Here is a 72,089-nt window from a genome sequence, read left to right as displayed (position 1 = left end):
TGAATTTCATCCTGCTTTTTCCAACCCCCCCTGAGCAAGGAAATTCAGCCCATTTTGAAGAGATGGCACCTCCCAAAGGAACTAAAAAAAGAAAGGCAAACTTCGTGGCTGCGGAGATGGACATCTTAATTGCTGCACTCCAGCAACATAAAGAACTTCTATATGGTGCCCAGCGGGCAAACACCACCGTTGCCCAAAGGAGGACTATCTTTGAAGCCATAGCCCTGGACATCAATGCCCTGGGTAATGAAGATCGTTCCTGGGATGACATTAAAAAAAACTGAATGATATGAGGCGCAGGGTCCAGGATAAACTGGCTCTTATCCGAAAACATACCGGTGGCACGGGAGGCTGACCGCGATGTAAGATCCGCCTAAATCATGAGGAGGAGCTTATTGCCCAAACTTTTGTGCAGGAGCAGGTGGAGGGACTTGCAGGGTACGACTCCACTCTTGGGAACTTGGGGACTGGTAAGTTATTTTTGTTTCATATCTGCTGTGCATCATGGGAGGGGGTAGAAGTGAACATATTTGTGGGTAGAAGTGAAGATGGAACTATTATTTTTGTTTCATATCTGCTGTGCATCATGGGAGGGGGTAGAAGTGAACATGTGAGCAGTGTGTTGCACCAGCAAAATATTTCGTTTTGGTGTCATCCACAGGTGGTGATGATGATGATGAAGCTGGGCCGTCTACGGCTGCGGGTCGACCCACGCCATCCATACCTGAGCCAGGGGTCCAGTCAGGCCCCATGGACATTATGGCAATGCTGGTCCAGGAGGAGATCCTACCGGGGCCAAGTATGGTGGAGGAAGTTGTTTTGGAGGAGGATTCCTTTTTCCTCATCCAGGAGGACTCTGGCTCCCTCCAGGAGGATACCACCATCCCTGAGCAACCCACCACCACCCCGCCCAGCACGTCATCCCCCTCCAGGGCAAGCCCCTCCAGGGCAAGCCCCTCCATTGTGGACCCCTCCCCTTCTCCCTCTGTCCGTGCCCGAGTCTCTCCTCCCAGGAAGGCTCTGTCCAAAACGAGGCATATATCCTCCAGCCTCCGTGACGGTCTGCTGGAGGAGCAGGCCCTGCAGACCCGCCATATAGGGGCCATGGTGGGAGATGTTCGATGTCTGGCGGACAGCATGGCATCCACCTCCACCTCACCCTGCATGCAGACCGGGACAAACATGTCTCACAGAGCCTGGCGGAAATAAGTGGCAACTCCAAGGCCATAGTCACCTGCTTGGTGACTCAGGAGAACGCCCCCGCTTTATTAAGCAGGATGGCAGCTGCGGTGGAGGCCAACACCGCTGCTGTGCAGGCCATCACCGCTGCAATGCGGGAGGAGGGGAGAGTTACCCGCCGTCATCAGCGGGATACCACCACCCGCCAAATGCGGATGTTGGCCCAGTCCAACACCATCCTCGCCCGCCTGGCCAACGCCATGGAGCCACCACCTGCGAGGAGTCTGGAAGTAGGGGTTGATGCTCCTCCCCCCCTCAATCCCCACCCCATGCCTCCTCCGCACCACGGAGATTGAGGAGCCAGAGCCGGGGCACCCTTGGCCCAAAGAAAAAATCAAAAAAATGTTTATTTTTTTTGTGATATATGCTCAGGATATGAGTTTATTTTTTTATTGATATATGCTCAGGATATGAGTTTATTTTATTTTTGATATATGCTCAGGATATGAGCTTTTATATTTATTTGTAGTCCCTACACACGGTGAGGAGTGTATACTACAGTGTGACTGGTGTGTGAATGGGGGGGGGTGGCACTCCTGCTGGAAAAGGGGTGTCACCCTCTGCCATGTGAAAGGTGTATGAATGGACAGCAACATAATTGGAGCCTTGACGCGGCGTTGCTGCTCCCTAATACCATGGGGTATTGTTGGGTCTAATCCAATTTGGGGTGCATGTGTCGGGTGTGTGCTAGGGACTACAGTGGTGTGCATACATGCATTATACTTGTGACAAGATCAGGGTGTGTTTAATGTGCAAAGAGACGTTCCACAAGACCATTCCGGATTGCTCTTCCCTCAGAAGATCCGGTAGTGTTTCTTGGGGGGGGGGGGTTGCGTGGTTCGGGGGTAAGGTCATTGCGTAGCTCAATGTGCATGCCCCTTCTCTCAGCAAAATTGTGGAGAATACAACATGCCCCGACGTTTTGGCACACAAAGTTGGGTGAATACAACAGGGTCCCCCCTGATTTATCCAGACATCTGAATCGAGATTTAAGGATGCCAAATGTGCGCTCCACCACCGCACGGGTACGTGCATGGGCTTCGTTAAATCTTTCCTCTCCTGGTGTTTGAGGGTTACGATATGGGGTCATCATGTGAGGTCCCAGGGCATATGCAGAGTCACCTGGAAGGGAAAAGACAGGAGGATGTTAGTCGTGCATGTGCCCCTTGTGATGTCTGCATCATGGGGGGGGGGCAGTCATACCTGACACCCATGTCACTCACCAATCAGCCAGCTGTCTCCATACATGTTCTGGTCAAACTCGGTTGGGATGGGGCTGTGTCGGTAAATAAAACTGTCATGGCTTGACCCTGGGTGTTTGGCACGGACATGCCATATGAGGCCATGTGCATCCACAATCACCTGCACATTTATCGAATGCCAATGCTTACTGTTGCAGTAGATATGCTCGAGGAGCCGGGGGGGCGTAGTGCCACATGGGTACAATCTATTGCACCCACAGTGCGTGGAAATCTGGCTATTTCATAAAAATCACTGATTGCCTTCTGCCGCAGGTCAGCCGTGGTTGGTTTGATAAATTGTGTGCCCATGCGTCTGAGTATTGCAGGGATCACTTGGTGCACACACCTGCTCATGCTGGATTGGGACATCCCCGCCACCATTCCACCTGTGCGCTGAAATGAGCCACTTGCCAAAAAATGAAGGGTTGCCACTACCTTCACCAGTGGCTGCACTGCCTGTCCCCGATGGGTCGGGCTGCTGATGTCATCCTGCAGGATTGTTACCAACTCAAGGATGACTTCAGGGCTGAAGCGAAACATACGATACACCTCATTATCACTCATCTCAAAAAGGTTGTAGCGCCCTCTGTAAATCCTCTCCCGTGCCCTCCTACGAGTCGGCTCAGTCAATAGAATATCAAGAACCATAGCTGCCCCTGGCATGTTGGTGCACAGATGTGAGGTCCCGAAAATGTGGGTGCTCTGCTTGTTCAGCTCGTCTGTCTAGGTGCTGCTGAAGTTGCGCGCTCCTTCAGATGACATTTGGCCATCTTTTGCTAACTTGCCCCTGCTTTTAGCAGGAGCAAGTTTGCCCGGGGAAAAAAGCTTGCGCGCTTCCAGCGCAAGATGCGCATCACACGCGCATGTTTCTGAATCATCGGCAGTACCTAATTTGCATATTCGCTGAGGGAATTCCATGAAGGCGCAACTTACACCCCGCGCAAAATTGCGCGATAATTGCGCCGGAGCAGCTAGGCTGCGTGCGTGGGAAAATGGCCGCATTTCAGGCTTAACTGGTTTACAGAATCAGCCGCAAATTTGCATGGGAGCAAATCAGTACTTGCGCGGCGCAAATCACACTTGCTCCCGCGCAAGTGCTTCTTGAATCTGGGCCAGTGTCTGCTGGGAAACTGAGTCTGAGAATGAAAGAACGTCTGTGATAGGCGGAAAACTGAACGCAGTGTCAAACGCCTATCATGGAACGGGGCGGGACCAGGAGGAAGCCACAAGTTTTAAAAAATGGACGCCCACAGCTCTGCCTGTCAAGAATTTTAGGTATGCTGCAATGGACAAAGTGAGGTTGTAATGGGCACAGTGAGATTGTAATAGGCACAGTAAAGATGGGCACAGTGAGGTTGGGCACAGTGAGGTAATGGGCACAGTGAGATTGTAATAGGCACAGTGAGGTTGCAATGGGCACAGTGAGGAAAGGGAGATCCCAGCCTGAAGGGCTGCTATCCTCCCAGGCAGGCCTGTTATGCTGTTCATTGAGGTCCCAGTTAGGATAGCTGGGGGGCCGATCCTAAAAAAAGTTGCTTCAGTTCACTGAGGGAATTTCATCTAGGGGTTTAGTCTGGTCTCAGTGGAAAAGATGTCTGGAAAATATTGAAAGGAGGCATTCAACTATTCAAGGACATTAGTGAGTATAGACTGGAGTGAAAGATTCCTGAGACTGTGTGCTGCTGCTATCCCTCAGGTGGTAAAGTCAGCATTGCTTAAGGAGGAGATTGTGCCTAGTGTCCTGTTATAGCTCAGTCCACTAACTGCTTGTACAAGGACTTTGCTCAAAATCTTAAGAGGAAGATTAGTGTCTCTTGATCTGCAGTTGCGATCTCGGGCACAAGAGGCATAACAGGGACGTGTATTTGTAAACACACAAATCCCTGTTCTGTTCTGTGAGGAGAGACAGATTGTGAGTTCCTAATAGCTAGGAACCATGATCTGTTATTTCCACTAGGTCAATCCCCTCCCTCCACACTTAGAAACACACCTAGGGAACACAATTAACCCCTTGATCACCCCCTAGTGTTAAGTCATTTTCTGCCAGTGATATTTTTACAGTAATCAGTGCATTTTTATAGCACTGATTGCTGTATAAATGCCAATGGTCCCAGAAATGTGTCAAAAGTGTCTGATGTGTCCACCATAATGTCGCAATCCCGATAAAAATTGCAGATCACCGCCATTACTAGTAAAAAAATAATAATAATAAAAATGCTATAAATCTATCCCCTATTTTGTAGATGTTATAACTTGTATAGAATAATACATTTTTAAAAAGAAATGGGGATATTTATTATAGCAAAAAGTACAAAATATTGTGGGGTTTTTTTCAAAATGTACACGTTTTTTTGTTTATAGTGCAAAAAATAATAATCGCAGAGATGATCAAATTCCACCAAAAGAAAGCTCTATTTGTGGGAAAAAGGACGTCAATTTTGTTAGGGTACAGCGTCGCATGACCACGCAATTGTCAGTTAAAGTGCCGAATCGCAAAAAGATGGCCCGGACATTGAGCAGCCAATTCTTCTGGGGCTGAAGTGGTTAAAAACGTTAGTCTTCAAAAGGAACACTATTGCATTTACCAGAATAGGGATCTCTGCTTTCTCTTATTGATCATGTAACTGTCAGCTTGGTTCTTATTGGTTATCCCGGGCCACCAGGTTGTTAGCTATAGGTGGACACTCCTGTATTCATCTTTTGATCAGCTAATTTCTTAATAAGCCATAAAGTAACATACATTCCTTGTCTTAATAATAAATCTATATAATAAAGATTGAATTTTTTAGGAGTTACCTGAAGTTGCTCCCTTTTTTGGTGATTATTGTTTTTGTTCTAGAAAATATTGTCTTATTACAACACTGGGACTGAAAATGGAGCTTCTCACTTACCACTCAGGAAGTAGGATGTGATTGGAAACCACAAGTCAATTTGAACAGAATAAGACATGTCAAATTAAAAAAAGTGTATCTTATATAACGTAGGTGGACAGATTCTTGTTCAATGATCACTGATCTAAGCTTTCAGGTCAAGATTAAGCTTACCATCCCTCTTGGTGTATGAACCTCAGTGGACAGCAGAGGCTGTGGAATTTGACAGCTAAATGACATTAAGTGTGGCTTAGTGGCAGAAAATAAGTAGAGACCATTTATATATAGATGTAAGCATCACTCAGTAAAAAAATCAAATATCAATATGTACGGTAATCAATTGCATCAAAATAAACAACAGCTTGGTCTGTCAGTAAACTCTTCTGGTTTCATAGAAAATGCTCTCAGGAATTTGGTGACTGGGGAAAATCTTGCAGTTTTGATATATATAAATGATTTAACAAAACCTCTCTTGATGTATTGCATACTAAAATCATTTTCATGTTTTATATTTTTGAGCAGATAATCATTATATACTTTTAATATATTTTGTGAATACCTCTTTTTTAATTACTAATACTACTGTTATTATTTCTCTTAAATATTTTGTTTCCATTTATCCTAATTACAGGGGCACAAACTATATAAAGATTTTAATGCTTATAGTACATGGATTTAAGAAAGGTGTGCACACTGTGATCTGCTGGGTCTGGGAGGGGGAGCATTTGAGGCACAAGTGAAAGAGGATTTGGCTCAGCCAGGAAAGGTAAGGCTGGCCATAAATTAGTCAGTTTTGTTTTATTCAACCAGCGGGTTGAACCCAATCCACACTTTTGAGGTGAATAGGGGAATCCTCCCCTCTGTGTCACTGTTTTCTGGCAGTGGGGGGACTTCCCTGCAATTGGAAAACACCGTTTTTTTTCAAGTGACTTTTTCCCAACAGGGTAGTTGAACAGAAGTTGATCGCCAGACAAACCAGAGTGGCCATACATGGATCAAAATTTGGAGGGGCAAGGATCACTGGATTCTAATCCTCCTGCACTTCGTGGTCTGTTACACAGCTAAAGAGGGAGACTTATTCCAGCTCTATGGGCAAAAACGATGGAAAATACAGCCCGGACCCAATATCCCAGATCTTTTACACTCCTGATCACAGAACATAGAGGAAGCCCCACAGGGATCTAAATCATCCATGAGGCATGCCAGCCTGAGCCTGGCCAGAAGAGCATAGAACTGATGCAGACACATAAGCTGACACTGCGCCGGAGAAGAGAACAAATACCCTAAGCCTTAAAGATCTGTGTGCTGTAGCTGCAGATATTAAAGAGACACTATCAGCAGCCATAGCAGACCTCTGTCTTGATGTCTTGATTTCCAGGGAGTTGTAACCAGACTAGAGGAGGTGGAAGAAATCTCTGCACACCATGAGCAGAAAATACAAGGTACAAAACAAACATTTACACTCACACTCTGCATCTGTGAGATATAAGACACCACCCAGAAGATCTAGATACCAGAGAGCGCAGACACAATCTTAGAGTGAGAGGTCTACCAAAAACCATGGATTCAGAAAATCTACACCAGTCTTTACTGGTGTAGACCTCCAGAAGCACCCATCAAAATAGAAAGATATCATAGAGCTATAAGATCCAGGTGTAGAGACAACCAACCCCCTAGAGATGTGGTCTGTAACATTGTCAAATTTCAACTCAAAGAAGACATCTTACTCAGAGCAAGAGCTAGAGATCCCATTCTATACCATGGCACAGAAATTAAACTATACGAGGATCTTTCTCAAATAACATTACAACAACACAAAGAACTGCACCCCCTGCTGGATCTCCTTAGGGAGAAAGGAATACCTTATAGGTGGAAATTCCCCTTTTGCCTATCAGCAGGTCCCCCAAGCCGACCAACTTTACTGAAAGTACTGGAAGACCTATGTTTCTTCTGTGATAAATTGAACCTACCTCTAATAGATCTACCTAACTGGTATAGTGACCTACCTGCAACACACCCACCTGAAGAACCAATGGAAATTCAACCCCCGCAGTGGATCATCAGCACTAAGAAGACGCTGTTCTCCTTCTCAAAATTCCCCTCCTCCAGCCAACCAACACTCACCAGGCGGAGGGACTATTCCAGCTTCTCCATTCCATCGTAATGTCAGGAAAGACTGACCCTCGCTCTATCAAAACCTGCAAGGACTCTCATGTATAGTTCCAGAAAGTTAAAACCTTTCACCCAACTTTAAGTGTAGTGAGTATAATTGTCACAATTTAACGCTAAAGCAAGACCTACAACCCTACTTTATTTACAACATTACATACCCCCATACTATAGACTCACTCTTGAAAATATAGATAATGGGGTTATACAGTTTATAAAAAGATTTACCTGGCCAAGATACACCCTGCTGAAGCCCTCTACAAATGATATAAATAAATGGTTTTGTGAGCATATACTGTTTACAGAATATCCCATTTTCATACAGGCACATATGATACTCATAATTACGCCAGCAAACGTTTTACCAATTAACAATAGTCAAGAGGTTTCTGTATTTGGTCAAACTTCCCGCCTGCAGTCCCCCTGAGAACACTTACAAAACACAAAAAATAAATAAAAAAGGGGTGGGGAGGGGGGCGATGACTTTGACCAAAGACATACCCTAGTCATCATCTATATAAATGCAACATTCGGTATGCAACGCTATTCTAACCCCTCGGGGCTCCAGAGAAACAAAATGTCTGAATGTGACTCAAAATGAGAGGGCAGGGGTATATAAATCTATACAATTCTTATTACATATTATAAAAAAACACTAAATGGTTGTAGGTACCATCTTATTTTATACAGTACAGTCTGATTTCAAACTGAATATATATTGACAAAGTCTACTATGTTATCTGTTATACCTGTTGGACTTTTTGAGTCTCCAACAATATCTCATCTTTTTATGTTACATATTACGATAAGGTTTGATCTAGTTAATCCAAAAATGAATACAAAATGATAAAGTTTAACTATGTTATCTGATAAACCTGTTGGACTTTTAGAGTCCCTAATACCTAATATACATGTGTTGCACATTACGAAAATGTTTGAACTATTGAACAAGAGTGATATAGATGATGCATTTTTATTCTTGACACACTCGCAATGATCTACCAAAACAAAGAATACAATTCAGGTCAGATCTTCCCAGTTCAGAATATACCCTTGTCTGCTTTATACTTTGTAAATTTCTCATACTACAAACCATAAGCGAACTCATAACATGCATTTTAGATTTATTATCACATACTAACTTAAACAATCGTGCCCAGTCACTATCTAAACAACTACTTTGAATGGGATAACATTTGATATGATTCTCTGAAAAGCAATACACGCGATACTTGTTATCCCACAAAGTATATCTTCTCCCCCTTCCTTTATCAACATAAATACACATCTTCACCACAAACTAATGGACCACAGGGATGAAGTGGATATACTAATTATTTTCATAGTCAAAATAATAATTAATTCCCCAGTTTTTCTATCCCTATGATTCCATATTTGGGGGCAACTGAATTCTGCCTGTGTCGCCTTCCTCTATCCGACCACCTCCCAACACAGCAGATCAAAACAAACCAGCGCTGACCAACTCTGACAAACCCCCATTTTAGGCTGAAGAGCGGGTCACTCACAGCAGTCAGATATATTACACCGCCCTCACTCACAGGGGTTGAGGGGGATTACACTCTTCTCCTTTTTTTTTTTATATAGCCCCTCCTGCCTGACTTCTCCTACCTAAGCTACACTTAATACCTCCTATCACCGAAATAACTACCCTTAAGATGGTTTCACTTAACACAAAAGGGCTCAATACACCAAAGACACGATCCAAACGACTACTTTATATGAAAAGATTCAAAGCAAATACTATACTATTACAAGAAATTCACTTTCGCACAAACAATCATTTGCAAACCACAGTCATTGCAACTAATAACATAGCTACTGTAAAACAAAAGGAGTTGCCTTCCTACTCTCTAAAAACCTCCCATTATAGATCACAGACTGCCTAGTCAATGGTGAAGGTAATTTTTTCTTTATCAAAGGCACATTAAAGGGAAAACCAAAAACTATAGCAAACATAGGCACAAATCACCTTGTTTAGGAAAGTAATCATGGCACTCACCTCTTTCCAAACCGGCATTCTAATACTTGGTGGATATTTCAATATAGCCCTTAACCCCTTAGAGGATACCTTTCTAGGTACATCATCACTACAGTATAGAGCTCTCCGCTAAATCAAAATCCAATTACACGATCTTCTCTCACATGACACTCTGTGAATTTTACACTGAGATGAAAAAGACTACACATTTTATTCCAACAGCTATTCCAGAACAGACTACTCCTGGATAACACAAAAAGATCTCCCACTACTCACAAAAGCATCAAACCCATGTTCTTGTCAGACCCTCATCCAATCTCTATCACTCTAAAACTCCCAGAGAATCATCATTTAACCAAAACATGGAGACTTAGCTCAACATTACTCATGGATCCAAACAATTTATCCTCTATTAAAAAAACGTTTCTGAATTCTTTACTGACAGTAACACTCCTGAGACTACTCCCTTTACACATTGGGAAGCACACAAATGTGTAATAAGACGCCTATTAATCTCTAATGTTACATCACGCAAATGAGCCAAACATGCTAAAGTAGATGCTCTACTGACAAAGATCCAAACATTAGAAAAAACCCACCAACTGACAAAACCAAAACACACTCAAAGAACTAACTAATTAAGACATTCACAACTATCAGAGGAGTTAGGAAACTCTTCTACGAACAAAGTAATAAAAGCGGCAAGAGCTTTACAATACAAAAAATCCAAAGCAACAATTTGCTCGATCCAAACTCCCAAGAGGCAGATATTACTATCTAGTAAAGATATTGCTAATCAATTTGCCCAGTGTAATGCTGAACACTATAACCTTCCCCCAGAACAAAAACCCCCAGGGAACAATTCATCACGACAAAACATAATTGACGATTTCCTGAATCGATACAGCCCCAAACCCATTGTCAGGGTCAGCAGCTAAGACCACCAGACACATATAGCTACACAAGGAACTGAGACCAAAGTATTTATCATTAAAGTGATATTTATTTACAGTGAACACACACCAATAAACATACACAGGAACCAGTGAAAACATAAACCACTCCAGCAAACAAAAACAAGAATAACTAATGAACCTAACTGCTATCTATATACAATATCTACAACATAAGGGACAAAGGCAACAGGGATGCAAGGAAGGGAACACAACTGGGCACAAGGGCATGGAACAAGGCAGGGGGGTGCAGGAAGGATCAGGACACTGGAAAGTTCAGGAAAGTTATCAGGCACAATCTGGTAGCAAGGAGGCGATCAGACAGGATAATGATGCCCTGGGGAAGGGAGGAGCAGACTTAAATATCCACCTGGCAGCTGGAGCCAGGTGTGGCTGATCAGAACCTTCTGGCTTCTGGGAGACACCTGCTGGTGGACACTGGAACTGCAGCCATCTGCAAAGTGAACCCCAGTGCCACCAGCAGGTGAACTCAACCCTGACACCCATATCCAAACAACAAGCAAACAACATTGACAGTCCACTAACACCAGAGGAATTTGCAACAGCACTCAAACAAATGAAGACTGGGAAAAGCCCAGGCCCAGATGGTTTTTCAGCATCCTATTACAAATCATTCCCTGACATACTTGTTCAACCCTTTTTACGAGCATTTAACTACCTATCAAAACCTGACTGGCATTCCAATAACCTTCCTGGAAGCACATATAACAATCATTCCAAAACCAGGTAAAGACCCAAACGTAACTGTTAACTACCGCTCTTTTTCTTTACTAAATACAGATCTAAAGTTATTTGCCAAAATATTAGCTAATCGCCTTCTCTCTTTTATCACTACACTAATACATAAAGACCAAGTAGGATCCGTTCCATGCAGATAAGCCAGGGACAATACCCTAAAAGTTATCAATATACATCATTGGCTCACTAAAAACAAGACCCCCGGCTTCTTCTTATCTTTGGATGCAGAAAAGGCGTTCAATAGGCTGGCCTGGGACTACCTCGAAGCAGTTTTTTAGACATTAGGTCTAGGACCTAGACTCATCTCCCTTATTATGGCCCTATATACTGGACCACCAGCTAAAGTAAGGGTCAACGGCCTCCTATCGAAAGCCTTCTCAATCAAAACTGGTGCTCATCAAGGATATCCTCTGTCCCCCCATCCTATTCATTCTAAACCTTGAACCTTTCCGACTATGCATTTGAAACAATATAGACATAAAGGGTATACACATTGCAGGAAAACCTCTAATATCAATGCCAAAACTCTTAAAAGATTTCAGCATATTCCAATATATTGCCAAATTCAAAATTAACTTTTCAAAATCCTAAGCGCTCAATATTACATTGCCATATTCCCAACTATCCACTTACCAAAATAATTTTCCCTTTACATGACAAAACAACAACATAACATATTTAGGCATACAACTACATATATATCAAAAACTGAGTTCCGATACTCCAAAACATTAAAGACAACTCTAAAAAGTGGGGAAAATCCTGTTTCTCGTGGTTTGGCAGAGTGGCAATTATAAAAATCAATGTACTCCTGCGTATCCTATACTAACTCTAGACAATACCCATCGCTATACCGTCCACATTCTTTCAAACAATTAAAAAAAGCATGTACTCAGTTCCTTTAGAACAAAAAAAATGAGAATTAACTTCACACAGCTATCTCTACCTAAACTTAAGGGCGGTATAGGACTTCCAGACATAAAGTCATACTATTAGGCTTGTCACTTGCAACTGTAGTGGACTGGCATGTCTACTATCAAATCAAACACTAAATCTCATTAGAAAAGGCCACTTTGAACATACCCAAATGTCAAGTACCATGGATCCGCAATTGCCAAACACCTGATGTTATGAACGAACATCCCCTAATAGGCCTTAACTTAACTTGCTTCAAAGAGGCCTCTCGCATACGAGGAATCTCCACAACACTAAACCTGATGACCACAGATTTTCCTCTGGGAATGTCAGACCAATTCCTCACAGGAATGCATCCCACCACAAACCTTCAAATCCACCACCAGCTAGACAAAGAAACAATTCTACAACTGGACAACATCAAACATAAATGGCCTGACTCTTCCATTAACTCATGAAAGTATTTTCCCCATTCAAAAAATGATGTTCTAATAAGACCCCCTTAATGCATACTATTTCTACCATCTATGCAATCTTATGAGAAAACACCACCATTAATTCAGGCAAATTCTTTATGGCGTGGAATAAAGATCTACAGTTAGACATTACAGAAGAACAAGGGATGCAGATTTATCACCATATATACAAAGGTTCCAAAAATGTTTCCATCCAAGAAAACAACTTAAAATGATTGTGAAAAATATACTACAGCGCTAATTAAATAATCAATTCCACGTGCACCTAAATAAAAAAACAAATAATATAGCTGCTATCTTGAGTGATACCAAATCCAAACAGTGAAACATATAAAATATAGATGCGCTAATATTAACTTAAAAGGTGATAAAACGTACAAAGAAAACTAATCAGGGAGAACACTCCATAAACTGTGAATTACTAATATGTCCTTAATTAGTGCACAGTGATTAGCAGGATTCCATGCAGGGAAAAAATCACTCTCTTCAATCTGAATGCTAATCCAGCCCTCCACCGCTGTGATCAGATGATACAGGCACTCACAGACAGGGATTGCATGAAAGAAAAGAGAAAAAAACTCTCATTGCGCAATATTTGATGACAGATCAAAAAATTTAATCAGAGCATTGACATATGCACTCACGAATCCCCACTTTCAGTAAAGCATGAAAACGCCACTCAGTATGCTGTTTCCTCAGCTGTTTCCTCAGGCACGCGACTTACTCATGGGATCCTAGGTAGGAACCCATGAGTAAGTCGCGTGCCTGTGACGTAACGCGTAGGGAGGAGCCTGCGATCGAATCCGAGTGCATCGGATCGAGCTGAGGAAACAGCATACTGAGTGGCGTTTTCATGCTTTACTGAAAGTGGGGATTCGTGAGTGCATATGTCAATGCTCTGATTACATTTTTTGATCTGTCATCAAATATTGCGCAATGAGAGTTTTTTTCTCTTTTCTTTCATGCAATCCCTGTCTGTGAGTGCCTGTATCATCTGATCACAGCGGTGGAGGGCTGGATTAGCATTCAGATTGAAGAGAGTGATTTTTTCCCTGCATGGAATCCTGCTAATCACTGTGCACTAATTAAGGACATATTAGTAGGCCTTAACTTAACTTGCTTCAAAGAGGCCTCTCGCATACGAGGAATCTCCACAACACTAAACCTGATGACCACAGATTTTCCTCTGGGAATGTCAGACCAATTCCTCACAGGAATGCATCCCACCACAAACCTTCAAATCCACCACCAGCTAGACAAAGAAACAATTCTACAACTGGACAACATCAAACATAAATGGCCTGACTCTTCCATTAACTCATGAAAGTATTTTCCCCATTCAAAAAATGATGTTCTAATAAGACCCCCTTAATGCATACTATTTCTACCATCTATGCAATCTTATGAGAAAACACCACTATTAATTCAGGCAAATTCTTTATGGCGTGGAATAAAGATCTACAGTTAGACATTACAGAAGAACAAGGGATGCAGATTTATCACCATATATACAAAGGTTCCAAAAATGTTTCCATCCAAGAAAACAACTTAAAATGATTGTGAAAAATATACTACAGCGCTAATTAAATAATCAATTCCACGTGCACCTAAATAAAAAACCAAATAATATAGCTGCTATCTTGAGTGATACCAAATCCAAACAGTGAAACATATAAAATATAGTATGCTGTTTCCTCAGCTGTTTCCTCAGGCACGCGACTTACTCATGGGTTCCTAGGTAAGTCGCGTGCCTGTGACGTAACGCGTAGGGAGGAGCCTGCGATCGAATCCGAGTGCATCGGATCGAGCTGAGGAAACAGCATACTGAGTGGCGTTTTCATGCTTTACTGAAAGTGGGGATTCGTGAGTGCATATGTCAATGCTCTGATTAAATTTTTTGATCTGTCATCAAATATTGCGCAATGAGAGGTTTTTTCTCTTTTCTTTCGTGCAATCCCTGTCTGTGAGTGCCTGTATCATCTGATCACAGCGGTGGAGGGCTGGATTAGCATTCAGATTGAAGAGAGTGATTTTTTCCCTGCATGGAATCCTGCTAATCACTGTGCACTAATTAAGGACATATTAGTAATTCACAGTTTATGGAGTGTTCTCCCTGATTAGTTTTCTTTGTACGTTTTATCACCTTTTAAGTTAATATTAGCGCATCTATATTTTATATGTTTAACTTAAAATGATTAGCTTGGTAGTATCGCACACCAACCCTTCTGCACAACTTCACTGCCTCCACACCAGACCCATGCTGGTGATGCAAACGCCTGGCAATCTTATACACATATGATGGGAATCACCAAAATTAACACACAGCCTCTAGTTCAAGCCAGAACAATTTCTTCTTCATCTTCAATCCGCACACTCTCAACATTACTTAAAACCACTTACCATGATTCTGATAAATGCAACAAAGTTATGTATCCCTAGAACTTTGGGTACCACCAAAGTTTCATTCATACATGAATGGTACAATCAAATCAATAAAATTGCTGAAATGGAAAAACTAATTTCCATAGCACAAGACTCCCCTACCAAATATGCAGAAATATGGACAAATTGGATTAAATTCAAACTCCAAAACATACTGTACCAAATGTCTGTCGAAAACCCGTCAAGAAACAGACAATATACCACCTCTTGATTCCCCCTATCCTTCTAACATTATAAATGAAGCCACCCATAACCACAATGCTTCAGAACAGCTTGCTCCTTAAAGTCCTGTTCCCTCCCTACTACTTTTTTTTTGTTCTTTTTTGTCACTTTCCCTATTTTATCTTGCTTTCCAGTTGTGTGCTGGCCACACACTGGACAAACGGTACTAAGCCTCTCTTTATTGTCAGAGGCATCAGATACTGTAATGATTAGTCAATATATAGGTATCAAATAAATATAACAAACACATGATTCGGCATATCTTAAAGCAAATCATTTGCCTTCATCAGAATACCAAAAAATATTTGTTTTTGAACTTATCCTGAGTGTGTCTAAACATAACCTCCCTTAAAGTATATCAAAAGATATGGTGTGAGTTAAGATATGTTATCTCTCTAGTAATCTAATTACCTAACTGTTTTCTATATTAACAATGGACATATTGCATTTGAACTATTGATGATCTCTATATATTATAGACCTTTGTAAACTGAATTATCTTTCAACAAACTTTTGGAGAAAAAATAATAATAATTTGTCTGGTTCCCTGCAGAACCACCTGAATTGGAACTATATATGGCTAGGTATAAGGAAGTTTTTTGTTTTCTTTCTAAAGGTCATCTATGCTCAAATTGCAAAAGCATATATTTATTAGACATGTGCATCCTGAAATATTTAGTTTTGGATTATCGTTTTCATCCAAAAAATACATTTATTTAGTTACTCCCGAAATTCGTTTTTATTTATTTTGTTTCATTAAAAAATGCATTCGTCCGAAAATCCGAATGAATTAAGATTGAATCTGTCATTGAAGGATTATGGTGTCTGTCGAATGTTCTAAGAAGATTTGACGTAGCAGCTAAACTATATGATGTTGCAATCGTACATTTGCGGTCGAATGTTATGACACTAGTAATAATTATATTTATAAATTATTATTACTAGTCAACCAACATTAGAATTCTTCTATAGTCTATGGGTGGAGCATTGGACCATAAATGTCCGCTCGAGGCAATCGTATGTTTTTAGCTGCTACGTCGAATCTTCATGTCTCCATAATGTCGAATCTTTTCTCTCTATGTAGAATAATCATGGACTAATAGAATTAGGTTAGGCACATTTGACCTTTTTTACTATTGTCTGTATAATTATTTAATCTTTTCTCTCTATGTCGAATCTTTTCTCTCTATGTAGAATAATCTTGGACGAATAGAGTTAAGGTTAGGCACATTCGACCACAGATTCAATAGACACAGATCACTATTGTCAGAGTCATGTTGAATCTTCTATCCATATCTAACTATTGCTGCAACAAAAACGAAAATAAAGCATTTTTTTCATGTCAGATCTTTTTGATTTGGACAAAAATGCATTTGGACGAAAACGAATGCACATGTCTAATATTTATTTCCCACATTGTATTTCTAATATTTCCAGTCTACTCCTATTATTAAGAATGATTTATTGATATTACAATGCTGATGTTATAACGTAAAAGTGTATTATTTGACCATAAAATTCCTTTAACCTCCCTGGTGGAAATCCCGAGTGTGGCTCAAGGTGAAATTTCAGTACCAAAAGTGGTAACCCCAAGCCACACTCGGGATTGCATTGCAGGATCCAGGGAAAGTTACTTACTTTGTCCCCTAGATCCTGTGACGTCTCCCCGCTGTGTGTGCAAGCAGTGTCTCCGCTCGATTCACACAGTGCCCGAGTGCCGAGCTCCATTCCACAGGGACGGAGTTCGGCGCCAAATTCAAAAAAATAAAAACATATTACACATACAGTATACTGTATACAATTATTTCACATCCCCTTTGTCCCTAGTGGTCTGTCCAGTGCACTGCATGCAGTTTTACATTATAAATACATTTCTTTCTGCCTGGAAACTGGAGATTGTCCATAGAAACCAAAAAGTGTCCCTTTACGTCAAAAGTGTTTTTTGACCAGCTAGAAAACAGTGATAATAAATTACAAATCACTTTTAAAATTGAGTGATAGTGATTTCTGGGGAAATTCGTCAACAAACACTGAAAGTAATGACAGCGACAATTCTGCAACTGAGCAAAACAGACCAACTGACCAAACAGCACTAACACAATGACATTATGCAGTTTAAATAGCCTGCCTTGCAGCAATGTGCGCTCCCATTTGTTAGGTTTGTGCACCGCTCAGGGTCAGGGTTGCAGGCGCACCAGCTACTTGGCCATGGGCAGGAGTTCTCTTATTGCTGTGCATATGAGAATTTCCATATATTTCCTGACAGGCAGTCTGAGGTTGTTTGGATGTGTTATTCTGGCTGTAAAGCTTTATAATTTTTTAAAGATTTTTTTGCATTTTTACCACTTAAGGACCGAGCCTGTTTTTCAGACTCGGTGTTTACAAGTTTAAAACAGTTTTTTTTGCTAGAAAATTACTTAGAACCAAATAATAGAATAAAATGGAGGTCATTGCAATACTTTTTGTCACACCATATTTGCACAGTTGTCTTACAAGCGCACCTTTTTTTGGAAAAAAAATAAGACAACAGTAAAGTTAGCCCAATTTTTTTTATATATTGTGAAAGATAATGTTACCCAACATGTCACGCTTAAAAATTGCGCCCACTCGTGGAATGGCGTCAAACTTTTACCCTTACAAATCTCCATAGGCGACATTTAAAAAATTCTTTAGGTTGCATCTTTTGAGTTACAGAGGAGGTCAAGGACTAGAATTATTGCTCTCGCTCTAACGATTGCGGTGATACCTTACGTGTGCAGTTTGAACACCGTTTTCATATGCGTATGTGTTCGCTTCTGTACATGAGCTCGTCGAGACCGGGGGCTTTAAAAACATATTTTTTTTGTTTTCTTATTTATTTTACTTGATTTTTATTTATTTTTACACAGTTTTTTTTTTAATGGGTCACTTTTATTCCTATTACAAGAAAAGTAAACATCCCTTGTAATAGAAAAAAGCATGACAGGTCCCCTTAAATATGAGATCTGGGGTCAAAAAGACCTCAGATCTCATATTTAGACTAAAATGCAATAAAAAAAATTGTCATTTGAAAAAATTTCAACAAAAAATGTGCCTTTAAGACGCATGGGTGGAAGTGATGTTTTGACGTCGCTTCCACCCTACTATGCTATAAAGACAGGTGGGGACCATCTTGCCCTCACTCGAATCCATGACACAGAGGGCGCAGGACCCGATCGCCTCCACTGCTACCGACTGCTCTGGTAAGCAGCGGAGGGCGCAGGAGACAGGCAGGAGGGGGGCCCCTCTCCCGCCGCTGATAACGGTGATCTTGTGGTGAATCCGCCGCAGAGACCACCATTATCGTTTACAGGACCGGCCATGGAAAAGATGGATATCTCGGTTGTGGCAGCAGCTGCTGCCGTTAGAGATATCAATCTTTAAAGTGCCAACGTATATCTACGTGAGCCGGTCCTTAAGTGGTTAAAATATTAGTAGTAACATTAGTAGTAACATTAAACAAAGGCACATTATACACAGGGTGCAAAGAATTGATGCATCACATATTCAGGTTTTTGTTATATATTTAGTTTTTACCATTTTATTTTATTTATGTATTTATTTATTTTTACTATTTTAAAAAAAAAAAGCATTTTTTCTTACTTTTTTTTTTTTTAGGAGCCCTGTTGGGGTGGGGTGTTAAAAAATAAGGGGTCTAAACAGACCTATGATGTTCCACCTTGGAGACAGAGAAAGGCAATTGAGGCCACAGCCCCCCCCCCCCCCCAGAATCAGCTGCACAGAATGAACAGGAATAGCTCCGTACAGAGCTTCCCATTCATTCACAAACTGAAACATAGTAAACACAGTTATGAATGAACAGAAAATAGGGGGTGAGTGGCGCACCCCATCACCTGAAAAGTGACCCCTTAAAAGTAAGTCATACTTCTCAAGTAAAAGTGCAAAATACATTTTACCAGGGAGTGTTATGTACCAGTGATATCATGTACAGTACTGTACATGATGTGTTATCAACTTAACAGACTGGCTCACACAGATTTACTGTGGCAGAATGGCTCTCCTGGGCGAAATCGTGTACATATGCGGCTTTGCTCAGGAGAGACACCAGAGGGTGTGCGAGCGCCGCCAGAGGAGCGTGCACACGCCCGCTGCATACCGGGGAACCCGATGCACGTGGCTGGTGGGTGCGATCGCTGCTGGCCGCGGGCGATAATGTGCACGAGCAGCAGTACAGGAATTTGTGTGTGTAAACACACAAATCCCTGTGCTGTCAGATGAGAGAAGACAGATCGTGTGTTTCAAAGTAGAAAAACCACAATCTATCATCCCTCATAGTTAGTCCCATCCCCCCACAGTTAGAACACACAATAGGAAACACAGTTAACCCCTTGATCGCCCCCTAATGTTAACCCCTTCCCTGCCAACGACATTTACATAGTAATCAGTGCATATTTATTGCAGCTCACCACCATTACTAGTTTAAAAAAAAAAATAATAATAATAATAATAAAAAGGCCACATAAATGCCATAAATCTTTCCCATAGTTTGTAGATGCTATAACTTTTGTGAAAACCAATCAATATATGCTTATTGCGATTTTTTTTACCAAAAATATGTAGAAGATTACATATCGGCCTAAACTGAGGAAACATTTGTATTTATTGTTTTAAATTGGGATATTTACTATAGCAAAAAGTAAAAGATATTGGGGGTTATTGAGCAGCCAAATCTTCCGGGGCTGAAGTGGTTAACCACTTAAGGACCGCCTCCTGCACATATACGTCGGCAGAATGGCACGGCTGGGCACAAGCACGTACCTGTACGTCCTCTTTAAGTGCCCAGCCGTGGGGTGCGGGCGTGCCCGAGCGACCTGGTCCGAAGCTTCGTGACCGTGGCCGCGGGACCGGCGGACCCGATCGCCGCCGGAGTCCCGCGATCAGTCCCCGGAACTGAAGAACGGGGATAGCTGTGTGTAAACACAGCTTCCCCGTTTTTCACTGTGGCACTGTCATTGATCGTCTGTTCCCTGATATAGGGAAAGGCGATCAATGACGTCACACCTCCAGCCCCACCCCCCTACAGTTAGAAACACATATGAGGTCACACTTAACCCCTTCAGTGCCCCCTAGTGGTTAACTCCCAAACTGCAATTGTCATTTTCACAGTAAACAATGCATTTTTATAGCATTTTTTGCTGTGAAAATGACAATGGTCCCAAAAATGTGTCAAAATTGTCCGATGTGTCCGCCATAATGTCGCAGTCACGAAAAAAATCGCTGATCACTGCCATTAGTAGTAAAACATTTTTTTATAAAAATGCAATAAAACTATCCCCTATTTTGTAAACGCTATAAATTTTGAGAAAACCAATCGATAAACGCTTATTGCGATTTTCTTTACCAAAAATAAGTAGAAGAATATGTATCAGCCTAAACTGAGGAAAAAAAATATTCCTTTATATATTTTTGGGGGATATTTTTTATAGCAAAAAGTAAAAAATATATATTTTTTTTTCAAAATTGTCGCTCTATTTTTGTTTTATAGCGCAAAAAATAAAAACCGCAGAGGTGATCAAATGCCACCAAAAGAAAGCTCCATTTGTGGGAAAAAAAGGACGCCAATTTTGTTAGGGAGCTACGTCGCACGACCGCGCAATTGTCAGTTAAAGCAACGCAGTGCCGAATCGCAAAAACTGGCCAGGTCCTTTACCTGCATTTTGGTCCGGGTCTTAAGTGGTTAATAAACTTTAAACGTGCAGAAATATTGTTGTGTGGTGCACTTATTTAGTGCTTTAGTGCTTAATCACTGAAATATGCATTCAAAATGTAAAAAAGTTAAATCTGTACAATTGAAAAACAAAACACAAATATTTAAATAAGTCCAGTCCTTAGTGCATAAGGCAATATTCCCAAGTGACTTGTGCAGGTATCCAAAGTGACTTGGGCATACACTTAATCCCGAATGCTGTGCAGGAAGTGAAGTGACATTCGTGCTCCCCTTCAGTTCCACACTCCACACTTCACCTCCACACCAGATCTTTGTACCCCTACAGCGCATATAGTCAGGTATAGTTTGCAGTATCCAGAATGGTCACCTCCTCCGTGGTACACCAAACCATGGGGTATCCTCGTGTATATAGAATAAACTGGCATTTATAGCGTAAATCGGATTTAAGTTTAATGTAAAATTGTATTAAAAAACAAGGCATAGCATATGAATAGCATTGAATAGTAACAGTCTGAGTGATCCGAGCCAGCATGCATTCCACAGAATGGAAACAACACAAACCGGAAGTGATGTGGGTGCATACCAAGCTCTGTCTTATGCATTACGTCATAGGACGTCGTCTGAGGCGGTGCCATCTTGGTACACCTCACGTCTAATATAGTGAGTGGTAGTTCCAATCCAACCCCCATAATTTGGTGTATGAGGCTCGTGGGGCAAGAGATCTAACTGTTATGCAGATCATAATGTAAACCATATAGAACCCAGTAGGGGGAAACCACCAACAATTGTTGTAATTGTTGCAGCAGCCCAGCCTATACCTAAGCATGGAATCTTACAAAAGATATATGCTTCAGTTATGAATGTCAGTTCAGATCACTGACTCTTCTCATTCAGACATGGAAGGAGCGAGTAAATAACACATTTACTGATCCTCTTCCCTGCTCTCCATCCATGAAAGGGGTCCAGGAGAGAGCACAGTAGCCCGATCAAAGCAGGAGGTGGATAGGAAGGGTGGCATGTAGAGAAATGGATCCCCTCCATTTTCTTCCTGCAGCCGCTAAAAGGCTGCAGTAGAAAAATTGAGGGGATTGGTTCCTCTAAATGCTGCCCCTCTTATCCAGGTGTACAGGGGGCCGCATGGGCCCCCTGGAGAATGGGACCGTGTCGCCATTGCCACCCCTGTACGTATGGCCATGCTCCTAGATTTACTGGTTTTGGCGGGACCTTACCAATATTTGTACAAAATCCGGGAATCCTGTGAATCCGGGCTGAGTTCTGAAGGCCAGTGCCAGAACAAGTTCTGTCACTTGGCTCTGGTAACTTGCCGGAAAGGGCCGCGCTGGCGTGGGCACCCGGGGAATTTGTCCCACATCTCTTATGGGTGTCAGGGGTCCCAAACACTGCAATTTCACCCTTTGTGGCATACGGCATCTTTTTAAATTGGGGGAGGGGGTGGTAAGAAGATATGTGCTGGGGGGTGTTTTGGAAGGGGAGAGGACTTGTGCTAGAAGGTGGTGTGGGGGATTTCAAATCCAACCCCCCCAGCACAAGTCCTCTCCAGTCCCAAAGCACCCCCAGCACACATCCTCTTACCCCCCCCCCCCAGCATTCCTCCAGGAGGAGCTTATTATCTCCCCCACCCCTATTACTCTGCCCTACCTGTATATACAGTAACTTCAATAAACACAGACCTCAAATCATCAGAGCTCTGTCGCACGGCTCCTCAGCCTCCTGTCTGTGTACAGGAGAACATCAGAGTCGAGGAGTCAGCTGCAATGAGGTCTGTATGCAGGCAGTCAGCGTGAGTCATGCTGGCTGCCACAGAGGGAGGCAATCGCTAGTTTATATACTGGCCACCCTGTAAGAAATGAGGGGCAGATGAACTGGGTGTCCACACTAGCGCACACAGTTTGGCAAGTAACCAGAGCTCAATGCCAGAGCTTGTTCCAGCACTGGGCCCCCCAGGATTCAGCACAGAGTGCCTTATGCTGGCACCAGCTCTGGGCCCCCTCACAGTGGTGGAATACCAGGGCTGGTCTCAAGTGCGACCTTTGTGACCCTGGTAGTTCCACCACTGCCCAAATGCCAGGGTTCTTAAACACCTGAAATTAAACTTACTTTACAATCCTTCACCAAATCGGTCTTCAAGCACTCCAACATTTCTTTTTTTCTAAATCAGATTTATATTATATGCAAGCTGAGTATATTCTAAAATTCAATGAATTGGGCTGAAGTGGGCATGATCCATTTAAATGAAATGTGACCCCATGCAAATGAAGGGCTGAACGAACGGCGCATGCCCCTCTACGCATGCTCACAACTACGCCCGGCGTAACCCCTGAGATGCGCCGGCCCACCGCTTACGCCCAGGGCATAAATACGCCCAGACATGCGCCCGTCGAGTGCAAAAGTACACCCGTCTGTTTGTTAGTGGTGTAAGTACTTTTGCTTTGTCTTGCTTTGTGCCATGCCTGCTCCTAGGAGTGATAAGAGGAAGAAAAACTTCTCCCCAGAGGAGAGGACGATTATCATATCGGCCATGGAGAGGTATGATGCTCGCCTCCATGGGGCAAAGAGTAAAACCACGATTAAGGCCAAGAGGGATGAGATCCTGATGAAGATCTCCACCCAGGTCAATGCCCTTGGGAATGAGGTAAGGACCCCCAAGGACATTTTGAAAAAGATGAATGACCTGCGTAGGAAGGTCAAAGAGAAGCTGGGCGAGATGAGAAAGCATGCCAGGGGCACTGGAGGTGGACCAGCCTCTGCTCTTAGGCTGACTCGTGAGGAGCAGGTGGTTGCCCGTTGTCTTGAGAGGGAGCAAGTGGAGGGAGTGGAGGGCTATGACTCCATTGAACCGGCCTTGAGGACAGGTAGGTGTGTTTTATCTCTTATCTGGTGTGTAGCATGTGAGGGGGTGAAAGGGAACATGTGACAAGTGTGTGGGTCCATGTGAATGTTTCAACATTCACATCAACATTCAACATGTGAATGTTTTGTGTCATCAACAGATGTCCAGGAGGGAGCAGGGCCATCTGCTGCCTGTGGCCGTCCCACACCATCATCCCCTGAACATCCTGTACCTCAGCCTGACCCCCTGGGAAGCCAAAAGTCATTGGTGGAGGGGAGTGCCCAGACCTCAAATCAAGAGGTGGTTGTGGAGGATGCGGTCCCTATGGATCAGGAGGTGTGCCTCCATTTGGAGGAATCCTCCCTATCGGGTAGGCCATCTCGCACTTCCAGCCCCATCTCGTCAAGCCCCTCAGGGTCCATCGCCATCGGATCGAGTACCTCAGGATCCATTGCCATCCCAACCACTCCCTCAAGGGTCTCCCCATATAGAAGACCCCAAGCCTCTCCTGGCCCCAGGAAGGCTACCAGGAAGACAAGGGGGGTTCCTGACTTCCTGCCGGAAAATTTAGCAAGGGCACAGGAATGCCAGACCTGCCATATGGGTGAAGTGGCCGTGGAGATGCGTCATGTGGCAGACAGCCTGGCCTCCACGGGCCACATAAATGATGCACTTCTTGATGTCAGTGGCAACAGTGCAGTGATAATCACCTGCCTGGGGAAGCTGCAAGCCACAATGGCTACCCTTGTGGCAGAGGTGAAGTCCCTGACAGAGGTCGTACAGCACAATACAGCTGCCATTGAGGCGGAGGGGAGGCAGACGTGGCTGGTGCAGGCGGAGACCAATGCCATACTCACCCGCATTGCCGTGGCTTTGGAGGGCAAGCAGCCAGCCAGGGAGAGACCAGGGGATGCTCCTCCACCTGATAACCCACCCCCCCCACCTGAGGCTTCCACCAGGCAATTATGGAGCCAGGGCCGTGGCCGTGGCACCAGGCTTGGCTCACGACAGGGCACATGATTTTTTTGTTGTGCTTTAGATTTGCTCAGGTGATGAGCGTTTTTTGTTTGGTTTTGCTCAGGTCATGATTTTTTTTTCTTAATTACTGCACATGGTGAGGCGTGTAGACTTTAGTGTGACTGTGGGGGTGACACTCCTGACAGTAAGGTTTGTCACCCTGGGTCGTCTGGGAGAAGTTTTCCCCACGACCGTGTGAATGTGGTATGAATGAACAGAGACATAATTGGGGCCTTGGCGTGGCGTTGCTGCTCCCAAGTCCTGCATGGTGGACTTGGGCTAATCCAATGTGATGTGGATGTGGTGTGTGTGAGCTAGGGACCACAGTGGTGTGCATGCGTGCATTCTCCTTGTGCCATGATGAATGTGTGTGTTTAACGTGCAAAGATGCGTTCCACGAGGCAATTCCTGACTGCGTTCCTTCAGCAGACGGGGTAGCCTCGGGCAGGGGGGAATGTCTGGTTCGGGGGTCAGGTCATCACATATGTCAATCTCCAGGCCCTTTCTCATGGCGAAGTTGTGCAGCATGCAACATGCACTTTTGGCACACAAAGTTTGGGGAATAAAACAGGGGACCCCCGGACTTATCCAGGCATCGGAAACGGGACTTCAGGAGGCCAAATGTGCGTTCCACCACTGCACGGGTACGTATGTGTGCATCATTGTATCTTCTCTTTCCTCTGGTTTGGGGATTGCGGAATGGAGTCATGAGATGGGGCCCAAGTGCATATGCAGAGTCACCTGGAAGGGAAAAAACAGGAGGATGTTAGTCGTGCATGTGCCCCTCGTGATGTCTGCATCATGGGGTCGGACAGTCATGCCTGACTCCTATGCCACTCACCAACCAGCCAGCTGTCCCCGTAAACGTTCTGTTCAAATTCTGTTGGGATGTTGCTTTGACGGTATATGTAGCTGTCGTGGCTGGACCTGGGGTGTTTGGCACGGACGTGCCATATGAGGCATTGGGCATTGGCTATCACCTGTACGTTGATGGAATGCCAATGCTTACTATTGCGGTATATGTGCTCTGTGGCACGAGGGGGCCGTAGTGCCACATTGTCAGGGTACTAGCTCCATCTCTGACAGATTCCCGCACATGCCCAGTAGAATGACATTTCGGCGCATGCCTGTGCGTGGTTTGCGCGCACGCATGCGCGGTACGGCAGCGCGCCGTGTGCGTGGAAGCGCGCACGTGCACGTATGCGGCAACCCTGGGGCCAATCAGAGGCCGGACATTCCTATTTAAACCAGCAGCCTTCCCTGAACAGGTTGCTGGTTTGTCTTCAGCTCCTATGTGTTTACCTGTTGCCGTACCTGCCTGTTTTGACCCGGAATTCCTGACGACTCTCCTCTCACCTGGAACCTCTGACCCTTTGGCTAACGTTACCTGGATTGCTGTTGTCTCCTGCCCCTTGACCTTGGCTTGCTCTCATGGACTCCCTCTGAACTCTCCTGCCCTTGACCCTCGGCTTGTGACTCGGATTTGCCCTCATCTCCTGTGGACCCTACCAGACTCACCTACCAGTTCCTGCCTGACCAACGCTTGTCTCCAGTCTTCTGCACCTGCCCTGCTTCTGTCAGCTGCACCAAGTCTTCCTGCCAGCTCCCGGCGCCGGTGCCTCCTTGTGCCGTCCCTCCTCTGTCCCAACTCCAGGGAGTGGTCTGCACAGGGTCGCAAAGGTGAGCCGCCCTCAGCATCTCGGTCTCGGTGAGTACAGGTTCTGACAGTACAAACCAGCCAGATGTCTGAGACCGACAGGGCGCGCTCACCCTTTGAGACGCTGTGCCAACAGGTCTCCGCCTTAACAGAGGCAGTCCAGAAGCTTCAGGAAGGCTACCTCCAGATTGATGGCCGCCTCCAACAGCTGGCCGGTTCCCCAGGTCCATCCACTGCGGCCCTAGCCTCTTCACCCGGACCTTCTGCTGCCCAAGCTCCTGCAAGCCCTGCCATGATGGGGAGTAATCCCGAACCCCGGGTCTCCATGCCCGAGCGATTCTCAGGCGACCGCCGGAAATATCGGGCTTTCAAGAATGCCTGTTCCCTTTACCTGGCCTTGCAACCTAGAACTTTTGCGACCGAAGCTGTTAAGGTTGGATTCGTAATCTCTCTCCTTTCTGAGGAGCCTCAAGCATGGGCACACTCCTTAATGGAACAACGCAGTCCAATACTTGACTCTATGGACACCTTCTTCACCCACATGGGGAAATTATACGACGACCCCCTACGTGCAGCCACCGCAGAGGGTACTCTGCACAGCTTAAATCAAGGGAGACGGCCGGTGGAAGACTACACCGCCGAATTTAGAAAGTGGTCTGCTGACACAGGCTGGAATGAGTTGGCCCTCAGGTACCAATACCGCCAGGGCCTCTCTGAGAACCTAAAGGATGAGCTTGCAAGGTCGGCACCCCCTGCCTCTCTGGAGGATTTAATCCAAACCGCCACTCAGCTGGATAGGCGCCTTCGAGAACGTCGTTCGGAGAGGTTCCAGTCCAACCGGCCTAACTGGGTTCCACCAAGATATGCTCCAGTACCTCCGCCTCACCCAGCTCCACCAAACACCTCATTACCCGACCCAGAGCCGATGCAGCTTGGTATAGTACGGGCCCCTCTGACTCCAGAAGAAAGACTCCGGAGACGTCAATCTAACCTCTGTCTGTACTGCGGAGCCGCCGGACACTTTTTGCGCACTTGTCCAGTAAGGCCTTGTAAGTCGAAACCTCCATCTGCTATCAATTTCCCTGTTACCAGTTTGCCTCAGACTTATGTTATCCTCTTTCTTTCCCTACAGCTCCCGGAAGGGGCAACACGTCTGCCGGCGATAATTGATTCCGGGGCCTGCAGCTGCTTCTTGGACTCATCCTTGGCCCAAAAGCTGCGTATCCCCTGCCGTACCAAGGATTTTCAGCTGCAAGTTCATCTGGCTGATGGCTCTCTTCCCCGTTCCGGATTGATTACCCAGGAAACCCTCCCTCTTTGTGCCATCTCAGATTCTGGGCACCGGGAGTTCCTCTGTTTGGACTTGATCCCGTCCCCCATGTTCCCTATCATTCTGGGTCTCCCTTGGCTACAAGTTCATCTGCCCTGCATTGATTGGCTCAAGAAAGAAGTCAGCTTCCCTTCCACCTACTGTTCCCAGCACTGTCTCGCACCCGCTCCAGTCGCCTGCTCCACGCTAGCTACTCCACCTGAAGACCTACAGCATGTTCCTCCAGCCTACCTGGACTTCAAGGATGTCTTTGACAAAAAACAAGCCGATTGTCTCCCACCACATCGGTCATATGACTGCCCCATTGACCTCTTGCCCGGATCTGAAATTCCCTTTGGGCGCATATTCCCCTTGTCAGAGACTGAGTTGAAGACCCTCAAGGTCTATATTGAAGAAAATTTAAGTAAGAAGTTCATCCGTCCCTCCTCCTCGCCAGCGGGGGCGGGGATCTTCTTTGTCGAGAAAAAAGATGGATCGCTTAGACCCTGCATTGATTATAGGGAGTTAAACAAAATTACCATCAAGAACCGGTACCCGCTGCCTCTAATCCCTGAGCTCTTTCAAAGGTTCCGATCAGCTCAGGTTTTTTCTAAATTGGACCTCCGGGGCGCCTACAATTTGGTCCGAATAAGGGCAGGAGATGAGTGGAAGACTGCGTTCAGGTCCAGATTCGGGCACTTCGAGTATCTGGTCATGCCCTTTGGGCTCTGTAATGCGCCCGCCACCTTCCAGCATCTAGTCAATGACATTTTTCGACAATTTTTAGATGACTTCCTCGTAGTCTACTTGGACGATATTCTCATCTTTTCAGCCACAAAAGAATTACATCGGCAACATGTCAGGCAGGTTCTCACCATCTTGAGACAACACCAGCTTTATCTCAAATCAGAAAAATGCGAGTTCGAAAAGACATCAGTGCAATTTTTAGGATTTATCATTTCTGTGCATGGGGTAGCCATGGATCCCCAGAAAATCAGTGCTATTCAGGAGTGGGCACCTCCAACAGACAAAAAGGGCATTCAGCGCTTCATTGGCTTCGCCAATTTTTATAGACGATTCATCATCGGTTTTTCATCAATTGTTTCTCCCATCACCAAGTTGACCCGCCAGGGGCACCGCTTCCAGTGGCCACAAGAGGCTCAGGAGGCCTTTATCAAACTCAAAACGGCCTTTACCTCGGCACCTGTACTTTGTCATCCGGATTCTACGTTACCTTTTGTTCTAGAAGTGGACGCCTCGGAATCTGCTACAGGCGCTATTCTTTCCCAGAGACAGGGACCGAAGTCGCTTCTTCACCCAGTAGCCTACGCCTCTCGGAAACTAAGTCCTCCTGAGCGCAATTACGACGTAGGCGATAGAGTAGACATGTGCACAGCAAAAATTTTCGTTTATTTCTGTTTCGTTTCTGTTCGTTTATCGTGATTCGTAACGAGTCGTAATTTCGTAAGACGTTAGTTATCGTATTCGTACTCTTTAGTATTTTCGTAACACTCTTTTTTCCGTTTCCGTTTTTTTTGTTAGTTTATTTTTCGTTGAATCGAGATTCGTATTTTCGTTATGTTTTGTATTCTGCTTCGTTCGTATTTTTTGAATGAATTTATTTGTTTATTCGTTTTTACGTTGGTATATTTTTCGTTTTTTTAGATTCGTATTTACATTATATTTACCATCGTGCCGCATTCGTATTTTCGTGAGAAATAGATCTTCGGTGTTTTATCATCATTCGTATTTTCGTGTCTTGTTTCATTCGATTGTAAAAACGTGCTTTAGTAGATCTTAGTGCATTCGTAATTCAGTTAAAATACATTTTACGTTGATTCAACACACTACTCATCGTAATTTTGTAAATCTAACTTGACTGCGATAGACTACTTGACGGTCTTACTGATACTGACTGATTATTACTTTCGTAAGATTGTTTTAGTAAATTTGTAATCGGGCCTTAATTCGTTATTTTACGCAATGTGTCAGAATTGCTCCGCTAACGCTGCTAATGTGTGTTGTAAATCATTCGTACTTTCGTAAGTACATCGCAGCAAATCTTAACCATTCGAAAATCTCATACTTTACTTTCGTTTTCGATGCGCGGCTTATAGCCTCCGCCCCTGGACTCCATTTTGAGACGGTGTATGAGTGCGTGGTTTGGCGAGGGAGGAACAGAGAGCAGGGCAGAGGTGGGCTTGTCGAATTTCGACTTGTTTTTGTGTGGTGGTTTCACTGGTTTGCTATCTTTTGGGCAATTAAAATCATGTATAGGAGTGAGAATGGACATGTGAGTGTTGAGACTGAGAGTGAGAATGTTGGTGTTAGTCAGTGTGTTGATGTGAGACTTGTTGGTGTGACTGAGAGTGAAGTGGAGGAGAGGTGTGGAGCAGATGAGATGAGTGTGGTGGAGGAGAGGCATGGAGGGGAGAAGAGGCATGGAGGGAAGAGGAGGCGTGGAGGGGAAGAGAGGAGTGGAGGACAGGTGTGGAGGAGAGGAGAGGAGTAGAGTCGAGGAGAGGCATGGAGGGGAGAGTAGGCATGGAGGGAAGAGGAGGCATGGAGAGAAGAGGAGGCATGGAGAGAAGAGGAGGCATGGAGGGGAAGAGAGGAGTGGCGTGGAGGAGAGTAGTGGAGTGGAGGAGAGGAGCGTAGTGGAGGAAAGGCGTGGAGGAGAGAGGAGGCGTGAAAGGGAGGAGAGGAGGGTAGTGGAGGAAAGGCGTGGAGGAGAGAAGAGGCGTGAAAGGGAGGAGAGGAGGGTAGTGGAGGAAAGGCATGGAGGGGAGAGGAGGCGGGGAGGGGAGGATTGGTGTGGAGTGAAGCCGAGGCATGGAAGGGAATGTGGAGGTGTAGTGGAGCGGGAGCATGGCAAAGAAAGGAGACATGTGGCCCCTCCTATGTCAGATAGTGCGGACTCAGATGTGCAGCAGAACAAGCGAACCAAGAGACAGAAATCAAGGGGACCCATATATACCAAAGAGGAGAATGCTGCATTGGTTGCTGCAGTATCAAAAGAAAAAGTGACACTCTTCTGCCAATCCGTGCCAGCATCTGAGAAGTCAGCAGCCTGGGAACGAGTCCGGGACTCCGTGAATGCGGTCTCCAAGTTTCACAGGCCCACCAATGGCGTCAGACACAGGTAATTAATATTAAAATATTCTTTCACTCTTGTGTAAAAAATACACAGTTTTGTAGTCAATAACAAAAAAGTAACAGTTCAACGTAACCAAAAAATTTATTTGTCACAGCCACATGCTGAACAGTATACATATAACCATCACAATGTGAAAAGAAATGTGGTTTTCAAAAAACATTAATCTAAGTATTTGTTTTTTTATTAATGTAATTGTAATGTTTATGTACATTTGCAGGTTCTATGATTGTCGGGCAACGGTTACAAAGAAGATGCAGAGGCTTCGACTAGGACAAAACCGAGGAAAGCCTATCAAGTTGCGAGAGTGGGAGGCGGAGCTAAGAGATGTCCTTCTGGCAGAGGATGTCCCTGGATTCAGCAGCAGGGGTCAAAATCATAGAGCTGGTGGTGAGGAAAATTAAATATATCATTATAATTTATATATATTGCAGTTATAATATATTTGTAAAGCTATCTTATTGTTTATGATGACTACACATGTATGACTTTTATTTTTATTTTTTTACATTCATGTTTTCCAGATCAAGAAACATCATCCTTGGAAGGATCAGCTCCAACTCCAAGTACATCCTATCAACAACATTCTGGTGGTGAGTACCCAACACAAAGGATATCTAATGAACTGCTATTTACTACTTGGACCAAGTCACTGTGCCATGCAGACCGTCACAGTTGAGACAATTAGGTGCCGTTTCTGTCTCCCTGGCTACTCAGCTTTCACTATCACAGTCGAGAGCAGAAGGCTCGTTATGCACAGTGAGCCGAAAAAATAGCAATGCAAAATAGTGGGCAGCAATAGAGCAGCTGAAGAGAACTTTTTAAAATTAACCAGCAGGTGATTGGTTGGTTGCTATGCGGCCCTAACAAACAACATTATGCTGGATAACTTCAGCAACTTCTGCTCCACCCACTATAGTATTTATTGTGTCTACGGTTCTGTGTGCCCAAGCAAGGTAGCAAGGTCAGAGCTGTGGATGCTGAATTGTGACGGGGGCAGAGCTGCGGGGGGCTGTTAGGTGAAGGTGGGTCAAGTTGCAGGGTGGGACAGACAACACAGCTGTTCACATGTGCTGTGAAGGTGGGTGAAATTTACCACTGTGAAGGGGGTTCAGATCAGAACATAATTGTGAAGGGGAAACTGTCATGTGAAGGTGGACTGAGGAAGCTGATGTAAGAAATGTGATTTTTAAATCAAAAGGTGGGTATAGTAGTAGTATGTATGCACCCTTCCAAATTCAAACTTGCCTGCTCTCATTTTGTGACTAGATTTTGAGGGATGCCGAGAAAGGGGTGAGAGCTCCGCCAACAGCATAGTTTGAAAGGGAGTCCTTCTCTCATCGATCACAGGGGGGGAAGAGAGAGGAGAACACATCGATAACAGCTTTGATTTGACATTGCCGTGTTCCCCGCCGCTTGCTGCCACATACATCCCCTCCTCCGGGACTTTTATCCTGTCCAATCCCAGGACGGGCGATCTGTAAATTAAAGTTTCCTGGCCATGGGGCAGGGCTGTTTAGTAGCGGGAAAAGATCAATTGAAATGAAAGCGTTTATCGCTCTTTACCTGCAGCACATGTAGGCTGCATGGTGGGCACAGGGTGCATTGGTGGGCACAGGCTACATAGGTGGGCACAGGCAGGCTTCATTGGTGGTTTTGGATAAAGTTGGTGTTAATATTTTTTTTTAATATTTTATTCTGCATAAAACAATTTTGTGTCATTTAATGAGATAATTTATGAGGGCGTGTTTAGGGGTTGAATTAGGGGTGGGGCAAGCTAAGGGTTGGGTGTGGCAACTAACTGTTGGCTAGTAACCCTTGAGGCCTGGCTAGTAGCTAATTTAGCCCTGGTACTATGTATATGGGGGTTGTAGTAAATGATATGTAGATACTTGATAGCATATTTTACATATATTTTGTTAATCTTAAAAATTGCCAGAAATGTAACATCTGTTTTAACACATCAGCAACTTCTGATTATATTTTACATTTCCTCAGTCCATTTTTGGTTGAATATTTGATTTCATAGTAGAAAATATTGTAGTTATACGACATATCTCAGGCAAAAATTGTAAATACAGCTGTTGACTTTTTCATGAACATTACCTTGACTCTTCACTCTTTCTTCCGTCTTTAACAGAAAGCTGCATTCAAGACCCTCCAGCATCGGCTTCTGGCAGGACCATTGCTCCTCCTCAGGGTAAGTGCATGATCTGGGAAGAAACAGGACACAGCACTAACTCCATTATCATCATCATCATGTACCCTATTTACACATAGGCATTTTCATGTAATACACCTAATGCCGCGTACACACCATCACTTTATGTGATGAAAAAAAACGACACTTTCTGTGAAGTAAAAAATGACATTTTTGAAACTTCAATTTTCAAAGACGAAGTTGCCTACACACCATCGTTTTTCTCACAATGTTCTTGCAAAGTGAGGTTACGTTCCACCACGTTTTACCATTGAAGCTTGCTTCATAAGTAGCTTCTGGGCATGCGTGGATGAAAAAACGTCTTAGAAAACGACGTTTTTTGCTACACACGGTCAATTTCTGTGAAGTAAAAAGTGCACTTTTGAAAAACGACACATAAAATTGAAGCATGCTTCAATTTTTTTTGGTCGTTTTTTACAAGACATAAAACGACGTTTTCCCCCACACACAGTCAATTAAAGTGACGTTTTTAAAAACGTCATTTTTTTTCATCACATAAAGTGATGGTGTGTACGCGGCATAAAAGTTCATTTTAAAAATTCGTACAAAAATGACACCTCATACCTTTAGAACGTGACTGTGAAAGGGACACTGTGATTTGAAGGGGGATTAATATATCAAGGAGGACTGCGCAAACTGTGGAAATAAATGAGAGTGGCTGTGATGTCAGAGATTCATTCCTATCACAAAGATTTTTTGCTGAACTCCACCGTGTTGAAATTTTTTTTCTGCCTTTGGTTCTTTTAATGATTTTGAATTTAGTAGCCCTTATTGAAAGGTGTTCAACAGCTCTTTTGCGCTTTTTTTTTAAACTACCGTTAAGCCTATAATATCTATACATAATATCTCTATAACCTGTATGGTTTAGAAGATATTCGCCCTGCAAACCTAGCACGGCACACTAAATTACTTACAAGGTTATTAGCTCATAATGAGCTAGTATGCTGTGCATACTAGCTCATTATGCCTTTGCTTTACAGGTATTTTTTTATCTTTTAGTGGGTATAAAAGCGCTACAAAGGTTTTTGCAGTAGGATATCAAAAGTACTACGATAATAAATTTAGAATACATATGCCCTTTTTACCTGCAACCTACTGGGACCCTTTAAGAACTTTATCTTCAACATTATCTTCACTCTTTCTTCCGTCTTTAACAGAAAGCTTTTCAGGAGTTAAATGTGCGTGTCATATGCTGATAAATATGTTATCTAATAAAGAAAAAAGATTTTCTGTTTAAGGCATTTTCTGTTTCTGCAATTTTTATATTGTATTTATTTACTTCTATAAAGGTTATTTTATTAAATAACCTTTTAAATTTTTTTAACTTTAGGATATAAATGCAATGTGTAGATTTACCTAAATAAGTTTAAATTGATTTTTGGTTTTCTCTCAATCATTAATACAACTTATCCCCCCTCCCCAACTCAATCTTTCATTTGCTCCATTATTCATTATTACTACTACATAAAAGTCTAATCTGAATAAATTCATTACTATGAACGCTTTCATCATTCATCAAACTTTGCCTATCTTATCTATTTCAGATCAGCAATACCACCCTGAGAGGAGAGTACAGTGCAGCCCGCACTCTCCTGTTCTTCTTTTGGAGAGGCTGGAGATTCAGCCAGAGATTACCCCTATCATTCCCCAGACTCCTGATTTCTCCCCCGGCCCAGAGGAGGAGCACAGAGGACAAGGTTCATTCATTCAGCCACCCCATGCCCTGATGCCACCTACTGCTGTACCGCCTTTCCCAACTGTGCAGGAGATCATTCTGAGGGAGCTTATAGAATTAAGGTGTGACAACCGAAAACTACAACGAAAGGTCAAAAGGCTTACCCGACTTACCCATCAGTTGAGCAGGCAGCAAACTGAGAGTTTTGAAATAATTTTGGCCCGGGCAAGCCAACAACACAATTAGGCATTGGACCGAGTATATTTTGTTTACTTGAAGATATTTCCAGACACATTGCTCCAATGCCTGGGAGCTACGATGAACATATAACCAACAAAGACGTTTTGAAAAATGAAGGCTAGACCTTCCTCTGCCCATCTCATCGCAAATTATTATGCAGAATCGATCTTTTTACTGTTCCTTGATTTTGGTAGAAACGTTTTCTTATGCTGCCAAGTTACACCTACCCAGCATGTGTGTTTGTAATTTCTATGAAAATATTTTTTTTTTTGTGAATATAAAACTATTTTTGGTCTAATATTATTATTATTATTATTATTATTTATATACATCATCACATTATCTGCTAAATTATTATGTATTCATTTCCCACACACAATAGTATTTTATTCCGAACTTCAAACTCTAAGGGCCAGATTCACAGAGTAGATACGACGGCGTATCTGCTGATTCGCCGTTGTATCTGTTGTTCTATCTATGCTATAGATAGCCATAAGATCCGACAGCTGTAATTGTTTTACACTGTCGGATCTTAAGATGCAATACCGCGGCCGCCGCTGGGGGGAGTTTGCGTCGTAAACCAGCGCCGGGTATGCAAATTAGGAGTTACGGCGATCGACGGCGGTTTTTCGCGTTCGCTACGTCGCCGCTAGTCTAGTTTCACGTCGCAAAGTTAGTCGTTTTTTTTTTGGTGCCCTAACTTTAGTCAGCAAGCGTATTGCTGTCTAAAAGTATGGCCGTCGTTCCCGAGTTGAAATTTTAAAAATAACGTTGTTTGCGTAAGCCGTCCAGTAATACGGAATTACGCTACGCGCGTCGCCGTTCGAAAAAATGACGTCACGGCGCGCAATGCACGACGGGAGTTCGGAAACGGAGCATGCGCGGTAGGTCCGGCGCGGGAGCGCGCCTAATTTAAATGGCACACGCCCATTTAAATTGTCCCGCCTTGCGCCGGAGGCCGCCGGCGTAGGTTTGCATCGCAAGTGCTTGGTGAATCAGGCACTTGCGATGAAAAATTGCGGCGGTGTAACGTATCTATGATACGTTACGCCGCCGCTCTTCTATGTGAATCTGGCCCACACAGTCTACCTTAAACTATTCATTTATATTTTAATGTTTCCCCACTGTTAGTGGACACTGGACAGTAAAACAACACAGGAAGCAGGGGGGGGGGATACTAAAGCAGTGGGAGTGTGGATACTGGAATAAGATAGCCAGGGTGAAAAATTATAGACCAAGGGGCTAGGGAGGTAGCGGAGGACAATATAAGTAGACATTAGGGAAAAACATGGATCCCACTATCACATCTTGTAAAGACACGTGGAGGCATTTTGCAATTTTGTATCTTCAAATGGTATGCAGCAGAGCTGAGTTAGGCAGAGAATGTACCCGATCGGCAGGGATGGACTGGGACAAAAATTTGGCCCTGGACTTCATCCAGACTGGCCCACTTTGACAGGACAACTCCCGCACCCCCCCCCCCCCGGCCACCCAAGCCCCCTCTCCCCCTTCACTAGCCCCTAGCCGTTCTACTTTATTAGAGTAGAACGGCTGGTACTGGTACTCTTATAGGCAGTACCACTGGGGAAGCTAGACATTATTTCACCCGGGGCAAAGAATCAGTTTGGTGCCCCCCCCCCTTATGGGACAAGATTAGGCAGAAGTGAGAAACTCCCAGGCCATAGCTGTTAAATCAGCTGTCCGTCCCCTCCCCCATGCTCCTCTGTCGTCCCCCCTTGCTCCTCTGGTCCTCCCTCTGCTTCTTTGTTCCCCCCCAGGTGAGCGCTGTGGGTAGGGAGAGACAGAGGAGCTGAGGGGGGCGGCGGTCTGCTGTCACTGAAGCCGGCCCACTGAGCCATCGGCCCACCGGGAAACTCCCTGTAGTCCCAATGGCCAGTCCATCCCTGCCGATCGGTAAACTAATGAGAAAATATCTGCTTTCGCTGCAATGGAATTTTAATCACTATTCCAAAAGATAATACAGTTCCCAGTCTCCATGTTCTTACCTTGCATGGAGCTGAGCAGCATTCAGATCCCTGGTGGTCAGAATGGAATCAAAATACCAGGGCCAAGATAGACCATGAGTTTAGATTTGTAGCTCTGGGAAGTGTGGAGGTGATACACTGACAATGGCATAGAAGAAATTATTTCGATGTCAAAAAACCTAAAATAAGTAACACAACTGTATTCCATATATACATCAAAATAACATTTTTGCACATTATGCATTCCATGACACACACCAATATACTTACTCACACCCACTTAAAATATACATATACACAGTGACACACACTGACCCATAAAGACGACACACACTTTAACTGACAGACACACTGGCCAATAAATGAAGTGCCTTGTAAACAAAGCCAGACTGACCCAGACACTTAATCACAGAAAAACACAGACATACTCACATTGACCCTTAAACACACAGACTAACCCCATACTCACTCACACACAGGGCCGGACTTACCATTGGCCTTGACTGGGCTCAAGCCCAGGGGCCCCACCCAATAGGGGGCCCCCTTTAAAAAAAAAAAAAAAAAAAATTTTTTTTTTTTTTTTTTTTTTTTTTTTAGGGGTCCGGAGGTCCCCAGGGGCCCGGAGGCCTCCAGGGCCCCGGACGGCAACCCCCCCTTTTTTTTATTTATTTTTTGTAAAAAAATGTTTTTTTTTATATATTTTTTATTTTTATATATATATATATATATAATATATATGTGTATATATATATATATATATATATATATATATATTTTTTTTATTATTATTATTATTAAAGGGCCCAGGGGTCTCCAGGGCCCCCGGATGGCAACCCACCTTTTTTATTTTTTTTTAAAAAAAATTACATTTTTTTTTTATATATATATATATTTTTTTTTATTAAAGGGCTCAGAGGTCCCCAGGGCCCCATGTGGCAACCCCCTCTTTTTTTATTTTTTTTATAAATGTTTATTTTTTTATTTTTGTTTATTTTTTATTAAAAGGACCAGAGGTCCCCAGGGCCCCCGGGTTTGGCAACCTCCCTTTTTTTATGTATTTTTTATAAATGTTTTTTTTTTTATTATTAAAGGGCCCAGAGGTTTATTTTTTCTTTTTATTAAAAGGCCCAGAGGTCCCCAGGGCCCCGGATGGCTACATATATTTATATATATTTGTTTTCTTCTTTATTTCTTCTTTTTTTTGTAAAGGCCCCCCCGCTTCTCAATTTGCGGCAGCCCCCACGCTTCTCAATTTCAGGCGGCAGCACCCCCACCCCCCCTAGGTTCTCTGCTTCAGGGGGGCCATGCCTTAAGCTGTGCAAGGGGCCCCAAAATTCCTGATGGCGGCCCTGCGCATACCTCCCAACACGCACAGATTCTGTGACTTTCCCGCACAGACAGCTTCTTCCCGCAGTCCCGCAAAAGGGTTAATTTTCCTGCACTGCAAGAGGAGGCAGCACGGAAGCAGGAGGAACCGGAGTGGTGTGTGGAGGACTGTGGCTCCTGAAGGGAAGAAAGCCGACAGCCGGGCTAATGACAGTCTGTGGCCCCGGCTGTTGGCACAGGTGAGAGGCACTCCCCCCCTCAACAACTGCAAAATCCCCCCCCGCTCAACAACTTTAATGCGCTCCCCCCCGCTCAACAACTTCAATTTGCCCCCCCCCCGCTCAACAACTTCGATCCCCCCCAATTCTCGGCTCCAGGGGGCCCCTTCAACACTCAAGCCCAGGGGCCCCCACCACCCTAAGTCCTGCCCTGCTCACACACAATGACAAATAAATGTGATTTATTTTAAAAAAAAAGTCATACAAGTATATCATTATAACATCCTAAGTGGGGTTTACTCTTAGTCTTAATACTTACTATGAAGTGCTGAAAAAACCTCATGTGTTTTTCTATTTGCTTCCTCCTCATCCACATCCAGGTCCAATGTTAGGCATGCATGTGAGACATGACGTCAGTAAATTGCAACTGCAAAAAAAGAGAGAGGGATATAAATTAGAAGAAATAATTAATGGAATGATGGAAGGTGAGTAGGGGAAAATTGATAAGCCACTCACGTGTTTAAGGGTGCCACAGGCAACATACTTAACCAGGATTAAATCCATAGTGTGGTGAGATGTCTTCCAAACGTGAACTGTAATATTTCTTCTTTGAGGGCAGGTGGCAGCAGTCTGCACTGCAGCAAGAGCACAGTAGGAGGAGAGCCCCAGTGTTTGTGGGAGTATTGCGAGCCGTGGAATTGTGGAGTAGGTTTCTTAATGGAATGGTAGCTTTTTTTTTTTTTGTGGCTTAATTTCAGAGCCAAGGAGTCAAAACATTACTCCAAAAACGAATGAAAAATAAACAAACTAACCCCAGCTTGGGTTGATAACATTCTTGCAAACGGTGGTAGTAGATATTGGATTTGTGAATGTAAACAAAAACTATTATTATTTATTAATTATTATTATTATTATTATTATTATTATTATTATTATTATTATTACTACCCTTATGCATAGATCTACTTCAATTCAAACTTTTGCAAGTTGTAAGATGTGATGGGAAATAATAAAATCAACAAAAACAAACATAGTGCATGTCAGGATTCAAAATAGATATATCAACAGAAATGAATAAATATATAGTACTTTTAGCTACCTGGAAGACTATATTAATGCTTACCTGTATGTAGGTGCTTGAAATACCTCCATTCATGGTTTAGGGGATAATTTAGAACGATCGTGCATTTTCTTAAGGTGGTCATGCCAGGACTGGCAGACCTGCGTGCATAGCATAGAAGCTGATTATGTAATACTCACCTGCGATCAAAGCCCCCGCTGCAGTGGCCGACACATCATCGGGCAGCAGCATGTAGGCCCGGAGTTACTTCCGGGTTTTGCGCTGTGATTGCCCAGAGACGCTAAACCTGCACGTTTAACAGCGGGATTACATGTCGCCAGCCGTTTTGTCGGCCACCGCAGCGAGGTTTTCGCCGATCAGCGGTATTACATAATGAGCTAGTATGCTATGCATACTAGCTCATTATGATATAGTATGCAGGTATTTGCCTTTGTCTTGCACGTATTTTATTTTTGTATTTTATTTAAAGTGGGCTTGCAACCACACTATTAAATATTTGTATTTCAAAAGCTAAAATCTCAAAGTTAGAGATTGAGAGCCTAACAAGCTAGGATCACCCTTACAGTATAAACTCTTTTTTCATGTTTACAACCTCTGAATTATTTGGGGGGGGGCCTGGGGTCAGGAAATTATAAAAAAAAATGGTAAATAAAATGTTGAGGTAATCAATGTTGCCCACCCAACAAAAAATAAATCTTTGAATTATATAGACTGTGGCTGATCACAGCTTCTCATGCTTGCTGTATCTACATTGTGATTGATACTTTATCGTATATTGTATTCATGTAACATTACTTTTGGTACATACAGTATATCATGACATGCACTATATTTGGTTTTGTTGTATTTATTTTTTGGCATCGCCATCTATACTTGGAACAGGTAAATTATTAACAATATCTTTATCGATTTGATAAACATAAGAACTTAAGAAGTAGTATAATTAGAATTATTCTGTTGTAAAGCTTAGTTCTGGGTAGCCCAGCTTTGGAAGATTGACTTTCAGAAATGCCATCTGCTCCATCAGCTGTGGGGCCAGCTGGGACCTCTGTGGGCACAGAATATTTCCTGTGATAGAAAATACACGCTCACTTTGCACAGAGGTCGGGGGGCAAGAAAGTAGCTCTTGTGCCACCACAGAAAGAGCAGGCCAAATACCCCTTTTCTCATCCCAATACTCTAATGGATCTGTAGTGGAGGCCAAATGGGGTTCAGACAAGTATAATTTAACATGATCTGACACAATGCTTCTTTTCATGGTGGGCATTTTTGTGGGTCCAACTAAAGTATGTAATGCCAAACTCCAAACGTCAGGTCTTCTAGTGGAATGCTCAGCAGTGGTTGTACTAATAACAGTAGGTGATGGTGGCACAATGTCACTATCAGGCTCCTCCTGATCTTCTTCCTCTTCACCCTCTGCCGGCCTAAACAATTTTCGGTGACTGTCAAACACCCTCTGAATTAATAGATCCCTATAGGTGGTAAGGGAACTCTGAATTATTGCCATTTTTCCTTTAATGCGTGGATCGCACATAGAGGCAAGCATTAGCTCAGGGCATGCCTCTATGAGCTTGTTCATCCTTCTATTCAATTGTCCCCTCAGTCTCTTTATAATTGCAGCTACATCTTGAACTATGCCGCCAGGCAAGGGCTCGCTTTTGTTTAGAAAGCCATCCATCTTAGTGATAAGATAGATGTAGAGAGGGATTACTTGAGCCAGACTTGCATTCTCTAGGCTCAATTTTTCTGTTACATCTCGGAAGTGGCTAAGCACAGCCACCACCTGACTAATTATTTTCCACTCCTCCCTGCTTATTGGCCTTGCTACACCAATAACATGTTCATTTGACATGGCGTGTATTGGCTTTTGCTGTTCCATGATACGTTCGAGCATCTCCAAAGTGGAGTTCCAACGGGTGGCTACATCTACCTTCAAGCGGTGCTGTGGAACGCAAGCCTTACTCTGCTCAAGTCTGAGTATGTGACTGTCTTTCACACTACGATGAAAATGGGCTGCTATTTTTCTACAACTGTCTAAGATAGCAGACAATTTTGATGTTTCACTTTCATCGTCCAAAGCAGACTTCACAACGAGATGCAGGGCGTGTGCAGAGCAACGAATGCCAACAAATCTGCCATCTCGCACTGCCTTGAGCATGTTTGCTGCAGCATCAGTGACTATAAAGCCCATCTTTGCCCGTGTGCCTGACTCCTCCCCAAGCCACTGCGCCACCATTTTCTGAAGTGCACGTAAAATATTTACAGCAGTGTGCTGGTCGTCCATGACTTCAGCATGCAACAAGAATGTGCGTTGCCCATGCTCAGGAGGTTCTGCTGCCTTAGCACCTGTGCTTCTCATTCCTGCTTTTGGTTTGTTTGGTTGTGACTCCTTGGGCTGCCACCAGTGAGCCGTCAATGACAAAAAGGCATGTTGCCCACTGGGAGCGCTCCACAAGTCTGTAGTAAAATGGACAGACTGGCCAGCTGCTCTGCCCAGCTCCTCTTTCAGTAATCCAACACAGGAATTATATAAAGAGGGTACAATTTTCCTACTAAAGGTAGTACGGCAGGGGAGAACATAGTGAGGTGCAACCACCTTCTTGAGGTTTTTAAATGTATGTCCTTCAACTATATTAAAGGGTGCTCCCCCAACTGCTATAAGTTCCCCTATCAGACGGGTGATTTTAAGGGACTGTTGACGAGACATACCCCTTGATTGGAAACTGGGAAATTGTTGCAGCGTGGGCTGCTGTAAAGGAATGGGGCGGCATGTGTCAACTACACAAGAAGTCCCTTCATCTTCCTGCCCCTTGTTAAGCCTTTTGGGGTTAATGGCAGCAGTAGTGTTGCTGCTTCCTCTCTTTTTACTAGGTGGAGCTGCAACTCCACTTTCTTCTCTCAGCAGCACCGGTGTATGGTGTGCACGGAAATGGTAATTCATCCCGGCATTGGTTAAATGGGCTATGTCTCTCCCACGGCTCACTTCCCTGCCACATAATTTGCATTTCACCATGCGCCCGTCACCAACAGTAACAAAATGTTCCCATATTTTTGATCTGCGGTTCCCAGTGGCCGGTGAGGATTGTTTTACAATTGCCTCTGGCTGATGGGTATGTGCAGCTTCCGGGTCTTTGGAGGAATTTGGTGGGCTAACAATGGTGGCAGTTGCACTACTTGGATATGAAAGACATTTAGGCAAAACAACTAAGCCTGAAGAGGTTTGTAATGGTGCAGGCAATTTTTTTTTTGAAGGTGAGGAGTCGGGAACTAACAGAGGGGACTCAGGGGCAGAGGAGTAAGGACTCATAGATATAATATCCTCATGAATTTGGTTTACAAGTTGTGCATTATCCTCTATATTAAAATCTAAATCAATTCCTTCAAGGTCAAGGCCTTCAAGGGTCAGACTCTCAGGTAATTCTACTTTAGCAGCATCCTGTTCTGCCAGGTGCCTACTTGGATTAGGATTAGATACTGAACTATGAGAATGAAAAAAGATGCTGCTATTATCTGTTTCCAATATATTGTGTGCTGTTTTTACATCTGGAGGCTGAGCAATTTGCTCCTCCTCAAGCTGTAAAATTTCAAGTTTTGGCTGCCTAAAATTATGGACACTAGCAACAACCTTTGCAGGAACTGCCCGTGACCGGCATGTCTTGTAAAATACATCTGGGGTTACAGTTGGCCTATATTCAGAAGTTGTTGTTGCTGTGTCACACTCAACTTTTTCCTCTGTTGCTTTCCTCATGGTGAGAATGTGAGAATAAGTGGGAAAAGTACAAAAAAATTTTATATTAGAAATGATAATGATAATGTATTCTGAAAAATAAAGGTATTGAGGACGGAGTATGATTGTTGATTTATCAGGCCTTACACAATTGGTCAGGATTAAAATGCAACAAAGCTCTACTAATCAACTTCTACCACCACCATTTATATCTTAGTAGAGTACTGGCTGCTGCCTGGGCTGGCCTAGTACTAGACTATAATGGCACTGGTGGCTATGTTAAAGTAAAAAAAATATATAGGCAAGATAATAAAACACAGTCCTACACTGTCTCACAAAAGGGGAAAAAATAACTGCAGAAAATATGAGAAAAAATGAATAGTAATCAGTGAGCACTGCATAATAAGTATAAATGTATAATTTCTAAGTGTCACCAATGAGTGAGTCACTGAGTCACAAATCCAACACCACACACACCATGTCTAGAATGCAGTCTGACGTAGGAGAAAACTAAAATATGTCAGAGATATTACAATTACAAATCTAGGAATTAGAATCTAGAGTATGCTTAAGAAGTTCTCTATAACAACTACAAATTAGCTCTAAGATCCACAAAACCGGTGCAACCTACCCAAACACACCCTATCTGGACTCTGGATGGAATGAAATGCAGTCTAGCCTAGAAAAAGACACAAGGTCAAGGAGCCACTAGATAATGAGAAAGAAGCTCATTGGGGGAAGGAACAAACCTCTTCAGGGGAAGGGACAGGGCTGAGTGGCTATTGGTCAATGTCCAGAAGTATTTTAGGAGAAACGAAACTGAAATTACCTTATTTATTAAAATTCGTTGTTTTCATTTACGTTTTACGAAGATTCGTAAGTTATTTTTCGTTAGATTCGATTTTCGTATTTTATTCTTTGTTCGGCATTTTAGTTGTTTTCATTTCGTTATTCGACTATTAGTAATAGTAAGTTTGCATTTTCGTTTATTTTTTCGTAATTATGATTTTATGGGGGGTGTTCGGTGTTTTCGTTAATTCTGTGTTTTCGTTCATTTTTTCTTTCGTTGTTTCTGCTTTTTTACATTTAACAGTTTCGTATATTCGTTGTTTTCCATATTCGTTAACTAGGGAAATATCGTTATTCGTTATAATTTTAGCTAAGCCGTTCGTTCATTCGTTGGTTACCGAATCAACGAAAATAACGAAAAATAACGGAAAACGTATTCGTAACTTAAAAAATTGCACATGTCTACGATAGAGAACTACTGGCCATAAAATTTGCACTGGAGGAGTGGAGGTACCTGCTGGAGGGGGCAGCGCATCCCATTATCATTTTCACTGACCACAGGAACCTGGAATACTTACGGTCTGCAAAACGCCTTAGGCCCAGACAAGCCCGTTGGGCTCTTTTTTTTGCTCGCTTCAATTTCCATATTATCTATCGTCCTGGCGCAAAAAATGGAAAAGCTGATGCCCTCTCCAGGATGTTTCCAGAGACGCCCGATACTTCCGAGCCCAGCACGATCCTGTCACCTCAAAATTTTTTGCTTCTCCCTCAAACAGATTTGTTGACTGCTCTAAAGACCGCATGCCAACGGTGCCCTGATCATGAGGTTTCCTCCTTGGAGAAAAAGGACGACCTGCTGTGGTCTCGTGGGAAGATTTTTGTTCCAACAGAGGCAAGACAGTTAATCCTCAGCACCTTCCATGATCGTAAATTGGCTGGCCATTTTGGTACCCGTAAAACTTCCGAACTGATCTCTCGCTCCTTCTGGTGGCCTAAATGGAGGTCCGACTGCAAGGATTATGTCTCTTCCTGCATTCGCTGCCAGCGGAGTAAGGGGCCAAACACGAAGACCTGGGGGCTGCTGAAACCCCTTCCTATCCCAGAACGGCCCTGGATTGACATCTCCATGGACTTTATTGTCGATTTGCCTCCTTCAGCCGGGTTTACCACGATCCTAGTCGTGGTGGACCGTCTGTCCAAGATGGCGCATTTTTTGCCCATGGTGGGTACGCCCTCCGCGGCAGACACAGCCAAAATCTTTTTTAAAGAGATTATCAAGCTCCATGGAGTGCCCAAAAGCATAGTATCTGACAGAGGTACTCAATTCACATCCAAATTTTGGAAGGAACTTTGCAGAGCTTTGGAAGTGAAGATCTGTCTGTCCTCGGCCTATCACCCTCAAAGTAATGGCCAGACAGAGCGCACTAATCAAACGCTAGAACAGTATCTACGATGCTTTTGCTCAGTCTCCCAAGACGATTGGTCCTCCTTGTTATCTACAGCCGAGTTCGCTTACAATAATTCCATACATTCTTCCACAAACCAAACCCCGTTCTGGGCTAACTTCGGTTTCCACCCTTCCTTTTTGCCGGACTCCATCCCGGAAACATCTGTGCCAGCGGTCCAGGAACGTGTGACCTGCATCCAGCAAAACTTTCAGAAGTTACAGGAAAGCATGCAGCAAGCTCAGCAGGACTATAAGAGGTTCCATGACAAGGGGAGGAAGGATTGCCCTGTCTTCAAAGTGGGTGAGAAGGTCTGGCTATCCGCCATCAACCTCAAGTTACCTATTCCCTCTCGGAAGCTGGGTCCAAGGTTCATCGGGCCATTTGAGATCAGGCGAGAAATCAACCCAGTAGCTTTTGAGTTGGCTTTACCCAGGTCCTACAAGATCCACCCTGTGTTTCACGCCTCTCTGCTTAAGCCCGTTGTGTCTGACCCCTTCAACGGTAGAGAAGAACTGCCACCTCCACCAGTGGAGATTGAGGGTGAAAAAGAATTTGAGGTGGAGGCTATCTTGAGCTGCAGGAAAAGAGGAAGGCAGTTGCAATACCTTATAAAGTGGAAGGGATATCCCCCTGAAGATAACTCTTGGGAGCCTTCCCGGAATCTCCATGCCCCTCGCCTGATTCGGGCCTTTCACCTGGAACACCCGGAGTTAATGACCAGTTTGGGCGTCCGGAGTCCGCCCCTTGGGGGGGGGGCACTGTCAGGGTACTAGCTCCATCTCTGACAGATTCCCGCACATGCCCAGTAGAATGACATTTCGGCGCATGCCTGTGCGTGGTTTGCGCGCACGCATGCGCGGTACGGCAGCGCGCCGTGTGCGTGGAAGCGCGCACGTGCACGTATGCGGCAACCCTGGGGCCAATCAGAGGCCGGACATTCCTATTTAAACCAGCAGCCTTCCCTGAACAGGTTGCTGGTTTGTCTTCAGCTCCTATGTGTTTACCTGTTGCCGTACCTGCCTGTTTTGACCCGGAATTCCTGACGACTCTCCTCTCACCTGGAACCTCTGACCCTTTGGCTAACGTTACCTGGATTGCTGTTGTCTCCTGCCCCTTGACCTTGGCTTGCTCTCATGGACTCCCTCTGAACTCTCCTGCCCTTGACCCTCGGCTTGTGACTCGGATTTGCCCTCATCTCCTGTGGACCCTACCAGACTCACCTACCAGTTCCTGCCTGACCAACGCTTGTCTCCAGTCTTCTGCACCTGCCCTGCTTCTGTCAGCTGCACCAAGTCTTCCTGCCAGCTCCCGGCGCCGGTGCCTCCTTGTGCCGTCCCTCCTCTGTCCCAACTCCAGGGAGTGGTCTGCACAGGGTCGCAAAGGTGAGCCGCCCTCAGCATCTCGGTCTCGGTGAGTACAGGTTCTGACACACATGGGTGCAATCAATGGCCCCCACGGTGCGTGGGAATCCTGCAATTCTGACAAAATCACCCCTTGCCTTCTGCCGCAGATGCTCATGGGTGGGTCTGATGATGTGGTGGGACATGCGTCTGAGGATTGCGGGGCCTACCTGGTGCACACATCTGCTCATGGTGGTTTGTGACATCCCAGTCACTACTCCACTTGTACGCTGGAATGATCCACTGGCGAGGAAATGCAGTGTTGCCAGTACCTTAACCAGTGGCTCCACTGCATGTGAGCGTTGTGTTGGGCTGGTGATGTCATCATTCAGGGTTGTGGCTATTTCCAGGATGGCAGCAGTGTTGAATATGAAGATGCGATACACCTCCGAATCCCCCATGCATGAGACGTTCATGCGCATTTGGTATATCCTCTCCTGTGCCCTCCTCCTTCTACGCGCCTCTGAACACGCTAGTAGTGCTATGACCATGCCTGCCCCTGGCATGTCGGCATACAGATGTGTTGTCCTGCAAGTGTGGTTGCTCAGCTCGTCCGTAACGGTGCTGCTGAAGCTGCTCTTCAGCTGACCTGCGCACGTCTGGTGCAAAGTTACCCCTGCTTTATGAGGGGTAACTTTAGGCCGGACGTACAGCTTACGAGCAGCACGTGTAGACAGCGCCAGGCGCATGTACGTTCGGGAATCGGCGTATCTCCCTCATTTGCATATTTGAATACAAAATCAATGGGAGCGCCAGATGCATCCAGCGTAAATATGCGCCCACGCTACGTCGGCGCAGAAAAGTTACGTCGGTCGGAAGAAGCCTATTTTCAGGTTCTGTGGGTACGGCGCATAGATACGGCGGCGTAAATATACACTTACGCCGCGCATCTCGAGATACGCCGGCGTAAGTTCTTTGAGAATCTGGGCCTTACTATTTACAAACTAAAAGGACATAATGGCCATACATTTTGTACCCTGTTATGCTAATCTAGCCGGGGGTTGGTGGGAGCACCACCACATATACAACAACAATCACTTAACCAAACAAATCTATTTTGGTAGATATATAGATAACACAGTCATCATTAAAGCGGGGGTTCACCAAAAAAAAAAAAAAAATTAAATTGCATCTAGCAGAGCCAGCATACTAAGGAGATTAAATTTCGGCAGGTCATTTTTTTTTATCGTTACATACCATTATATCCTGATGTTTTCCAGGGCTTCCGGGTTCCGATGACTGCATGACTGGGTGTTCCTATCCTTCCGTTCGATGATTGACGTCTTGTGAAACAGGTGACCTGTCGCACAACGCGCGTCACCAGATGTCGGGAAAGAGCCGAGCTGCGAGTCGGCACTATAGGGCGCCTGCACAGTCTGCTCTACACGGCGGGCGCAGGCGCCGTATAGTGCCGACTCTTAGCTCGGGTATTTCCGGAAATCTGGTGACGCGCGTTGTGCGACAGGTGACTTGTTTCACAAGACGTCAATCATCGAACGGAAGGATAGGAATGCCCAGTCCCGCAGTCATCGGAACCCTGAGGCTGGGATAGGAACGCCCAGTCCTGGAGTCGTCAGAACGTGGAAGCCCTGGACAAAATCCGGATATAAAGGTAAGTACAGAGAGAAAAAAAACCTGCCGAAATGAATTGTCCTTACTATTGTACTTTTAATGTAAAGAAAATCGTTTTTAGGGTGAACCTCCACTTTAAGAATAGGCCACCAACATCCTGCAATCCTCTGTTGAACATTGCAATAATATAACATTCGTTTTTTTTAGGGCTGTTACTGATCAAAAAATTTCTGTTCGATTAATTGTTTTTTTTAATCGATTAATCGACTAATTTCGATTAATTATAACGCACATACAGATCTAACTACTTTTAGCTGATCTCCTTCCAGGCTGATTCCCAGTGCAGCTACCAACCACTGGAAAAATGGATAGCAGGATACAAAAAACACACAAAGGCAGTGCTCGATGGGAATAGCATTAAAACTTTTACAGTCTTCAAGTAGGTAACCAAATAAATATTGCACTGGAGATAAAATCGATGTAGCTACATAAACTGTAAAAATGGTGCGAGTAATACCAAAACGGTACCAAAAGCAGTCATAAAAACATGTAGCTACAGTAAGTATGATACTGGTATAAAAATGTGTACGATACCACTGCTGAATCCAGATGAGGAGAGGTTAACATCAGTCTGTCGGCATGTAGATGTCCCATGAAGGGAACTATCACAACTCCCAGTGGATGGTTGTAGAATCCCAGGGGGTTGATAGAGGGAAGTGTAAAAACCCTTGCGTGTGGCAGATAGTAAGGTCCCACGGCATGCAGATATGAAGGCACAGCAAAGGAGCCCTTCAGATGAACACGGCAAGCCCCACCGGTGTCCGTGAGGTTACTGGATCTCCGAAGCAACTCCCTGAAGGCCCAGAAGCCGGCGGAGAGGTGAGTACCAAGCAAAATAATTTTAATTGATCAAAAAGATTTTGATCGATCAAAAAAATTAAAGATTAATCTATTAATTAAAAGTTAATTTGCACAGCCCTAGTTTTTTTCTTTCATGCATATCGCAAATAAGGATTCTTTGGTATTTCTAAATTTGGTTCTGTGCTCCTACAGTGAGAATATCATTACTACCAACTACTTCAAACCCACGTCATGAAATTCTTACACTCATGTCACTGACTTTCACCACCCCGTATGGAAGAAAAATATAGTAACTATACTAGAAATGAGGACTATATGAAACCCCCCAAAAAGTGATAGAAGATACATACATACCATGTTAAGAAAGAAAAATCAAAATGATAATGAAGTAAGGTGTAGTAGTTCCAATCACAGTCCATGGAAGGTATTTTGTAAAGTATTGGCCAATTCTTAAACGTGACCCCCTTTTGGGATGTCGTCTTCCAATTTAAACTCATATTCACACATCATATGCTCTGAAACTTAAAAGTAAGATTGCTCCTAGTAAAATCTGCAAAAAGAAAAAAAAATAACATTATTCTGTTTAGCAATCTCGTTGGGATATACCCATGCAAGACAAAACTTTGCTTGACTTGTGCACTCATAACACATGACTAGAAATCTTTCACAAATAATGGGAAAACCTGTGCCATCAAATAATTTTATAATTGTTCAATACATTTTGTTGTATATTTTCTGACCTGTCCATTTGGCATATTATATGTTGGTCGAACCATTTGCCCTTTGTGAGCCGGGTTTGGCAAACTTAGAAGTATTAATTGAACAGGGAGATGTTGAGCATAGCATACCCCATCACTTTAAGGAAAAATATGCACAAAACACAGATGAGCCTAAAGTTTGGATGATAGAAGCCATCCCTAATAGCTTTGTAAGAGAGAATTCTACTGCATTTAAACACTAAAATAGGTCATCACCTTCGGGTTTCAATGAAGAACTGGAAATCAATAGTGGTATCTAATATTAAACAGTTTTCTTTTTTTATATATAATTATTTATGTTTAACCTGCATGTGTCCATGTGATCCTTCTTATATAATTAGAATTTGTTGTATCATGTTCCCTTGGCAATCTCTAGCCTGTGGTCATAAAACATATATGCTGATTTAGATAGACTTCCCTTTAGCCATGTGCCATTTTTTGCTGATTTATTCACCTCTTTTATGAGATTTTTGTTAAGTAGTGCTTACTATAAGTGCTTACAAATTCCACCATATAAATTATTGTTGTCTAAAAGACATTTTTACTTATTTGTGTATATTCCCCTTTAAAGAGTGTAATTATCACTGCAATAGGCACCTATAATCTTTTAGATGTGTTTTTTTATATAAATGGCATAAAGAGGGGAGTGAAATTCCTCATTAATGTCTCATCCATGCTTCTTTCTTTGGGTAAGTGTTATTGTCTTTTGGTAGTCCATATATTGTATGATAAATCTATTTATTTACTAGATGTACTAGTGTAGTTTTGCTTTGGTACTTTAACATATTAAAACCTGAATTAAGGGCTTCAAGCTTGCAGAAAGATTAATTATATTGGAGATTTGCATAATGTATGTTGTGCTGTGTACAAATGGTGTTCTAGAATAGTTTAATACATGTTTAATGTATGATCACATTACAGTAATGAATGTAAAATTCTAAAAAGTTTCAAAACAAGTTTTTAAACAATAATGATTTTGTTTTAATAAGAAAATAGTTTTTTTTTCTACAGATGCATATTATCGTGTTTTTTATTTTTTTATTTGTATTATTTACATAAATCCGTGTTATTGGCCTATTGTTAATGTATTGGCTTGAAAGAGGAAAAGAAGCTACAGTGGGCTTTTGCCATAACCAGAAATGAATTTAGAACAGAGGCTTTGAAGGTGACCATAGACTATGCAATCCAGTTATACAATCTATTTTAGATCTACCATCAGCTATGTAGTGCACAGGCTTGCCAAATTGATACAAATTAATCAATAATCATTAATAATTTTGGTAAGTCTAAAGCCCCGTACACACAATCGGACCTTTGTCCGACCAAAATCACATCGGAATTCCGACGGAATTCCATCGGAGCAAAAGAGAACATGTTCTCTATCTAAACTCCGATGGAATTCATCGGAATTTCCGATGGAATTACTCAGATGGGGCATACACATGGTCGGAATTACCGATGGGAAAAGTCTGTCTGACTTTTTCCATCGGAAATCACGATCATGTGTACAGGGCTTTAAGGAGATTGTACAGGGATTTTGTAAAATTAGATTTTACAGTCTACGACCAGCTTGATTGGGTGTATTTTCCAATGCTGTATTTGTTTTATTTTTTTTATACTAAAAATAGTATCTAAATAATGTACCTGTTAGCCCTATGCCCAACTCACAGTTTTCAACAGAGGACTTTCTAGTGCAAGGCATTAACCTATGTACATTGTGCACATACTGCATTTTTCTGCCTTGCCCACTTCATCATCACAGTTTGCATCCATGAATCTGCCTTTGCAGTCAATTAGCCAGATTCAGAAAGACTGGCTTAACTGTGTGCAGGCGTAGCGTATAGCATATACGCTATGCCGCCGTAAGTCAGAGAGGCAAGTGCTGTATTCACAAAGCACTTGCCTCCTAAGTTACGCAGGCGTAGCGTAAATGGGCTGGCCTAATCGCGCCTAATTCAAATGAGGAACAAGGGGGCATGTTTTATGTTAATGACTCGTGACCCGACGTGATTGACGTTTTTAACGAACGGCGCATGGGCCGTCGGTGGACATATCCAAGTGTGCATTGCTCCAAAGTACGCCGCAAGGACTTATTGGTTTCGACGTGAACGTAAATTACGTCCAGCCCCATTCACGAACGAACTACGCAAACGACGTAACATTTTCAAAATTTGGCGTGGGAACGACGTCAATACTTAACATCGGCTAGGCCAGCTTTTTGTTCGACTAACTTTACGCCTGAAAACGCCTTACGTAAACGGCGTATCTTTACTGCGACGGGCAAGCATACGTTCGTGAATAGGTGTATCTCGCTGATTTACGCATTCTAGGCGTAAATCAGCATTCACGCCCCTAGCGGCCGGTGGAACTAGACAGCTAAGATACGACGGCGCAGGCCGTTATATCTTAGCTACATTTAAGTGTATCTCAATTTGAGAATACACTTAAATGTATGACGGCTTAGATTCAGAGTTGCGACGGTGTATCTACTGATACGCCGGCTTAACTCTTTGTGAATCTAGCTAAATGTGTCGTTAATGTAGTGCTGAATACAAAAAGTTAAAATGTGCTATGTTATAGGAAACATTTAGAAATGTGAGCCTAAGCAGTACCCTGACAAATACCCCTTTTGTCTTAGGTTACTCCTGAGAAATAGAAGTTTGCTTCCTTATACATTCATATCTGGAACCTTATAGCTGTATACAGTATCTGCAGTGTCAGATTTAAGGCACTCCTGCCTATGACTGTTATGCCGCGTACACACCATCACTTTATGTGATGGAAAAAAATGACGTTTTCAAAAACGTCACTTTAATTGACCGTGTGTGGGGGAAAACGTCATTTTATGTCTTGTAAAAAACGACCAAAAAAAATTCAAGCATGCTTCAATTTTATGTGTCGTTTTTCAAAAGTGCACTTTTTACTTCACAGAAATTGACCGTGTGTAGCAAAAAACGTTGTTTTCTAAGACGTTTTTTCATCCACGCATGCCCAGAAGCTACTTATGAAGCAAGCTTCAATGGTAAAACGTGGTGGAACGTAACCTCACTTTGCAAGAACATTGTGAGAAAAACGATGGTGTGTAGGCAACTTCGTCTTTGAAAATTGAAGTTTCAAAAACGTCATTTTTTACTTCACAGAAAGTGTCGTTTTTTTTCATCACATAAAGTGATGGTGTGTATGCGGCATTAGTCTCAGGGTATTTGGAGAAAGCTTTGGTGATGTCATTGCCGTGAGGCTTACCCTTCTCCTTACTGGAAGATGGGGTTAAGCCGAACATACCCGGGTTTGGTGCGAGGCAAGTTCAGTGAACCTTACTGAACTTTGGGCACAATTTTAATACTTTAAAGGCAACAAAAAAGATGGAAAAGTCCTTTACCTACTTCAATACAGGGCAATTTCACCCCCTTCCTGCACAGGCCAATTTTCAGATTTCAGCGCTGTCACACTTTGAATGGCAATTGCGTGGTCATGCAACGCTGTACCCAAATTAAATATTTGTGTTTTTTTTCCTCGCACAAATAGAGCTTTTTTTGGTGGTATTGAATCGCTACTGTGTTTTTTATATTTTGCTAAAAAAATAATACATTTTTCCTTCACTGATATGCGCTGATGAGATGGCACTGATGGGCACTGATAGGCTGCACTGATGAGGTGGTGCTGATGGGCACTGATTAGGTGGCACTGAGGAGGCATTAATATGCTGCACTGATGACCACTGATATGCGGCACTGATAGGTGGCACTGATATGCGGCACTGATAGGTGGCACTGGGCACTGATAGGTCGCACTAATTCGCACTGATAGGTGGGCACTGATGGGCTGCACTGCTGAGCAGGCACTGATGGGCACTGAACGGCAGACCTGATTGGTGTTACTCATGGGAACAGACTGGCATTACTTGCTGGGCACTGCTGGGGCTACACTGTAATCAGGGCACTGATGATCAATGCCTTGATTACCTGTACAGGTCTCCACTGTGAGGAGATGTTGCTGATCGGCTCTCCTCGACTTACACTCTGTCAGTGTGAAGTGGGGAGACCTGATAAACGGCATTTCCACATTTAAATGTGATCGGCTGTGATTGGACACAGACAATCACATGGGTAAAGAGCCGCTTCATCGGCTCTTTACCGAGATCTGGGTTGCGCCGTGTCCTGGGAAAAATCTCTACTCAAAATTAATATTTCAGTTTTTAGTGGGCAGGTACTGGCAAGATATTGTATATACTTATCGTTCAGAGGTATAACATATTATTTCCACTAGTATTTTCAATTCTTCACAGCTACAGCTTCCATTATGTTGCTAAGTGATGTTGTCACACCACTAAAATTGAGGTTCCACAATAAAACAAATATATTCAGTTTATTTTTTACTAGCCTTTTTCTGGTGATTGCGATACAGATCTGTGTACTTCCTTTCGCCAAGAAAGCTAAATTCTGGTTCTGCAAGCTCTTATTTTTTTCACTGATAAAATATGCTTTAAAATCCCTAGCCCTACAAAACGCTTTGGCTTATTAGAAAAGTTAGCATCACTGTTAATGTAATTCTAGCTGTGCATTTAGTTGGTGCAATTTATAACCTATCTAAAAGTAGTTGTTTAGTAAGTAAAAGCTTAGAAAATACAATTAGATAAAGGTATTGATGTAGCAATTGTAAAGGTTATACAATTTCTATATGTCTTTTTGCCTTGAATTTATTGTCAATAAAAAAGAAAAACAGCACAAACTCAATCAAGCAGAGGCAGCAACAAACAGCAGGCACAGAAAATGAATGGGACTTGCACTATTTGTAATGATAAGGCTCCGTGATGTTCTACTGATGTTGACTTTTTAAGGGACATTCACAATCAACAGTTGGAAAAAACATGGAAAACATCTCAGCGAATGGAAAAACTGAAAAAATTAAGAGAAATATTAGGTTTTACCTGTGCACTTTATAATGGCATAACCGGCACTGTCAATTCATTTTCTTTAAGTGGGTCCAGGGCAAATATCACTCTAGTGGCACAGACACCTTTGGAGAACAAGATAAATTGTTGTATTATTACCAGGAAATATCTCAGTTCTGACCAAATTTGAACAATAATATTTATCAACATAACTTCATAAAATTAAAGATTATACTCCTTCACTAAACAAGCAGCCTGGGGACTCCATATAGCACCAGAGGACTGTTTTATAAGACCACAGACTAAGCTCTACTTTGACTAGTCTTCTAATAAGCGTAATGTCCTGAAGGTCCTGGCATAACAGTTCTTAATGTAATTGCAAGTGTTGTCATATGTGAAGCAGGAGCTATTAGAAACAAATCCTGAGCAGATTAATATCCTGATAACACAATTCACATCAAGGGTTATTGTAGGTTTTCAAAAACACTTACATAATGTTTCGTTGTCCTGGGTTTCTTGATGCAGGAGCAGATATAGCAGTTAGTAAATTACTAAACCTTGTGATTTCAGATATTTCTGTATCCCTAAAATCTTCATACATTTTGTCATCTTCAATACTTTTGTGAGTCATTGCATCGTAGTACAGTCAGGGGCGGATCCCGGGGGGGGGGGGTTAACAGGGCAATTGCCCTCCCCTCCCCCAAAAAAAAGCCCCGCTGGAGCCTGGAGAAGATGGAGGGAGGACTCGGAGGTGAGTTGAGCCGCACTGGAGCCTAGAGAGGATGGAGGGAGGACTTGGAGATGAGTGGAGCCACACCGCTGGCCTCTCTAATGCCCGCTGTACTGGCTGCTAGCACCTGTGACATCAGGTCAGTCACGTCCCAGCTGCTGCTGATGGGGAGGAGAGCGAGGCGCCGCATTCAGAACCTTCTTCCATCTCTGTGCCTAGTGTGAGAGTGTTGGCTCCACCCACCTCCTCCCTCCATGATCTTCTCCAAGTAGTCTCCAGTGCAGCGTGAACATGAAGACAGTGACACTGACACTCTGGATGAAGAAGGCATGCAGGCTGTGTGTCATGTGAAGATATGCTGCCTGCAATCCCGGATCCTGCTCATCTCTATTGTCCTTGGAAGCCCCTCCCCCAACAAGAGCACCAAAGTATAGGAAAGTGAGTACAAAAAGTAATGATTGTGTAAAATCGCAGAATACATGTATGCCAATTATTTATAAAGAAAAAAAAACTGCCCTTTTAGTATTAACATTTTCATCTTGTTTATTCTTAACCACTTCAGCCCCGGAAAGATCTGCCGCCTTAATGACCAGGCCATTTTTTGCGATACGGCACTGCGTTGCCTTAAATGACAATTGTCGTACGACGTTGTACCCAAATACATTTTTTCCCACAAATAGATCTTTCTTTTGGTAGTATTTGATCACCTCTGCGGTTTCATTTTTTTGCACTATAGACAAAAGAAAACCGACAATTTTTTTTTAAAAAAAATTACTTTTTGCTATAATAAATATCCCAATTTTTATAAATCAATTTCTTCCTCAGTTTAGGGCGATATATATTCTTCTACATATTTTTGGTAAAAAAAATCACAATAAACGTATATTGATTGGTTTGCGCAAATATCATCTACAATTTTTTTTTTACTAGTAATGGCGGCGATCAGCGATATTTAGCCGGACTGTGACATTGCGGCAGACAAATTGGTCCCCTAACTGACACTTTTGACACTTTTTGGGGACCAGTGACACTAATGGTCAGTGATCAGTGCTAAAAATATGCACCTTCACTGTACTAATGACACTGGCAAGGAAGGGGTTACCATCAGGTGTGATCAAAGGGTTAACTATATCCCTAGGGGGTGCTTGCTAACTGTGTGGGGGATGGATTTACTAGATGAACAGATAGATCCATTTTCCTGGTTAGCAGGAACACAAGATCACTTTGTTCATCTCTGACAGTCTGCCTTGTTTACAATCTCTGTGGGGAGCGATTGCGGGTGGCGGACAACACTTGCACCGGACCCACTGATTGACCCTCTGTCCAATCAGGACTGTATGATACGTTATATACAGTTCTGTAAGCAACACCTTTTTTTTGGCAGTGCCCCTCCTGAGACTAGACTCTGGATCCGCCCTTGAGAATGGTATAGTTGACTTTATGATACAATGCATAGATAGCCAGAAATTGTATGAATGTTTAGGCTGTGCCGTTGCTGAGAATGATGATGGTACAAGTTTTGTGGTACCCCTCACACTATGTAACTTTAGTGATTGGTGAATGAAAAGTTAAAACTTACATTATTGACTTGTGTAGAAATAAACTCAGAGTGGAACAAATATCGCAAATATCACAAGACATCAAATAATTCAACAGCCTGCATTCCATTCTACAAGGCCTCTGTTTTCAGAAAAGTCTGTGTATCAAGTAATTTAAAAATGCTGATTTTAACATATGTGTGAAAATGTTCTACTACTACTACAGTTAAAATCTGTTAAAATCAGTAAACTTATTGAAATTTTACACAAAAATATAATTTACCAGGCTGAACAACGTAACATAAGATAAAATCAATTCTAAAAACAAGCAAACTTTAAATATTATAATCCGCAAATTCAAATGCAAATTCTTATATAACATACATGGGTTCCCAGATATTGCTAACAATTGGTTGAAAAGCAACTTTGTAAGACAGTATAGTATCAGCATAGGATCTCAGTATATATGACAATGGTATTTCAAAAAATCTTATACTTTATGCAAATATACTCATAACATGAGAACGTATAGCATCAAAGGGTATGTATAGACTTTTAGTTCTTGAGACTGGGTTCAATATGCGAGGTGGTAGATCTTGCTGTTACTCTTGACATGTTTCGCATAAAAAAATGCTTCATCAGGGGCATAGAAGTCTAATAATGGACATACATAATACAAACAACGAACATCAAAAGATGTAAATTAGTCAAACCAGTTTATACATAAAACAAAGATACAAATCACAAATAAAAATACCATATTAAAAACTGTTATTAATTGTTGCTCGTGCATAGCACAGGGTGCCACACCCATCTAGTGCACACATAGCCGGACACACTCCACCCACAAGGCAGGGACCCACATTGATTAGTAGACATGTGCACTGATAAAAAAAATCGTTTTTTCCTTTATGTTATTTTCGTTTTTCTTTATTTTTTCGTAAATTCGTAAATTTGTGAAATTCGAAAAATTTGTTTTTTCCGTTTTTGTTTCATTAGTTTTTTCTATTTTTTCGGAAATTCGTAAATTTCGGAAAGAAAAATCATTTTTTTGCTTTTTTCGTAAATTCGGGAAATTTTTGGATTTCCGAAAAAGCAATAAACGGAAGAAACGAAAAAAACAAATGAAACGGAAAAAAAAAGTTTCGGAAATTTACGAATTTCCAAAATTCCGAATGTTCGCATTTCGAATTTTTCAATTTTCAAATTTTTGACATTTCAATTTTCGAAATTTCGAATTTCGAGTTTTTCGAATTTTCGAATTTCGAATCTTTCAATTTTCGAATTTCGAATTTTTCAATTTTCGAAATTTCGCATTTTCGAAATTTCGTATTTCGAATTTTTCAGTTTTCGAATTTTTTAATTTTCGAATTTTTCAGTTTTCGAATTTTTCAATTTTCGAATTTTCGAATATTTCAATTTTCAAATTTTTCAATTTTCGAAATTTCGAAATACGAAAATTCGGAAATACGAAAATATTCGGAAATACGAAAATTCGGAAATACGAAATTTCAAAATTTCGAAAAAATCGAAATTTCGAAAATTGAAAAATCCGAAATTCGAATTTTCGAAATTCGAAATTTCGAATATTGAAAAATTCGAAAATCGAAAATTTGAAAATGGAAAAATTCGAAAATTTTCGAAATTTCGATTTTCGAATATTTTCGTATTTCGAAATTTCGAAAATTTAAAAATTCGAAAATCGAAATTTCAAAAATTCGAAAATCGAAACATTCGAATTTTAGAATTTTTCACTTTTCCTATTTCAAAATTTTCAGAAATGTCTGAAAAATTTAGAAATTTCTGAAAAATTTAGAAATTTCTGAAAAATTTCTGAAAAAAAAATTTCTGAAACGAAAAAAAAAAAAGTTTCGGAAATTTCCGAATTTCCGAAACTCCGAATTTTAGAATTTCGAATTGTTCAATTTTCGAATTTTTGACATTTCGAATTTTTCAATTTTCGAAATTTCGAATTTCGAATTTTTCGAAATTTCGAATCTTTCAATTTTCGAATTTCGAATTTTTCAATTTTCGAATTTTCGAAATTTCACATTTTCGAAATTTCGTATTTCGCATTTTTCAGTTTTTCGAATTTTTGAATTTTCGAATGTTTCAGTTTTCGAATTTTTGAATTTTCGAATTTTCGATTTTCGAATTTTTCAGTTTTAAAATTTTTCAATTTTCGAAATTTAGAAATACGAAAATTCGGAAATACGAAAATATTCGGAAATACGAAAATTCGGAAATACGAAATTTCAACATTTCGAAAAATTCGAAAATTTCGAAAATTGAAAAATCCGAAATTCAAATTTTCGAAATTCGAAAATCGAAATTTCGAATTTTCGAAATTCGAAATATTGAAAAATTCGAAATTTCGAAAATTGAAAAATTTAAAAAATCGAAATTTCGAAAATTGAAAAATTCGAATTTTCGAAATTCGAGAAAATTCGAAAATCGAAATTTCGAAAATTGAAAAATTCGAAAATCGAAAATTGAAAAATTCGAAAATTTTCGAAATTTCGAAATTTCGATTTTCGAATTTTTCAATTTTCGAAATTTCGATTTTCGAATTTTTCGAATTTCGAAATTTCGATTTTCGAATTTTTTGAATTTCGAAAATTCGAATTTTTCAATTTTCGAAATTTTGAAATTTCGTATTTTCGAATTTTTGTATTTCCGAATGTTTTCGTATTTCGAAATTACGAAAATTGAAAAATTTGGAAATTAAAAAATTCGAAAATCGAAATTTCAAAAATCGAAAAATTTGAAAAATTCGACATTTGAAAAATTCCAAATCTGAATTCGAAATTGGAAAAGTAAAAAATTGGAAAATTCGAAAATGAAAAAAATCGAAATTTCAAAAATTGTATATCGCTATTAAAATGCTCATACAACTCCATTGAAATGAATTGAAAACGCCCCTCTCCATTGAAATGAATTGAAAACACTGTAAAAACTTGGTAAAAACGTGGTAAAAACTTGGTAAAAACGTGGTAAAAACAGAGTAAAATAGCAGTGTTTTACTGCTATTTTAACGCTCCGCTATAGGTGTTTCCAGTGTGAAAGGGCTTTTACCGCTCCAGACAAAAGAAAGCCCAGCAATTGAGATATCAATGACCCTCCGCTCACACACTAAACACACAGCTGCATATGTATAGGGGGAGGAGTCTGTCTTAGCCAATCATGTCGCTTGCTTTTTGTAAATTTGCATATTTCAGGAAAGCACTTCCATTCCTTGAATTTTTATATTTTCTCAGTAATAAATGATAAAAAAAAGATGATGATGCTATGGGGAAAGTAAAACTAGTAATAGTTTAGTGGATATCGCCTGCAATTGCACCGAAAAAAAAAGTGTAAAAATGTTCTCTCCCTAAGTTGAGGGGAACAAATGTTCCCACCCTTTATATATAACTGACACCATCACAGCATAGTAGAATGTGAAAGCAGGGTTGGATGATATCTATCCATTAGTGATAGCTAGTGTATCGTCTGGCTGATCTCTATGGATGGTGTCCCAGAGCTTAAACACCACATCCAAGTTGTGCTGAAGAAGCTGTGTCTATGGAGCCAAGAGCATACCTTCAATGGGATGACATTGGAATGCAGAGAACACCGCTTCTCAGCCTTTTGGCTAAGATCAAGTGTGATGTTAGAGCATTTTTATTTCATGCTATGAATGTCTTATAAATGGAAAAGCTTTAACTAGACATGTGCACTGCCAAAAAATTCGTTTTTTTCCTTTATGTTATTTTCGTTTTTCTTTTTTATCGTAAATCCGTTTTTGTTTCATTCGTTTTTTATATTTTTTCGGAAATTCGTAAATTTCGAAAAAAAAAATCAGTTTTTTTGCTTTTTTCGTAAATTTTGGAAATTTTCGGATTTCCGAAAAAGCAAAAAACGGAAAAAACTAATGAAACGAAAAAAAAAAGTTTCGGAAATTCCGAATTTTCGAATTTCGAATTGTTCAATTTTCGAATTTTTGACATTTCGAATTTTTCAATTTTCGAAATTTCGAATTTTTCGAAATTTCGAATTTCGAATCTTTCAATTTTCGAATTTTCGAAATTTCGAAATTTCGCATTTTCGAAATTTCGCATTTCGCATTTTTCAGTTTTCGAATTTTTGAATTTTCGAATGTTTCAGTTTTCGAATTTTTGAATTTTCGATTTTCGAATTTTTCAATTTTCAAATTTTTCAATTTTCGAAATTTCGAAATACGAAAATTCAGAAATACGAAAATATTCGGAAATACGAAAATTCGGAAATACGAAACTTCAAAATTTCGAAAATTGAAAAATGCGTTGACTTGATTCTGAGCATGCGCGGGTTTTGAACCGATCATTTTCTGTACTAACCATCGGTCCATCGGTTCCGTTTTAAAATTTTGGTCCGAAGGAAAAAAGACCGATGAGCCGTACACACGGTCGGTTTGGACCGATGAAACTGAACCTCGGTCCATTCTCATCTGTTTTGTCCGACCGTGTGTACACGGCCTTAGAGTTGCCGCTTCTATGAGGGGGTTCCCAATTCGAGGGGATGTTACTTAGGCGTTACCTATAACCATTATGGATGATACTATCTTTTACTAATCAATGTGGGTCCCTGCCTTGTGGATGGAGTGTGTCCGGCTATGTGTGCACTAGATGGGTGTGGCAGCCTGTGCTATGCACGAGCAACAATTAATAACAGTTTTTAATATGGTATTTTTATTTGTGATTTGTATCTTTGTTTTATGTATAAACTGGTTTGACTAATTGACATCTTTTGATGTTCTTTGTTTGTATTATGAATGTCCGTTATTAGACTTCTATGCTCCTGGTGAAGCGTTTTTTACGCAAAACATGTCGAGAGTAACAGCAAGATCTACCACCTCGCATATTGAACCCAGTCTCAAGAACTAAAAGTCTATACATACCCTTTGATGCTATACGTTCTCATGTTAAGAGTATATTTGCATAAAGTATAAAAAAAATTGAAATACCATTGTCATATATACTGGGATCCTATGCTGACACTATACTGTCTTACGAAGTTGTGTATACAATTTTTTGTACATGTGCTTTTTTTATGAATAAATATTCATAGATTTTTTACATTAGCTACTTGTACCGCCAAAAGTCCACTTTATTAGTCCAGATTATTTCTCATTTTCACATGGGCTAACACAAAGGTAATTAAATAAAAAAACATCACACAAATATAATCCAACACTCTTTTATTAGTGGTATAATTCGGCCACGGTGTTATCCATAAACGGGGGGTTACAATTTTATTAAATGAATAATTAAATAAATAAATAAATAAGCCATCTTGGCTAAGATGTGTATTACAATAACTGGTGTCCATCCAGCAAAGCTGGACAACTACTCCCCAACTTGGACAATCCTCATGACTTAAGCTGAAAAAGGGGGCGGGAGGGTGGGCGCTGCTCGCTCACTGGAAGCTGACTGCTTCCCGCCGCTCCGGGACCCTGATATAGCCTCACAGCGCGGGAGGCTCGGCGGCGCTCAGCCAATCAGCTCTCTTCCTCGGCCAGCCAATACGCGGCTGTTGCTGCCCGCGGCGGCCCGAACCTGCAAAACAAAGAAACAGGCGAGGAGGACTGTCGTGTCCCCTTTGAGCTCGCCCATGTTGGACCAGCTTAACGCTGTGACCCGTCATAGGCTAGCACAAAGGTAATTAAATAAAAAATCATCACACAAATATAATCCAACACTCTTTTATTAGTGGTATAATTCGGCCATGGTGTTATCCATAAACGGGGGGTTACAATTTTATTAAATGAATAATTAAATAAATAAATAAATAAGCCATCTTGGCTAAGATGTGTATTACAATAACTGGTGTCCATCCAGCAAAGCTGGACGACTACTCCCCACCGGCCGAAACCTGCTGAGCACCAGCCGGTTGAGGCCCCCCCAACACCGTGGCTGATTCAATCAAACTTTGTAGGCCCATATTGAAAATATCAAGGCCAATTGGTGATAAATGAACCTTATCGTTTCTAAACAAACCCGGGATAAAACCTTCTAACTCCGAATGGTGGAGGGACACTCCGCCGGTCGAAATCAAAAAGCTGTGGATAGTTCTATTAAGTCTCCTCCGGATCCTGTCCAAGTAAAACAGGCCACCCGGGGAGACCACAGCAATCTGGGAATCATTTCTGAAAATGCCAAAATTGAAAAGGGGAACATGAGCTTTATCAAATTAAGATCCCTTTTCATTTCACACAAGAGGACCCATGTACCAAATTTACCCAGGTCATTGCCGCCAGCATGGATCACTAAAATTTGAGGGGGGGCCAAATGGTAGATAAATACTCTAAATGATCCTTGACCTGGCGCCAACGGAGGCCCCTGACACCTGACCACAAAACTAAAAATGAATTAATGTCAAGACCTAAATTGGAGGAATAGGATCTAGATTCCGAATGCTTGGCGGCCCAGAACACGTATGAGTGTCCTATAATCCACACAACCTTCCTGGAAAGATCTGAAAAATCACAACATTAACAGGTCCGGACGCACATACAACTTATATCTAGCACTATCCCAGCGCCCAATAAGCTTTAACTTATCTTCAGAAAATCCCAGAGAGCTTGCTGTGGTGGCCGCCCCGATTCTAAATGAATGGGAAGAAAAACGAAAGCCGGACAACTTCAAATGCTTGAGACAAGAAGAAAAAAACGCCGAAAATTGGAACCTGGTCAAGGGGGATAAGTCATTATGAACAAAGAAAGAGACTGGGGAACCGGGCCTAACGAGCATATACTCCTTCACTAGCCGAACAGGGCATAAGGCTCCGATAGGCGAGCTGGATAGAGAGAACCACCGACCTTTACCGATAGGGAACGACTTGGACCTACAAAGAAAAAGATACAAACAGTCTTCACTGACATAAACATGCTCCGCTCTAAGAAAGGGCAAGGAACTTTTGTTAGCGGCAGTAAACTCACCAATCCTGAGAGCTCCAAAGAAAGCCACCGAAAACGCAGCACTAAAAAGAATAGACTCAAACTTAGAAGAGCATACCTTATCAAGCGAACCAATGAGGTCTACCAGCAAAGAAACTGAGATGGGGTGCCTGTTGTCGATAGAGGGCTTGGATCTCCTGAACCCCTTGAGCACCTGCGACACCTGAAAAAAGGAAGTTAGGGCGGGAAGGCCAGCAAATTTCAGAAAGAAGGAAACTCCCGCTAAAATCTTGCTCACTGATGCTGGACTAAGACGGGACTGAATCAGGGAAGATAAAAAACATAACGCCACATAAGAACTGACATCCATAGGATCCATACCACCACCATGACAAAAGGAACACCATTTTGACCACGAACCAACATAGTCTAGCCAAGTCTTACTCGATACTGAATTCTTAAGATTGTAGAGTATCAATCCCATATTAAGCCCCAGAGGAAATCTGGGCATGGGGTCCCTTGTTGATCTGCATCCGGAGCCAACTCCCGAAATCTTTTCAGCTGTAAACGAGATAAGGCATCGGCGATGTTATTATGTATGCCTGCTATATGTTCAGCTTTTAACCATATATTAAAACGCATGCAGTGTAACACTAAGAAACGTAATAATTTCAGCACCGGGTCGGACTTGGAAGACAAAGCATTAACTGCAAAGAAAACTCCTTTGTTATCCGTGTGCACAAGTATTATTTTGTTCGCAAAGGCATCCTTCCAAATTACCACCGCCACTAAGACAGGGAATAATTCGAGGAGAATCAAATTCTGCAAAATTTCCTCTTGCAACCAACTCTCATGCCATTTGTCTGCACACCAGCGACCATTCAGGAAGGCACCAAAGCCCACTGAACCAGCGCCGTCAGTGAAAAATTCTAACTGACTGCTTGTCTTAAACTCTTGTTGCCACACTGTGGCACCATTGAAATTGCTTAAGAATGCACTCCAAATCCTAATATCCTCTTTAATGCTCTTAGATAAGCGGATATGAGCATGTGGGTTACTTAAACCCCGAATAGACAAAGAAAATCTGCGGGAGAATACTCTGGCCATGGGGATGACTCTTGCTGCGAAGGCAAATAGCTCCAAAAGAGACTGGGCTTCTTTCAACAGGACTTTCTTTCTGAATAGGAATGACTCAATTAATGACCTCATCTTTTGCAATTTCTGATACGGCAGCCTAAATTCCATGTTCTCAGAATCGATCACTATGCCTAGAAATTCTATCGACGTGGAAGGAAAGCAAAATTTTTCCTGCGCCACAGGCACACCAAACTCCTTGCATATCCCACAGAAAGACTGCAGGGCCTCCAGGCACTCATCGGATCCACTCGCCCCTATGAATAGGAAGTCATCCAAATAGTGGAGGGAAGCCCCATGAGGGAAACTTTCGGACAGAACCCAGTGTAGAAAGGTAGAGAAAACCTCGAAATAGAAACAAGATAGAGAGAACCCCATGATCATACACTTATCGAAGAAAAAATGACCTTGAAAATGAAAACCTAACGAGTTGAAACCCTGGGGATGCACCGGGAGAAGGCGAAAGGCCGACTTGATGTCTGCTTTCGCCATCAAGGAACCTCGACCCATTCGCCGCAACATTACCAGGGCCTCGTCAAAGGTGGAGTAGCAAACTGGAGCTAACACATCAGCAACCTCATCATTCAGCGATGCCTTCGGAGGGTAAGAGAGATGGTGAATCATTCTGAAAGCACCAGCCTCCTTCTTAGGGACTATCCCTAACGGGGACAAGCGGAAATTTGCAAATGGGGGGGCCGAGAAAGGGCCCGCAATCCTGCCGTCGGCCAATTCCTTAGTGATTTTCTCCTGCACCACACTCTCGTGTGTGCGAGCCGACAATAAATTTGGAAAGACTGTACAGCCTGACCCTTGAAAAGAAGGTACTAAAAACCCTTCACTGAAGCCCTTAACTAAGAGAGCCGCCATCCTGCGGTCTGGGTAATGCTCTAACCACGGGCGCATTCTTATTAGGCTCACTGGTGTCAGTGCCCTTTCCATGCAGTGCCTGATAAGTGGTTACACATGGCTTACGAAAACACCTACAGGCTGGGTGCGTACTGCTACAGTATGAGCACTCGTGCTTATATCTACAGTTCGTGAGATACTTGCACTGGCCCTCATTAAAGGCGAAGCAAAAGCCTTTATGTAGGGTAGACTGAGCCGGGCTGGCCAGCAGCCTAGCCGTGAACTGAGGTTTAGCAGGCAACATCAGGTTGAGCCAAAGGCCTACGTCCTTTGATCCCCAATGCAATGAGGGGTGAACTGCCAGCTTCTGACGGAAGTTCTCGTCGTATGTGAACCAAGCTGATCCGCCAAAATGGCGAAATGCCTCAGCTATTATGTCCACATGCTGGAAAAGCCCGGAGCACTTGTTAGGAAAACGCTCCCCCATTACTGCAGCATAAATGCAGAATGCTTGTAACCAGTTCTGGAATGTTTTAGGAACAACCCGCCTCCTATCTTCCTCTGCTCTGTCACCAGCTGGCTTATCCGATTTGGCAAGGAACTCCTTAGAAGCGGGCAGAAGTGACAATAAGTCCAAAAATTCACCTCTCCAGATTTTTTCTTTAACTGCCTTAGGTAGGTGAAAACCCAGCGGGGACAAAACACACGGAAGAGGTTCCTTAAATGAGGATTCCCCAACTGTTGTCGCTGACAACCTGAGGGGAACCGCAGGGTTGACTACATTTGGGCGACTGACATTTTTAAATGAAGCCACTCTCCTGGTGTCCTGCATAGCAGGGATAGACAAATCTTGCCACAAGGTGCCAATATCATCCATACACTGCACCTCATAATCTTCCATCACCTCCCTGTCAGTATGCAAGTCATAACCAGCACCAGACACCTGTGCACTCTGATAACTTCCAGCTGCGCTTTTACTTTGCAGCTGTGAGTATTGTTCAGCACCAAACATTCTTTGTGCCCCTGCACCAGCCACATGTGCACTCTGTAAAACATCATTAGCACCACTAACATGTGCCCCTTTAAATTGTTGTAAAACATTTGTTAAAGTATCAACTAAGACATTAAACTGTGAAACAGCAAGTGACATACCTTCTCCATCATCCTGCACTGCAACCACCTGCTCACTCGCCTCCATAGCAGGGGGGGGAGTAGCTTTGCACCCCTGCTTCTGAGGTGCCCCTCTTGTCACAGGCCTGCCAACCTTCCTCGGACCGGGCTGCTGAGGGGAGGCAGCTGCACTCTTGCCTTTGGGCTGCATTCTTGTCCCACTTCCAGCTGCCTTGGAGCCTTTCACTAGCACTGGGGAGGCGGGAGCAGGGGGAGCCGTGACACTCTCCCCCTTCAGGCACTGGCGCAGCCATTCCTCGCCTCCCCTGCCCTCTGCCTTTTCAAGCAGCTGGCACAATAGTGCCTCCCGGTCTCCAGGCACGCGGCGCTTCATGACAGAAGCTGTGCGCGCTGCTCGCTGACTGGAAGCTGACTGCTTCCCGCCGCTCCGGGACCCTGATATAGCCTCACAGCGCAGGAGGCTCGGCGGCGCTCAGCCAATCAGCTCTCTTCCTCGGCCAGCCAATCCGTGGCTGTTGCTGCCCGCGGCGGCCCGAACCTGCAAAACAAAGAAACAGGCGAGGAGGACTGTCGTGTCCCCTTTGAGCTCGCCCATGTTGGTCCAGCTTAACGCTGTGACCTGTCATTATCGGGACGTTGGTACACTAAAATAGTTGCATCCACAGTGATTAGTCGCCCTGTGTTTGATACAATAACAAAAAAGCAGCGCTCAATGGAAAAAAGGCATAAAACTTTATAGTCTAATAAATTGACATAGGTATTCCATAAAATTAAGCACACAATAATTATAAAAATAGTAAAAAGTTAGTATAAAACACAATAAATGTGATAGAATTAATAATCCAATAAGATGCCACTGAGGAGTCTGTGATGGAGAGGTTAACATCAATCCTGAGTCACCCGAATTGTCCTGTCGCACTTTCAACACAGTAATTGCCGAAAACCAGATGGAAGAAACAAGTATCATGTAATGTCTCAAAAGTACCTGTTAGGATGGACAGCCTTCATACTTCAGCAAGATGTAGGGGGAGCGTAGCATGAGGGTCCCAAAGATGGAGAAAAAAACACACAGGAACTAGCAGGCAAAACCTGCATCAAGAGCCGATGGACGGAGCCGCACTTCAGCGAGGGGAATCGTGACACCCGTGCAACGTCGCTGGAGAGCCTCCAATAGGGAGCAGGGCGCACTCTGATAACGTAGATAAATAGAAAAAGACTGTGAAGTCTGAGTCTAGGAGAAAATGGACTTTGTAGGCACCAGATTTTTTTAAAAAAATATAAATAATTTTAATTTGAACAGTACATTAGCACAAAAAACACTGAACAATTGCTCAATTTGATAATCAGAAAAAGAAAAACAACACAAAATACAAATAACTCAATTCCTGTCCCTTTCAGAAAGACACCGCTGATAGCCACAGGGCTAGATGTAAAAATACACAATAAGCGCTGGGTGGCGTTGTAGACTTCAAGAGATGGTGCAGGAGGAGTTTGGATAAAAGTGGGGATCAGCTCAACATGTTTCGCGACGTTGTCGCTTCTTCGGGAGCTTCTGGGTGTTTAAAAGACAAAACAGTGTTGTCATTAGAGATGTATATATATCCAAATACAATACAATATTGTTTAAACATTAGGCATATTGTACAGGAATACAAAAAGGCCTCTGAGCATATAAGAAACAGCATTTCGACTGTGGCCATAATACTCACCGAAAAACGGTGTTTAGAAACTTTGAAGAGTGCTCAGCAGCGTCCAGAATTAAATATATGATCAGACCAACTACCTTAGTCAGATGAAATGAGATACCAAGGGTCAAAGCCACACTGACCATGCACCGCCGGGCAGGTTTGAACCAGTTGGGGTATCTAAAAATTGGATAGTAGACAAGAAAAAATAATAATGTGTCCAACACTAGGTGGGACCATAGAAAAATTACAAAAGGGAAGTTAAGGAAAAAGAAAAAAGACGAAAAAAGGAAAAAGACGGATGAAAAAAGTATATATGAAGAGTATAATATGTATAAAATTTGACTGATATAGCATACCTTAAAAGAGGTATAAGGGCCTAGGCATTCAGAGGACAATTCCAAGAGCTGGAAAAGGGGAACGCCCTTAGATAGAAAATACTGGGACACCAGAAGGTAAAGGGTCCGTGTGAATTCCCTCCTAACTGTAACAAGTCCAGAAAATATAAACGGTAAAAAGTATATATATAAAAAGAAAGAAAAAATTATAAATATGAAGAAACAAATAAATGATAATATTATTATTGGTTGCCAGATAGTAAACTAAAGGATTTAATAGGCACTTGATTTATAGGAGAAGTAGTTGATATTTCAAAAGGAACCTGACATTAAACAAAAATATAAAAATATAAGCAATGATTTTTACCTTGATAATAATGGACTCGATAACAAGTCAATTCACAAAAATTGCCACAAGATGGCAGCGTTGAGCGTTAGGCTGGAGCGAGGAGTGAGGAAACCCCCACAGTGGAACAGCAATCAGCTGTTGAAAATACAAAACCACTCTTAATAGAGGCATGGTGGCAGACAAAAATAAGCAAGGGTAATGAGGGAAAAAGAATTTGTGTACATACCCAATGCTTGACTAGCAGATGGAACGATCTTGGGCAGTGAAATGGTGTATAGGCCCCCTGGACGTCCGTCCTGGCTGGCATTCAACAAAGAGCAACTGCATGCACAGGCTCTTGTTGAATTTAAATACCCCGCGCGGATGACGTCACGCTAATTGACAATCATCCGACAGGCCAGAAAACAATACACTGCGCATGCGCGTGCGCATGCGCACAGAGAGCCGCGATCAGGCTTTCTGAGTGGATGGAAAACAAGTGTATGCATATGGTGTTTCCCAGATGGAAAAAAGAAATGGGGAATTTTTGACACCATATTGAGAGTGCCATCACACATTCTAAAGTCTGGATGAATAACATCTGACCGGATAGTGTGATGGCTTACCTGGCCACTGGTTCATCTGCTCAACGGCGCATGGCACTGTGGTGACAGGTGGTAAGGCAGGCATAAGTCTGAACATATATAGACGCTGGATGAGCAAACAATAAGAAAAAATGATGAAACATTTATATAGAAAGACATGCAAAATACATGTATAACAGGATTGAATCCATCATAGAGTGGACATATACAACACAATAAATAATGATCATAGTACTGTTTCTACTTATTAATGACAAATCAATAAGGAAACTGCACAAAATTTGTCACAGAACACACTTTTAAAACCTGGACATTGGGAAGGGGAAATGGGGGTGGCCCAAACCGGGGCCACTTTGGCCACTAGGACAGACTAGCTTAATGCTATAGCTTGATCAGGTCACAAGAGATTTGAGGTATTAATTAACCGTATTGAGATTATTACATAGAGAGGAGTGAAATCAAAACCATTTAGATATATAATGGTCAGACCTAAAATAGTAAAACGAAAACCAAAACAAAAACTAAAATACAACAAAAGAAGAAATAATTATGAATATTATGCAGGTAGACAATCAGCGTTGGAAAACCACCGTTGGTTTGATGGATCGATCTCTAAGTATGGGAGCTGCCATACAGGTCCCTCAAAGGAAGGGCCTGTATGATAGTACCTCATTGATCCCCGGTAATTTAGTGGCGCCCAAGCGCTCTATCCACAGGGTCTCCCTCTGAAGAATAGATTTGTCCCAGTTACCCCCTCGAGGGTCACGCGGGACAACCTCCAAAACAAGAAATTGAATAGAAGATGTGTCAAATTTATGAAATAACCCCAGATGGCGACTTATCGGTGTGAGCATCTTGGCGTATTGCGAATAATAAATGTGATCGTAGATCCTTTTCTTAAATTTACGTAATGTTTTTCCGACATAGTAAGCCCCGCATTTACAGGTCATTAAATAAATGACCCCCTCGGTGTCACAACTGGCCTGAAAGCGAGGTCTAAACGTTTCCCCATTGGGCAGGCTAAATTTGGTGCCAGCTTGCACCCAAGGGCAATAAGCGCAATGGCCGCATTTAGAAATGCCTGGACTTCGATTATGGATCACAGGATTGGTTTTTGCTTGATAAAGGCTTGATGTTAGTTTGTTACCAATTGAGGTATTCTTCCTAAATACTATTTCTGGTCTGTGTTTAACATATTTACCAATGGTGACATCTTCGCTTAGGAGGTGCCAGTGTTTTTCTAGGCAGCTACGTAGTTGATAATGTTGGGACGTGTACTTTGTTATAAATCTAGTGATTTGTTGATCTTTATTGTCTATTTTTTGGGGGTGTATAAGAGAGGGTCTATCTCGATTGAGAGCTTTGTTAAAAGCTTTTCTCAAAAGAGATTTGCTGTACCCTCGCAGTAACAAACGAGAGCGTAGCTCATTGGCCTGAGATCTAAAGTCCGTATCATGTGTACAGTTCCTCCTAAGTCGGATGTACTGGGCATATGGAATACTGTGGATGAGATGTGTCGGGTGGCTGCTTTGGGCGTGTAGCACCGTATTCCCTGCTGTTTGCTTTCGATAAAGCCTGGTTGCGATGTTGTTAGAGGCATCTCTGTATATTGATAAATCCAAAAATGATAAAGTGTCTCTATTATATTCAAAGGTAAATTTTAAGTTGA

At 42.6% G+C, this 72,089-nt stretch overlaps 1 protein-coding gene and 1 long non-coding RNA gene across 4 annotated transcripts; one reads left to right on the top strand and one right to left on the bottom strand.

Annotated features, from left to right (window-relative positions):
• The first annotated feature begins 30,581 nt into the window (after positions 1-30,581).
• On the top strand, positions 30,582-35,414 carry LOC120931657. The gene is made up of 5 exons (XM_040343304.1): positions 30,582-30,968; positions 31,201-31,370; positions 31,505-31,573; positions 33,121-33,180; positions 34,746-35,414. Exons 1-5 carry the CDS (start codon positions 30,727-30,729, stop codon positions 35,120-35,122), a joined length of 918 nt encoding a protein of 305 aa, XP_040199238.1. The 5' UTR covers positions 30,582-30,726; the 3' UTR covers positions 35,123-35,414.
• Positions 31,040-39,547, bottom strand: LOC120931658. 3 transcript variants are annotated; one of them, XR_005747887.1, is made up of 7 exons: positions 39,162-39,547; positions 38,965-39,072; positions 37,123-37,280; positions 34,287-34,409; positions 33,766-33,837; positions 33,087-33,193; positions 31,040-31,364 (listed from the first exon to the last, which is right to left on the bottom strand). It is a non-coding gene; the product is annotated as an uncharacterized LOC120931658 (long non-coding RNA). The 3 variants fall into 3 exon arrangements; XR_005747885.1 differs by having other exon boundaries at positions 38,965-39,547; XR_005747886.1 differs by lacking the exon at positions 33,766-33,837 and having other exon boundaries at positions 38,965-39,545.
• Between the last annotated feature and the right edge of the window lie 32,542 nt (positions 39,548-72,089).

Source organism: Rana temporaria, chromosome 3 (assembly GCF_905171775.1).
Source record: "Rana temporaria chromosome 3, aRanTem1.1, whole genome shotgun sequence".
Taxonomy (NCBI): domain Eukaryota; kingdom Metazoa; phylum Chordata; class Amphibia; order Anura; family Ranidae; genus Rana; species Rana temporaria.
Note: the sequence above shows the minus strand (reverse complement) of the source record. Positions and strands in the feature narration are given on the sequence as shown.

Excerpts from the sequence above, each read along its gene's own strand:
- LOC120931657 (XM_040343304.1), top strand. The coding sequence starts at position 30,727 with ATGTCAGATAGTGCGGACTCAGATGTGCAGCAGAACAAGCGAACCAAG. Across the intron at positions 31,371-31,504 it reads TCAAAATCATAGAGCTGGTG|ATCAAGAAACATCATCCTTG; the intron begins GTGAGGAAAATT and ends CATGTTTTCCAG. Across the intron at positions 31,574-33,120 it reads CTATCAACAACATTCTGGTG|AAAGCTGCATTCAAGACCCT; the intron begins GTGAGTACCCAA and ends CGTCTTTAACAG.